This window comes from Phaethon aethereus (assembly GCF_964289735.1).
Source record: "Phaethon aethereus genome assembly, chromosome: Z".
Taxonomy (NCBI): domain Eukaryota; kingdom Metazoa; phylum Chordata; class Aves; order Phaethontiformes; family Phaethontidae; genus Phaethon; species Phaethon aethereus.
The window spans coordinates 52,087,710-52,159,798 of record NC_138577.1 but is presented as its reverse complement, the minus strand read 5'-3'; the positions used below and the strand labels follow the sequence as shown (position 1 = coordinate 52,159,798).

Genomic DNA, 72,089 nt, shown 5'->3' with positions numbered 1-72,089 from the left:
TGTTGATATAATTGCTATATATTGTACAGTAGCCAACAAGCTGTATCTTCCTGAGCAGCTGAGAGATATGCCTTTTGTTCCCAGTCATTGTGTTCTCCAGCAGCAAGTGGATATCCCAAAGGCAAGAATGGTGAGAGTATGGTTGGGAATATGGATGCAGTGCAGCAACGTGTTAGAATGTCTGAGTTACATAAGCTTTTATGGTTGAAGTTTTCCAAGGACGTGCATTTGAATTATTTTTCCTAGTCATGTTTTACACATCTTAATTTAATTTGGTTTCCCACGGTGGCTTCAGCCAAAACACAGAACAAGCAGACAGGTGAGAATGTACAAGAATATGTTCATCCATTTTTTGAGTTTAACAAGATTAAGTGAAATGAATATTTTTCTCAATCACCTCACAGATGGGATCTGTCACAAAACCCACAGGTGACTAAAATTTAACTTGAAATTTTTGTTTCAAAAAAGACTCTTCCTACTCAATCCACAACTCACAAACAGCTACACAACTGAAATATGGGCTAGACCCTCTGCATACTTCTTAGAATCTATAAGGTAATGCTAACTGAGATCATGGGAGTTTTAAAACATTCTCTGCCTGTGATACAGATCTTTTTTCAAATCTTCAGAGCTATAATACTGCCTTTTATCAGAAGTATGTGTGTTTGAGTTGACAGAACACGATGAAGAAACTTGAATAGAAAACTTCACTGCTGAAGTTCTTCAAGCATCCTGCAGTGCATGATCACAGGATATTACAAGTCATGCTCCTAACCCAGTTAACAAACTGCATGTGAAGAATATGTACTGCATTTATAGAATATGGCCCATGAAACTTAGTTGTTACATTGACCATGTCAGTTTATGACCTTGTTCAGCAGCACTTTTTTCCCTATGCTGTTCTAGTGAAGCAAGAAAAAATACCTTGAAGCTTCTAATGCTACTTTTGATATCTATTAACTGTCCTTAGTTAAGGGATGCAATAGGTATAGGGATATTTGCCCCACAGTAAAATCTGGTCCTATTTTATCAAAAAATTAGCACAACTACTGATTTTAATGGACTCAGGATTATACCCCAAATACTACAGTTCTGTAGTGTATTTGGACAACAAACAGGGTTTCTGAGTGTCTTTTTTCTGGTTTTGCAAAGTCTTTAGTCCTCTTAGTCATAAAACTTGAAAACATAGTATGAAAGCCCTCCCCTCCACCTCCTGCCACTATACATACTTTGCAATACCTCAATAATCAAGAGCTGTTTCCAGGTTGCTTCTAAATACAGCTTAATGGAATGTACAAGTAAAGCAAGGTTGATTTAAGGGAGTGAAACATTTAGACATAAACTAATTTGAGCTGATCAGTTTCCATAATGTCCTCTTCTTTCGAATTTTAGGTGAAGTTAAGAGTTCAAATCATGAAGAGAATTTTAGGTGAATCGAATTAATTCCATGATGAAGAGAAATGTAGAATTCCACTGAAGTCCTCAAAACACACATAATATTTAACCATTACAGTTTCTGAAGGAAGCAATTTATAATAATTAGGGAAGAGTCTAAAGTCCATTTGAGAAGAAGACAGTCATACATGCATATTACCAGGTGATTGTGTTTGAAAGTTTTATTTGCTGGATGCTATTCCAGCCCTTTGACATCTCTGGTGAGGATACACTACACTTCATAGTGCAAATCTGCTCTCTAGTGGCAAAAAATTACCGCACCAATTTTACAGAAAAATCCTTTGTTAATCCTGATGTAATGAAGTCACTTCATTGTTGTTTGGCAAGAGTGGCTAATAAGAAAAAAAAAAAATATTGAGTGATTGAACCTAAGAGTATGTAACTCTGTTTAGATCTGATAATTCTAGTTCATTTCTCTGGCAGTACCAGATCAATCTTTTGTAATACAGACAAGATATATTTGAGGTAGGATGGGTAATCATAAGAACAATTTTAACAAAAAAGAGCTAGTTTACTGCTGGTGTGAACTGTGCAGGGTTTTATCAGGTTCGAATCAGCAAAGCTTGTAAGACTGGAATGTCAACTCTCAATGCACATGCACGTAATTACTCATCAGTAATACTTCTTACCCTTTAAGCTAGAAAGTAACCAGAGAAATAGGAGATAGGAATGTCATTAGACCATTTTAATAATTTCCCATTTACATCTTTCCTTGCATAAATTTTCAAGAGAGATTTCAAGAAAGACTGGGAAGAAATATTGCACAATTGAATTTACAGAGCTTACTCATTTAACTTTGGAGACCTGTAAACCTTATTATTAGCTCCTGAAATCATGATTATGTTTAGATTAGGCCGAGTAGCACAGCCCTTTCTAGTTTTTCAGCTACTTCATTCTTAATTTTAGTAATTCACACATAAATGGTGTTCACATATGAACAGTGGTACATTACACTACAGTAAGAATAGATAAATCGGCCATGAGTCCCACGTGTTTGTACTTGGCTGAAATACATACACGGGTTGAGGGACAAACTGCCAGTTTCCAGTCCAGGAACTGAAAGCTACCCAAAACTGGCCATTTTAATATGCAGAAGTTCAGCAGCAGCTAGGTGTGCATTTTAAACTGAGGGCACAGAAAGGAGGGTGATGACCTGGCTATTGCCTCCAATGTATGTGATACTTGCAAGCATATTGTCAGGATAAGATTGAGTTTTATGGGGCCTTAAGAGGATTTAAGTGACTTAAGAGGAGTTCTCCTTATATCAATGTATTTCTATGGTATTTGGTGGATTTCTCAGATGTTTAGTAAAAGTAAGACTAAGAAGAGTGGAAAAAGGGTGGGTTAACACACAAAATGTGGTTGCACTTCATGACAGACAGAGCCTTCTTAGAATACAGTGACCTTCTTAATTACCAGCCCTGAAACCTGGCAAGATAAGGCAGACCAACAGCTCTCAGAACCTCTCATTTTAGGCACTGCAGTGAAAGGTGTGTATCAGTTGAAGTCTCCACTCTGGATTTTCAAGACAGAAACTCATTCAAATGTCCAAATGCACACAGCTGCATAACCTGTGCACCAGCTGGTCAAGAACACCTATAAATAGCTAATCCTTTAGCACTTTTCCCCTGCTATGTTTTTGCACTGCAGTAGCACACAGCAGTTCCTCATTGTGCATTGGCTCTTACACTGTAACTAGGCAACAGCCCTATCTAAAAAACAGCTGATCCTTGCCCCAAACAGCTAGCAATCTAAGGGACCAATGTGACAACAGCTGAATATAATTAATAGAGTGTGGGAGACAGACAGACTGGTCTGCATAACAGAAGCTGTCACAGTGCAGCAGCTGCCTAACTAGCAAAAATGCTCTATGTTGGCACAGTCCAGAGGATGATCTGCTGGAGGAATTAAATGCGGCAACAAGGTTGCTTTGTGTTTGTATAAAGCTCCTTGCTCCTTGCATTTTGCAGTACTTGCAGATTCCTGTTAGGCCCAGGTTGCTGTACTAAGTCAATCAAAGTTCTGTGTGAAGTAGACACACGTATTTTGTTTTGTGTACAGAAAAAAAGTAGTTATGGGAAACTAGTTCCTGGTGAAGCAAGCTGTTCAATTCTGTAAGAGCAGGATACCTTGTTGTTCTGTCCCAGACATATCCTGGTTTTGGCTGGGATAAATTTTCTTCCTAGTAGCTGGCATAGTGCTGTGTTTTGGATTTAGGATGAGAATAATGTTGATGACATACTGATGTTTTAGTTGTTGCTAAGTAGTGCTTACATTGGTCAAGGACTTTCTAGCTTCTCATGCCCTGCCAGCAAGAGGCTGGCAGAGGGCACAGCCAGGACAGCTGGGATATTCCATATTCCAGCCAGGACAGGCCAAGGGGATATTCCATACCATATGACATCAAGATCAATATATAAACTGGGGGGAGTTGGCTGGGGGCACTGGCAGCTTGGGAACTGGCTGGGCATCAGTCAGCGGGTGGTGAGCAATTGTGTTGTGCATCACTTATTTTTGTACATTCTTTTATTATTCTTATTATTTTCTCTTCCCTTGCTGTCCTATTAAAGTATCTTTACCTCAATCCATGAGTTTTACCTTTTTTTTTGATTCTCCTCCCCATCCCATTGGGGGTGGGAGGGGAGGAGTGAGTGAGTGTGTGGCTGCATGGTGCTTAGCTGCTAGCTGGGGTTAAACCACAACAGATGGGCACTCTACAAGCTTCTGTTGATATTTCTACCCATAGTATTATTCTACAGCATGAAAAAAATAGCTGCAGTACTAAATTAAAACCTAGCTTGGCTCAAGATTATGCTATGATGTCAAAGGATACCAATTCACCTTAATTCAACTTAAATCCAGAAATATTTACATCATGACTGATGTTAAATTTGAAGACACAAGTGTACTGGTTTTGGCTGGGATAGAGTTAATTTTCTTCCTAGTAGCTGGTATAGTGCTGTGTTTTGGATTTAGGATGAGAATAATGTTGATAACACACTGATGGTTTAGGTGTTGCTGAGTAGTGCTTACACTAAGTCAAGGACTGTCCAGCTTCTCATACTGCCCTGCCAGCAAGGAGGCTGGGGGTGCACAAGAAGATGCAAGGAGACACATTCAGGAAAGCTGACCCAAACTGGCCAAAGGGATATTCCATACCATATGATGTCATGCTGAATGATAAAACTTGGGGGGAGTTGGCTGGTGGGTGAGGGCTGCTGCTCGGGTACTAGCTGGACATTGTCAGTGCGTGGTGAGCAATTGCATTGTGCATAACTTGTTTTGTATATTCTATTGTTACTGTTAATTTTCCCTTCCTTTCCTGTCCTATTAAATTGTCTTTACCTCAACCCACCGATTTTACCTTTTTTTTCCCGATTCTCTCCTCCACCTCACTGGCAAGGAGTGAGCAAATGGCTGTATGGTGTTTAGCTGCCTGCCCAGGTAGACCACAACAACAAATTTTTAAGATAATTTAAGACACAAGTTTTTAAGAAAAAATGAAGATTATTTCCTATGGAGTCAGTACTACAAAACAAACAGTTCAGATAACTTACTTGAATTTTCCAATTGGACTACCCAGAATAGTTAGGGTGGTATGGAAACAGATGCACCTGCTGTTCCCTGGCTAATCTGTGTACATACAAATGGTAAGTGCACAAAGAAATCTCATATTCTGCCCTCATAAGCTGATGATCTATCTCAGTTCCAAATTACACAATATCACTTTTTTCTTGAGCAAGGATTGCCACTGCTACTCACACCCTCTGATAATGGGATACTACTACTTCACATTTTTCTTTTTGCATGATGCTGTTTAAAAGCACTTGCATAACCATGAAAGACTGTCCCTAGCTAAATTTGTCCAATGCTAACACATTTTTAAGTCACTGCTGCACAGCTGTAGTTTCCAATAATTATTAGTACTGACATAACCTGATGCTTATAGGAAGCATTGGGTCAGACATACTTGCACCACTTCTAAAAGACTTGAGAAAATAGAGGCAAAGCAGTGTTGCTCACAGCATGGCTAACTGCAGAAATTGCTCAAAACAACCTTGGCTAATGTTTTGCAGGAGGTCAAAGAGAAATGTAATTCGTGTACTGTAAGATATATGTATATGCAAACTAAGCTTTTATCTGGGGAGCAAGCTGTCATAAGACACTTGTATTAACCTTGGGAGGGTGAGGAGTGATCATCAAAAAGCAGAAACACTGAATAGTGGAGAAGAGAGGGAAGACCTCATGGTTAAGATAACATGCCTCACAGCAGGACATTCAGGAATGAATTACTAGCCACAGGAAGAATGTAGGGCAGTATGTCAGATACAAGAATGACATTTTTCCAGTGAAATGGTGTCAGCATTTAATCCTTTCTGGCTTGATCTTCCTCCCTCACTGGTTCTCTTTAATTTTTAAACCATTGTAGAAAAATTACTCTTGACAGTTTAATATAATCAGCAGTTTGATCAAGGATAAAGGATGATGGGTTTGAGGCATTCATTGCTTTAGGACATTAATGTTTACCGTCTTACAAGAAAATATGAAGCATGTTTCATAAGAATGGGAAACTGTCTTGACTGTCTAACCCCCAAAATTTGGCCTAGAATTAGGTAATAGCTTATTTTTCATTTTGGTCCCCACTCATTACCAAAACAGAAATTTGGCAACTGCAGTTTCCCCCACACACCCCCTTTTCCTCACCCAAATAAAAGTTTTACTAATTCCCTGACTAAAATGTGGATAATAGTGTTAAAAGAAAAAATACCCCAACTCTTCTGCTCCTGAAAAAAAAAAAAACACTTGCCACTCCCCTCCCGCAAAAAACAGCAATGAAAACAAATAAAAACCTTTAGTTTATATTAAATTTAAATGTATTAGCCAATGAGTGTTTGTGGAAAAACTGCTATGACTTGAATAATAAAAAACAGGTCATGAATGAATTATTCTTCACATGTTAAGCTCCTAATTCAACGGTCTATTTCCCTACAACCCCAGAAAAAAAGCTCTCTGCAACATCAGTGTGTCTTTCCATTTCAACATCTTGCAACCCCTCTCAGAAATTACCTGGAAAAGACCACCTTTCTATCGCTTGTGTGTTCTCACTCAGCACCTGAGTGTGAGCTCAGTGTCTGAGCTCCTGGTAGGTCTTAAAACAACATAGGTAACGTCTGCCATATGTTGTTTGTACTCTCATCCTTCCCCCAGGGAGGAAATGTGCCATAAAGAGTTCTGTTTTTTCAAGAGGATTTTCTTTTGTTGGTGGTGGTTTTTTGTAGCACATGTGGAAAATTAACGAATCAGAGCTTTGGCCCAAAAAAAGGAAATTCATTCAGATTCAGGTTGACAAACATCACCAAGTCAGCAATGTTCCCTTTGTGGGCAGCAGAGCATACCTCAAGAGCCTTCTGAGAGCAACTGCAGTATTACCTTGTGGGTGGGAGATGGTCTTACCCCCATCCATAGGAGTGTCAGAGATCAAACCCCGATACCCTGAGTTTCACGTGGAAATCCAGAGATGAACAATTACCTCAGTATTAGAAGTACCTGGTGCAAGGCACCAAGGTGCAAGGCACACGCTCAATTTCTGAGCAGTATTAAGGTTAAGATCTACGTATAATCTTTATGGTAGCCTAATTTTGTGGTGTATGCAACTTCTTTCTGTCATTAATGACTCATCATACTTACACAGGAAATATACACTTAATCACAGCTGCCATCTAACAAGATCAACATCTAGCAAAGAGGGGGTGTGTGGTGTCCTGAACCTTCCCCTACACTGTTTTGTGGTTTTTGTTGTGTTTAAAAAAAAAACAAACCAAAAAACAAAAAACAACAGACCCAGCCCATATAGTTCAGAGCACAGGTATAATTTTCACATTTTTTCTGATCCCTGTGATTATTTTGCTTAGCCTTCTCCAAAATTGCTTTAGCTAGCTAAGCTTAAACAGTTCCTGACTGCCACAATATTTTCATCAGTAAAGCACATGAAATGCTGTTATAATTGTGATAGTGAATACACTGATGATGTGTTACACTGGGAAGTCAAAGGATATTTGAAAAATCCCTATGGCAGACGTGAGCAACACAGTTCTTTTTAACATCTTAGTTTTGTCTTTAGAGTAACTTGTTTGTCTCTTGACTTTTAGGCTAAATGCCTAATTTAGGAATTTTATTAATAGGAGTACTCTTACTAGTAGGAAAAGCACTTTTTTAGCACCTCCCCCAAGAATAAATACCATAAAAAAATATAAATGTCTGAAAGAAGTTTCAGCAGCTGTCTAATGATAGATAGTACAGTACAGATTTTCCAAATGGAAAACTAACATAACTGTGTCCTCTGAAAGTTACATAACTACAAATAGATGAAGTGCCAGGAATAAACAGTACATCATTTTTCCAGTGAAATATCAGTGTGCCCCAATCTAAAATCCCTCTGACAATCACTCTGACAATGCCCCTTCCACACTGAATAGATGTAAGAAAAGTTTGTCAGTGTTACTGTTGCCTTTTACCCATTGATGTATTTTCTAGGGACTGGTTCGAGACTGCTAAACAATCCTATGCAAGTCACACATACTTTAAAAATAATTTAGTTGTGATGAGACAACCAGCAGGCCAGACTCAAACTGATAACTTCCTGCTCCTACTGTTTACTCGCAGCACACAACTGTTCCATGTAGGAGCCTTGCAGGGTTAGGCTAGCACCTTGCTTGGCTGAATGTATGGGCTTTCAAGATTCTTGGGGACTGCAACAGCTATACCAAAGAACATAACCATCATGTCAAACAGTTGCTGAAGCATCTGAGTAAGCAAGTCCTTTTTAAAGCTCTGAGGTGAATGAATCAAGAAGTAGTATCTGTTTTTCCAGCTAGCCCATCTCGCCTTCTTGCTGCCCTTTCCTAAATAGACAAAAAAAACACGCACACACACACACAAATCCTCAGATCTTTCCTGGAGTCTGGCATAAATATGTAAGGTAAGCGTAATGATCTCTGTTTTTTTCACTTTCCTACAACACTAAAGCATGAACTCTACCGTCACGTAGCTTCAGTGCAATTGCCTCTCGCTGGCAGCAGATGTCCCTTTGTGCCCATCACTTTGCATTTGTAAAAAACGCTAGCAGTTACAACATTACGTGAACAGTTTTCATCTGTTGAATAGCATAATTTTTTTACTTCATTGATTTCTACAAAGATCTGGGAATATGCAAAATATGTTTCTCTGTTTTTCTAAGTGCAAGACTGAAGGATCAAGAGAAAATACAAAAATTCTGTGAACTCAGTGCAGGTTTTACTTTATGCTTGCAAACAAAGACATTAGGATGATTATTCTTAGTTAACTTTGACAATTTACCACAAAAATCATAAGTCCATAAAAGACACTCCACTCAGATTTATTGGCTCTGATTTAAACACCTTTCCTCTCTAACACAGAACTTGTTTTATTAATTGGATTAATTGGGCACCTAAATATCCATTCCCAGGTCCTGGTTTTAGCAGGTTACAGATCACAGAATCACAGAATCACAGAATCACTAGGTTGGAAAGGACCTTTAAGATCATCAAGTCCAACCATTAATCCAGAACCACCATGTCCCCTAAACCATGTCCTGAAGCGCCACATCCACACGTTTTTTGAACACTTCCAGGGATGGCGACTCCACCGCCTCCCTGGGCAGCCTGTTCCAATGCCTGACCACCCTCTCAGTGAAGAAATTTTTCCTAATATCCAATCTAAACCTCCCCTGGCGCAACTTGAGGCCATTTCCTCTTGTCCTATCACTAGTTACTTGGGAGAAGAGACCAACACCCTCATCGCCACAACCCCTTTTCAGGTAGTTGTAGAGAGCGATAAGGTCTCCCCTCAGCCTCCTCTTCTCCAGACTAAACAACCCCAGTTCCCTCAGCCGCTCCTCATAAGACATGTGCTCCAGACCCCTCACCAGCTTCGTTGCCCTTCTCTGGACACGCTCCAGCACCTCAACATCCTTCTTGTAGTGAGGGGCCCAAAACTGAACACAGGATTCAAGGTGCGGCCTCACCAGTGCCGAGTACAGGGGCACAATCACTTCCCTACTCCTGCTGGCCACACTATTCCTGATACAGGCCAGGACGCTGTTGGCCTTCTTGGCCACCTGGGCACACTGCCGGCTCATATTCAGCCGGCTGTCAACCAGCACCCCCAGGTCCCTTTCCGCCGGGCTGCTCTCCAGCCACTCCTCCCCAAGCCTGTAGCATTGCATGGGGTTGTTGTGGCCAAAGTGCAGGACCCTACACTTGGCCTTATTAAACCTCATACAGTTGGCCTCTGCCCATCGATCCAGCCTGTCCAGATCCCTCTGCAGAGCCCTCCTACCCTCCAGCAGATCAACACTCCCACCCAGCTTGGTGTCATCTGCAAACTTACTGAGGGAGCACTCAATTCCCTCATCCAGATCATCTATAAAGATATTGAACAAGACTGGTCCCAGAACCGAGCCCTGGGGAACACCACTCGTGACCGGCCGCCAGCCGGATTTAACGCCATTCACCACAACTCTCTGGGCTCGGCCATCCAGCCAGTTCCTCACCCAGCGAAGAGTAAACCCGTCTAAGCCACGAGCCGCCAGTTTCTCCAGGAGAATGCTGTGGGAGACGCTGTCAAAGGCTTTACTAAAGTCCAGGTAGACAAGGTCCACAGCCTTTCCCTCATCCACTAGGCGGGTCACCTGGTCATAGAAGGAGATCAGGTTGGTCAAGCAGGACCTGCCTTTCATGAACCCATGCTGGCTGGGCCTGATCCCTTGGTTGTCCTGCAGATGCCCTGTGAGCACTCTCAAAACCAACCGCTCCATAATCTTCCCTGGAACAGAGGTCAGGCTGACAGGCCTGTAGTTCCCAGGATCCTCCTTCCGGCCTTTCTTGTAGACGGGCGTCACATTGGCAAGCCTCCAGTCTTCTGGGACCTCCCCTGTTAACCAGGACTGCTGAGAAACGATGGAGAGTGGCTTGGCAAGCTCCTCCGCCAGCTCTCTCAGTACTCTTGGGTGGATCCCATCAGGCCCCATAGACTTGTGGGTGTCCAGGTGGCTTAGCATGTCCTTGACTGCTTCCTCCTGGATTATGAGGAGTACATTGTGCTCTCCATCCCCGTCTTCCAGCTCAGGGGGCTGAATATCCTGTGGATACCTGGAGTGGCTATTAAAGACTGAGGCGAAGAAGGCATTAAGTACCTCAGCCTTGTCCTCGTCCTTGGAGACAATGTTCCCCGCCATATCCAGTAGGGGATGGAGATTCTCCTTGCCTCTCTTTTTGTTGTTAATATATTTGTAAAAACATTTTTTATTATCCTTTACGACTGTGGCCAGACTGAGCTCTAGCTGGGCTTTTGCCTTTCTAATTTTGTCCCTGCTTGACCTAACGAGATCTTCGTACTCTTCATGAGTTGCCTTCCCCTTCTTCCAGAGGTGATAAACTCTCCTCTTTTCCCTGAGTCCCAGCAAAATCTCCCTGTTCAGCCAGGCCGGTCGCCTTCCCCGCCAGCTCTTCTTACAGCACATGGGGACCGCCTGCTCCTGCGCCTTTAAGATTTCCTTCTTGAAGACTGTCCAGCCTTCCTGGACCCCTTTGTCCTTCAGGACTGTCTCCCAAGGGACTCTCTCAACCAGTGACCTGAACAGGCCAAAGTCTGCCCTCCGGAAGTCCATGATAGCAGTTTTGCTGACCCCTCTCCTTACTTCCCTCACAACCGAGAATTCTATCATGTCGTGGTCGCTAAGCCCAAGACGGCCTCCAACCACCACATCTCTCACCAGTCCTTCTCTGTTTGTAAACAGCAGGTCCAGCAAGGCACCTCCCCTGGTGGGCTCACTCACCAGCTGCATCAGGAAGTTATCCTCCACACACTCCACTCCAGGAACCTCCTAGACTGTTTCCTCTCTGCCGTGTTATACTTCCAGCAGATGTCCGGTAGGTTGAAGTCCCCCACAAGAACAAGGGCCAGCGAATGCGAGACCTCCGCCAGTCGCTTATAGAATGTCTCATCCGTCTCTTCATCCTGGTTGGGTGGCCTGTAACAGACTCCCAGCAGGATGTCTGCTTCATTGGCCTTCCCCTCATCCTTACCCACAAGCACTCTACTTGGTCTTCACAATCTTCGATTTCTATGCAATCAAAACACTCCCTAACATACAGAGCCACCCCACCGCCTCTCCTTCCCATTCTATCCCTTCGGAAGAGCTTATAGCCATCCATTGCAGCACTCCAGTCATGAGAAGCATCCCACCATGTTTCTGTGATGGCAACTACGTCATAGCTGTCGCGCTGCACAATGGCTTCCAGCTCCTCCTGTTTGCTGCCCATGCTGCGTGCATTGGTGTAGATGCACCTGAGCCGGGCTATAGATTTCAACTCTGGCACGTTGAACCTACCCCTAGGTTCAACTCTAGTGAGCCCGGTTTTAGCCCCTCCCCCCTCCAATTCTAGTTTAAAGCCCTCTCAATGAGGCCTGCCAGCTCATGAGCAAGAATCCTTTTTCCCCTCGGCGTCAGTTGCACTCCATCATTTGCGAGGAGACCTGGTGCCGTGTAAACCGCCCCGTGGTCAAAAAACCCAAAATTCTGACGACGGCACCAGCCCCTGAGCCATGTGTTGATCAGGTGTGCTTTCCTGTTCCTTTCAGCGTTCTTCCCCGTCACTGAAGGGATTGACGAAAACACTACCTGTGCTCCCGCTCCATCGACCTGTCGCCCCAGTGCTCTCAAGTCCTTTTTGACTGCCTTTGGGCTTCTTAGCGCAACCTCATCGTTGCCAACCTGCATGACCAACAGCGGGTAGTAATCAGTGGGCCGAACCAGACCAGGGAGTTTTCTGGTGATGTCTTTCACCCAGGCCCCAGGGAGGCAGCAGACTTCCCTCTGAATTGGGTCTGGTCGACATATTGGGCCCTCTGTACCCCTTAGGAGGGAGTCACCTACAACAATCACCCTCCTCTTTTTCTTAACTAAGGACGTCTTGATGCATGGGGCTGGTTGACACACCCTAGGCACCCCCTCGGATGGACCTTCATCAGGGTCCTCATGTTCCTGTCCCTCATGTTCCAGAGCCCCATACCTGTTGTGTAAGGGCAGCTGGGACGGTGAGGGAGGCCGGGAGGGAATTCGCCGACCTCTCCGAGGAGGGACCTGCTTCCATTTCCCCTCATCTCTTAGGTCCTCTCCTTCTGCCCGGCAGCAAGAGGACAGGGGATCTCCTGCTGCTTGTGGAGCCTCCACCAGCTGCCCCTGCCTCAGGGCCGCCAGGGAGTGGCTCCACCAATCTATCTCCCTCTCACTGTCCCTAATGCTCCTCAGCCTCTCCACTTCCTCTTTCAGCTCTGCCACCAGGCTGAGCAGGTCGCTCACCTGGTCACACCGCACGCAGGTAGCGTCCCCATTGGTCTCTGGGACAACTGACAGGCTCAGGCACTCTCTGCAGCCGGATACTTGGACAGCCACGTGCCTGAGCGGGAGCTCCGTCTGTGTCGCCACAGTCTTTCTGGCCCCGGTTTTCAGCCGAGTGGCGATCTAAATCAGAAAGCAAGTAAAATAATTGGAAAGTTTTGGATTTGATGTCTTGTACTTGATCCCTCATTTCTCAGTGTGAATTTCTGAGAATGCATTTCTGAGTAGCAGAATTCATTTCTGAGTGTGCACTACTTTAAGTGAGCATAAATTCACAGCTTTGGATACTAGAAAACTACACCTCTTCTAAGTCAGTGGGAGTGGGAGTAATCCTCTTGAGTCAGTTACAGCAGACAGTGACTATTAGCTGTCACAGCTACTTCAGTGGAGTTATAGAAATTTATACCACTCACCAAGAATTGCTTCAGCGGCAGGGTCTCAGGACCTAGCCAATAATGATGTTCTTTCAAACCCTGCAATGTACTTCTGCAACCTTAGAGACAGCGATCTGGTACAGAAGTTTTGCACAAGTTTCTCTATGAGGCAATACAAGCGTGGTTAAATGGGAAAAAAGGCCTTGTTTCTGTAGCTAGCCACACATGTCCAATTTTGGTTAAAATATTTAACAGAAAAATCACTTGGAAAATGTACTGTAATTTTGCAAATGGTTTTTACACATTTGTTTCTCCATATGGAATAAAGAAATGCGTCTGAGAATGCTGGTACCACAACTCCAAATTCTTATTGTCTCACTCACTTCCTGATGAGATCCATACACAAAAAAGCCTTGAAATATGAATTGACTGTAAAAACTCCCGTTGCACAAGCCACCCATTTCACGATAAGGCTGTTGTGCAATTTAACAATATATGATTCCTGTTTCACCAGCTGTGCTTGGAGCAGAAGGAAATACAGGTAATGTTACAGCATCACTAAACTTAACACAGAAATCCAAGGAACTACTGAAGGATAAATGCCGCAGAATCTACCTAATGGTTTCTTTTTCTTTCTGCATAAATACAGACATGATACAAAGAATCAGACCAAGACTTTTTACCTCCCAGGTACAGAAGGAACTAAGATTTGCTGAGGACTACCTCTAAATGTTCGCAATGGTTTTCCCTTTTCGATAAAAAGTGAATCTGTTGTAAGTGAAAACCACAGCAAATCTACCAGGATAGATAGTGATTGGATTACTTTGCTCCCTGGTTTTGATAGCAACCATCAGAACTGATAACGTTGACCAGCTGCTTAGCACAGAAATTTAGCAAAAAGCATCTTTTTCAAGAATGAAGCATTTATCAGACTTTTTCTCCAGATTTCTTCCCCTCCCCAAAGAATCAAGTATTCGTCTTTGCATCAATCACTGGTCTCTGTTTCTGAAATAATACTAGTCAGAGAAAGAAAGCTCTCATCTCAAATTCTTCTTGATTTCACAACTGTCCAAAGAGTGAACGTGTTTGTCGTTTCCTGTCTCCTGGAAAACCAAATCAGAATCTTTGGGAGGGTTGTTCTATTTCATTACTATGTTTAAGCAAAGATCAACTGATTTTAAGCTGTTTTATCAACTTACATGTTAATCAAGACTATTGTAATCTTTTTAAATAATCAGACAGAATATAATGCAGGAGTACAGAAATAAAAGTCACAAAGAAAAAACAGCAAATGAAAACTAGCTTGCTTGTTTCCCAAGCCAAAAAGGCATAAGCAAGGCAAGCTCCAGTCCACTGCATTTCTCAGAAGGCTGTTCTAAGACATCAGCTGTCCTATTTTTAATATCAGTTCTAAAGTGAAACAATGGTATAAATGGGAACTTATATTTAAAATATTCTACCATTATAGCTGCAAAATTGCAGCCATTTCTTTCAAGAGAAGGGAAAAAACTACTAGGATAATCAGGAATAATTAGGGGAATATTCAGAGCACAAGTTGTACCAGTTTTTTCACTTGAAACTGCGCACTAGCTTCAGCAGCTGACTTAAACAATTGTGTGCAGCAGAATTGTATTCCAGGGAAAACATCTTACAAAAATGAAGCTACAAAAGCAGTTAAATGTTCCATGATGCTGAAGATTGCACTGAGAAATTCTGCAAAGCTTCAAAAACCAAGTTACTCCGTTCTTTGCTTCCAGCACACTTTCACTTATATTTTCAGAGGTGTCAGAAAGATCAGAATTGTCTTATCAAGCCATGAAAATTCACCTATTAACAAGGACTGTGTTGTTGTCTCTATTCCCTGTTCAGCCTTACTGTTCAGGTCCCTCTGAAAGATACATTTCAGTTTTATCATTTTATCCATCATTTATTTTCTCTTTTAGATATCAACTCTGTACAATTACTTAGTTTTGTGAAACATCTGGGATAACTATGGGTGCTTAATAATGGAGAACACAGTTTGTGTTCCACTAATTGGCTATGAAACAGTAGTTGAATAGGGAACTATGTTTTTACTCAGGCCTTACTCAGGTAAAACCATATGGTTTAAAAGCCAGGTAAGAATTTCAGCGCTTGAAAGAGCATTGGTCTATCAAATAAAAAACGTTTTCAGCCACATCTGTTCTGAATTTCTTAGCAGTTATGTTGCAACTCTCTGGGTAGCAAACATATGCAAGGTGTTGCCTGTCAGACTTGACTAGCTCTGCCAACACATGCACACACGTTTTACCTATAACCACAAAGAATTTTGGCTTGTGTTCTGGTATGTGTTACGTGGATCTGTAAACAATACAGTGCCTTTCTGTGCTTCAGCATATTGGCAAGAACGATGAGTTGGCAAAGGACTACTTTGTGGTTTTCTGGCTGAAATTTAGTTGTTTCTTTTACATGCAATTTTACAAATATACATTCAAGGGAGCAAACTGCATGGTGAAGACCATGCATTAAAATGCTGACGTTACCATAACTTTTCAAACTTCTGTCTACTCTCATAATGCTATCTGAAGTTTCTTGTTTCTAAACTCAAGTATGCTAGTAAGAGTTTTACAATAACATGCTGCAGATTACACTGTTACCATTAAAATGCAGAACCACCTAAACAGCAAAGCATGTGAAGAAAAAACAAACAAACAGAGAAAGCCCCACCAACATCTGTAGAAGCTGTCACAGAGTCAGTGAATGCATTAGTAATCAATACAAGCTACAGTCAGCACAATGGAGTTACTAGGAGCACTCAATAGACCTTAGTAAAGAAACCCAGTCATTAAGGAGAAAAACAAAGATTAGGTTCTCATAGACAGCTCAGCCTGCTCTCACAGCTCCTGGAAATGGTTTGTGAAGATTTATAGCTTGCTTAAAATTTAAAATAAACATTCACCCTGAGGATGTTAAGGCAGCCTGGGATACTAAAATATTTTAATGCCCCACTGTGTTACATGGATGTAAGAAGCTACCAGAAATTGACCTATGTGCACCACAATGAAGGTATGATCAATAGATGCTTTTGCTTTCACCAAAACCTTCAGCTATTTGCCCTCTTTCGTCTCTTCCTAAGGCCCACAAAAATAGCGACTGGACAGAGCACAACTTCATCCCAATTTTGATCTAAATTCTGCAATACTGCAGGCTTGAAAAAGTTCAATAGTTCTTTTCTACTTTCCATCAGAAAGATTTGTTGTCAATTAACTGTGGAAGAATGAGGAGGATAAATCTGTTTTTAATCTTTAAATATGATCTCCTACCTGAATGGATTTAATATGCATTCAAATTTAAGACTATGAGCTAAGTTTGTGGTACTCAATTCAAAACCAGTTCATTAAGACTGGTGCTCGAAGATGGGTATTTATTGCATTTCTTTCTATCAATCAGGAGGACCAAACTGACAAAGTTTCATTCTTAAGAGAGGAAGCCTGCATGGTGGTAGTTAAAGGAGGTGTGAAATGTGAACCTTTGGAGCCAAACCTCTTGAGCTTCTGTTGGCTGCCTTACCAATGGCTAGAATATATGCCAATTGTGTTTTTCTTTCTCATCTTGCACATCATAAGCTCTACCTAGCATATGGTGCATGTTATGTGTGTTACCTAAAAGTCATGTCAGATTAGCCCATTAGAGCACTTTTTAAAAATAGCATATGAAACTTACTTTTCAGCCTAGAAAAAGTCAGTCTGATGCAGGCATATACCTTTATGACGTATCACTCTGCACACACAACTGAATCTAGTCAGTTTGGGCAATCTGCATGTGAAGAGCTGATAGTATTTCACAATATACAGCATTATTTATTTAGACTGAATTACTCTTTTCCTGAAGTGATTCCGACTTCATTGTGGTCAACCTGCTTTTACTTAGAATGACTCTGGGTACAAGTCTGCCCATCGCATCTGCAGTGTTTCTAATCCATGTATATTGTGGGAAACAGCAATTAGTCAATTTAGTGTGAGCAAAAAGTGGGACAAGAAGAAGTGAAGCACACAAATTCCAAGCTGTCCGATTAAACACAGTGTTTGTATCTCTAAAAGAGGTGAGATTCAAACTGACACAATTTGGAGTAAATTGTGTGCTGTTTGGACTAAGGTTTTGAAGTAAAAGGTGGACATCAGTTCAGCTGCATATTGAGGTAGGGGAGATAAACAGGTGAGCCACCCATCTAGTTCCTTCTGCAGCAGGGGCAACGATCCCAGCAGAAACTTCTGGGCTGCAAATCCCCAACCTGAATGTGTCTGAAGTTTTTAATTGGAGATATGTGGAATTCAACCACACAGGATACAAAATCTAGCTCTGTAACAGCAATATTCCAACATCGCATATGGGTAACTAGCTCTCTGCAAGGCAAACATTCCCATTTTAAACACTGTCTTTCTGTTAGTGGTCCCAACAGCCAGGCTGAGCAGCTCTTCCATGCTTCTAATATAAGTTTTCTTTAGTCATCACAAAACTGGGCCTATCGGTTGTCAACCCCCTTTTAAGACACCTAGTTCTGCCATGTAGTGGAAACTTAGGTGATTAGCCCAGTGCTGCCAAGCCCACCCAGGGCAGGCACTGAAAAGAAGCATAAACTAGAGACAAACTGCTGTGCCTGTGTCTATCTTTGTGGTAAATTAGCTTTTTGTTCCAAAGGTCCATCTTTGTCTGAGTAGGCTTTAAAAAGAGGACTATGGCCACTCTTGCACAGTTACAATAGTCATTAACTCCAAACAACTGAGGTCAAATTTGATCACCATTGTATGTGAGGAAAACATCGTGGCATTTCCACTTTATGCCACTTTATCACAACAGTTGTTCAGGTGCCATGGTACAGTTTGGGGTAGCTAGAATGCACCAGTGCTCTGCCCAGTAGGCACCCTTACTCCTACACAAAGGTTGTACTCTCCAGGTATTTCCCAGGCAGTTCTAAGACAGTTCTCTGCTGGTGAAATTAATCCAGAGATAATTCATTATAGAACTAGGATTAAGCACATTTCCAAGATGCAGTGGTGCATGGCTTGAGAGAACACTAAATTTATCCCGTGTTCTGCTTGCCTTGTGAAAAATTACTCCTCTGCATATCAGATAAATTACAGAACTTGACATTCAGGTTCTTCTTGGCACTCGCACAGTACCCTTGCAACATCTTTCTTCTTCCTACTAGGAGTTGGGACATGATTTTTGGGCTTAATACTAAGTTTCCAACCAACTTTGGACATCTGCTGTGCATGCTGCCAGCATCATCTTGGTTGAGCATCAGCTTTCAAGACAACAAAAACTAAAAAAAGACTAACTAGGACTACCCTGATGTTTTCCTTGCCAGTACAGGACTTCTTTCCCAATGCTTTTTTTTTTTTTTTTAAATTATATTTTGAGGGTAGAGCCAACAAGTTACAACTAGGCACACTAAAAACACAGTAATATAAGCTAAGCTTTCACCATACAGAATGTGTGAGAATGGTTGCAAAGACTCCCTTGTGTCCCTAACCTCCTCAGCCATCATCCCCCTTCTGTGTGTGTGGTTGGAGGAAGCAAGTGGGAAGTGAATGACTCTCAGGACCTACTCCCACCAGTTCCCACATTTCTCTTCCCACCACCCCCTCCATGTGCATATCTCCAACACAGCAACACAAGTAGGATGGCAGCAACCACTGCCATCCCCTCACAGTTATGTGTCACTTCCTACTGCCATTCTCCTCCCTTCCTGGCTGATAAAGTACCAGGTCAAAAGGAGCTGGGAATTCAAAGCAGGGTGTGGGAAATGAGTGGGTTGGTCAGGAAAGTCGAGAATAAAAGCAATTTAGGAATACTGTGCAACTGGAGCATACTGGGGGGAAGACAAAATTTGACACTTCCAGAGCAGGAACTTCCATAGGGCACTAAGTCAATAGCTTTTGTTAGGACTTTAAGTTCAGAGACAGACTCAAGATGTTTTTCCTCTCCCCGTTCTTCCCAGCCATAAAATGCCATTGCAAAGGATTTCTCCCTTCACCTCCCCCTCTTTTTGCTCTCAGAAGTATAGCAGCCTTAAGCAATTAGCGGCAGTTGCCTTGTATTGGAACAATGAAACTGCTGAACAATAGGGATAGTCTCATTATTATGAGACCCAGCCCTATGATAATCCAGACCAGGAACTCTGAATTTATTGCCAGAAGAATTACTGGTTAGTATGTTATTAACTTCACTGCATTTCAAGCTGGAAACAATTCACCCAGTGTTTCACAAAATCAATTTCTTAGTCTCCCAATCATACACATATATATGAAACACTGAAAGTCAGAATTTGATGTTGAGAGCAGGGATGTAACTTAATCTGCAGCCCACGGAGACAACTAATGTGTCACACTCTTCTGGGGGCAATTTAGGAACTGGGATGCATACCAGACACATTCTTTGAGGCTGGTAGTAGCAGCCATCTCCCAAGAGCCCAAGACTCCTCTCCAGGACAATGCAATGGTTACAGAAGTACTTAACAGTGAACAGAATAATCTTCATGCAGATAAAAAACAAAAGGGACATTGTCTCTGTCCTGACTTTTCAGATAGCCTCAAACCACATTTTTTCTCTTTACTGTGTTGAGAGTGGAATTTGACATATGTATCATTAAGTTCAGAAACTCAGGGAGAAGATTAGCTATTATGCCTTTCAGTCAGCATGAAAGTGAAGTTCACTGATTTTAACCATCCACTACTGTAAAACTGTAACTTACTGTTTGCTTGTAGTTAGCCACAGCACCCAAGGTTTTTGCTATCATCTGCAATCAACTGCTGCCTCAGGTTCCTCTCCTCTAACCATGGTTATGACTAGTGAGTGAAGCCCCAAGGGGTGCAATTCCATGGTGCTCTCCCAGAAGACCTCCACAGCTGTTTAGCTTCAATGAAGCAGCTCCCAAACATCTTTAGCAGCAATGCCTTTTGTTGCCTTTCCATCAAGCGCTACCTCACTTTCTAAGGAAACTTATTTCTAGCTCCTTCTACTCTCCACTGCCTTTCAGGCTGTCACTGTGCAGCTGTGTGCAGGGACTCAGTCGCCTCCTCACACTCAGGTGCATCTGTGCAAGGTCTTCACCATTACTCTTTTTCATCATGGGGTTCTCTGTTGCCAACAATGTTCAGCTTTTATGGCTGCTCACTTCGGCAAGAGTCATAAAACTGTAATTTTCTTCTTCTTTGAATTTACTCATTATTTCCACTATACTCTTGGTTTTGCCTTTGCCGTTCAGTTCATTAGCCAAGCATCTGAACAACTGTTTCTTACAGCAATGAAGTCACCAGTTACAGGTATAGAGGCAGCAAGTGTAAGGTTTGTTGATGAGGTACCAATGCACAGGCTTTGCCCCTCATCCGTTTCCCTCAGATGGCATGGGGCCAAGGTTGCCAATGGTTGTGGAGAAAGTGACACCGAGGTTATGCCAGCGCCTTCAAACCGGACCGGACTTGAAACGTAGCGAGGAAGTACAGAGCAATGCATTGGAGTTTATCTTCTTATGCAAGTTCGACTTACAGCTAATTTCATTTATTTAACACTGAAGAGTGCATCTTGGCAGTCCAGCTCCGCTGCCTGATCAGGGCTGCCAGAAAAACAGCAGTTTGTGAGGACGACGGTGAGCAGTAACCGTGAAGCCACCCACACAGGAGCGCGGGACGGCCACACGCACTGCCAGAAATGGCGTTTGTTTACAAACAACCATCACGGAATTTAAGAAAATGAAATTGGCACCCCAAGCCCGCGCCTCCTCCCGCGCCCTCCTTGCCGGTGCCAAGCCGCCACCCGGCAGCCCGAACCACTGCCAGGGGCGCGGGGCTGCAGGGCCCGGCCCACCCCCGAGAGTTAACGGCCCGCCCGCCGGCAAGCCTCGCCGCGGCCTGTCTTGCCTCCGCCGAGCCGGACGGGGGCGCGCTCTCCTGCCCTGACGCCAACGTACGGCGGCGGCGGCGGCGACGCCCGGGCGGGCCGCGGAGACGGAAGAGTGCGGGAGTGGCGATGGAGGCGGCGGGCATGGGGCAGCAGTGGGTGTTGGTGGAGATGGTGCAGGCCTTCTACGAGGTGCGGTCCAGGGCGCGGGCCCGGGGTGCTGTCCAGCCGCCGCCGGGGCTGGGGCGTGGGTGGCTGAGTGAGTGTGCCGGACGGATTCCACCGCCGAGGCGGACGGGGCCGCCGTGTCCCCCGCGGCTGTGGAAGCTTGGGTGGTGGCTGTGAAGGCCGCTGATTTCGGGTGCAGGGACCGGGGAGGTAGAGCCGGGCCGGGGCCGGTAGCCGGTGAGCCTCGGTCCGTGTCGGGGGAGAGCGGTGATACTGCGTCTTACCCGCATGGGCTCGGGGGCTGGCTGTGAGTCAGCACCGCCCGCGTGGGAATGCACTCGCGAAACCATGAATGTGCGCCGTATGTGTATATTGAAAAAATAGATGCAGGGACTTACGTTTTTCTCCATTTAATTTTCTAAAGCTACATTTAAGGTGTGTACCAGAGCATGAACCCTTAACAAGATTGGCAGTGTTCTTTGAGTATAAGGTCAGGGCTTGTAAGTTACAAGTGTATGTATAAAGGAAGAAGTAACTTTTAAATGTATGTGCTTGATTTCTGTCCTGGATGAGATCAGCATGGCATGTTTGTATCCAGGCTTTGTTTCATGATATGAAGAAGGATCTCCTGATGGTAGGTGGTGTTCATGTCTCAAGAGTTTCCCTCCCTTCCTTTAGCAAAGTTTGGTAACTTTTTAAGAATCTATACTAGAGTTTGCAGTACAAATATAGAAGTGCTTAGCTACTGAAGCTGGTAGCACAGTCTAGTATACTGAATTCAGGGTAATTGTAGGCACTGGAAAGTGCAGGAAAGTAGTTTATGTGGCGCTCTACTGCTACTATACTATGTGTTCTTTAGATGTCATGGTATGCATATGTTTTTTTAATATGTTTGGTGAACTGAAAAGTACTCCACAGATGATAAATTTATAATTTGCAGTTTGATATACCAAGGGACTCCTTACTGCTTTTAAAAACTTGTGTTCAGTTTCCTTTAGTTTCTGGATGTGTGGTGCATTCCGCTTCCGTTGTTGCTAGGGCAGATCCCACCAGAAAATGTTATGTGTGGGAGTTCTTCCGCCGAGTTGAGAGGGGGTGCACTAGTGTGTGTGTGTGTGGACTTCGAGTCTTTTAGAAATAGTAGACATCCACAGTGTAGGTGGGCGCCATTCTGAAATGGAGTAAGTAAACTCATCATTAAAACTAGGTGTCAGATGCTGATGCCATAACGCCACATCTACTTTAAACTAACTGTGCTGCCAGAGGAAACTGACTTTCCTCCCTCCAAGTACCCAAAGAGGCTAACTGTAACTTGGATTAACTGTCTGTTTCTGGTTTGCTGCATATATTCCTAAATAATGTGTCCACACAAGAGAGTAAATGGCATAGGGGCAAAACTGCTTCTGGTGGCTGTATTGGGTTATATCTGCTCAAAGTGCCTGTGAAACTAACAAGAATTGGCTGTGAGGACAGGATGAGGTTTCTTTGTAAATAATAGTAGCTGTTGCTGCTGGTGGACTATAGAAATGTAGGGTTGAAGTGGGTGTGTACAGATGACACAGACCTTCAAGCTCTCAGGATACTTCTGCTTGTTGTGAAAGCTTTCTGCCTTCACAGATGCTGGTGCAACCCATGTGGCTTATCTGCCTTTACTGTCAATACTCAATTTATGTGCGCGTGTGGAACTGAAACCCCTTATCAAACCAGAGTGCCTTTTTTGTTAACAGAATAAATCCATTCAAACTCAAGTTAACAGCTACAAGTAGTATTGCAAATTAATGCACTTTCACATAATTATGATTTTTACCGATTTAGAAATACATATAATCTGATTATCAGCTTTGTTGTTTTTTTTCCTGAGTGTACTAGTAGAGACAAAACCGTTGCATAGTGTCACACTGATTCAAATAGAATTCTGTGTAGACTTATTTTTGTGCTTTTATTTTCAGGCTCCTGCTTACCATCTCATTTTGGAAGGAATTCTAATTCTGTGGATAATCAGACTTCTTTTCTCCAAGACATACAAGCTCCAAGAGCGATCTGATCTAACACCTAAGGTATGGTGGAAAAATATTTTTCTTTAGAGAAACAGTTTATAGCTGTTAATATCTTTGACTGTTGAACCACTGCTGCATCACAAATTGTGCTGGTTTTTCATAGGATTTTAAAGGGTAGGCTTACTTTGGGCTAAGAAGCTGCTTATTGCTTTAATGCTTCAGTTCATGCTTTTAAAGCAGAACTGTGTTTGAGAGTCTGAGACATATAAAATAACTGATGTGACTGTGACTGCTAAGCTATGAAAAGTTGGCATTAGCTCTACTCAGTGGATGGCTTTGTTTTAAAAATGGAAGCTAGACTAAAAAAACCCCACTGAACAAAATCAACAATAACAGTGTAAAGAGTAGGAAAATGATCAATCTGTACATGTGGTATCTGTGAGTAATAACTCTGAGAGTTTACAGTGTTAAGTGGGTTCCAGAAGTCTTTGTAGTTAGCGGCGATTTTCTTCTTTTGCAAGGTAGTTGTCACAAAAAAAAAAGAGAATAATTGGTGACCTGAAAAAGCTGAAACCTATGTCTTCCTTACAGAGTAAGGATTACACTCAGATATTTCTGTGTGTTGTGGTTTAACCCAGCAGGTAGCAAAAACAATGACAGAGTCATTCGCTCACCCTCTGGCTCCTGCAGCGGGATGGGGGAGAGAATTGGGGGAAAAAAAGATAGAACTCGGGTTTGAAATAAAGACAGTTTAATAGGACAGGCTAAAAAAAGAATAGTGATAATAATAATGATAAAAGAATATACAAAACAAGTGATGCACAGCACAGTTACTCACCACACCCTGACCAATGCCCAGTTAGTTCGCAAGCTGCGGCACCTCCCTGACTGACTCCCTCAGTTTATATACTGGGCATGACATCGCATGGTATGGAATATCCCTTTGGATAGTTTGGCTCTGTTATCCGGGCTGTGCCCCCTCCCAGCTTCCTGTGCACCCCCTGCCTTCTTGCTGGCAGGCTAGCATGAGAAGCTGGACAGTGCTTGACTGCTTAGCAACAACTGAAAACATCAGTGTGTTATCAACATTATTTGCATCCCAAATCCAAAACACAGCACTATGCCAGCTATCGGGAAGAAAATGAACTCTCCCAGCTGAAACCAGGACAATGTGCATCTTGAATGTTATCATCCACTTCCATATCATCTCATTCAGTCACTGACAGACCATTTTGATGAAGCTGACTTGTTTGAGAAAGTGCTCAGACAAATCTAGTATGCGGGGAAGAGAATTGTTTTGTATCTTCTTAACTAGGGGCAGTGAGCCGTTGGGAGATTGCACATGTAGCTGGTCTGCTGCAGCTCAGTGGAAGCAGGGGTTTAGAAGAGGGTCAAAAGGGGGGAAAATATTTGGAAATGGCCTATGCTTAATAACAATCCTACTTTTGCAGGATGACAGTAGTGAAGTTCACTGGCAGGACAGCACTAGCAGGCTTTCTGAAGGATAGAAACATAAAAATGTGTTATTGCTGTGATACATCTGATGAGATTTATATAAACTTTACTGAGCTTAAGGGGTGGAAAGCAAGGTGAATACTAGCAAAAATCCAAAGTGATCAAGAATTGCATTGTATTGTTACTGGATACATTGATTCACAGTTGCAAGGCACAGAGCAAAAAAAAAATTTGTGGTGTTAAAAGCTGTATTACAGCATGGGGTTTGACTTGAGATGTTAAAGACATCAACACCTCTAGCTTTTTGTTACCTGTATCTTGATGGCAAAATGAACAGTGTGGGGGAATGCTCTTTTGTATGATGGTATGTTCAGGTTGGCTGACAGTGAAGGAGATTTTAATTTAGTCTAGTTGGCTTTACCATTGACCTCTGAAGGAGGAAGCAGTGTTTTCCATAGGAGGAACTGTATTTGGAAGGGAATGTCTTGTCTACAGATAGTTTATTGAAAGTAAGCATAAATACAGGGGTGACGTGAAAGTGTGAATAAGTCTACAGTTGGAGGACTTAAGCAGACTGATAAAACAGAGGTGCAGAGTGATTCCATTTCTTTTTCTACAGTGTGGGTAATTGCTGTGAAAAGAACTCATTTATTTTGCGTAGGGGGAATAGCTGAGGGGGGAGCAAAACCCCACCTTAATCTTCATTAAAAATCAAGAGATAGTTGACACTGGTCTGTGTTAACCAGTTAACCCCAGTAGGCAGCTAAGCACCATACAGCTGCTCACTTGCTTTCTCCTCCACCCCCAGTGGGACAGAGGAAGAGGAAAGGAAGAGTAAAAGCAAGAAAACTCGTGAGTGAAGATAAAATTATTCAGTAAGCAAAGGAGAAGTGAAAGAAGACAGAAACAAGACAAGTTATGTGAAGGCAATCGCTCACCTCCTCCCATAGGTGGACCAATACTCAGCCGGTTCCAGAGCAAAAGATGGCTAACTTCCCAAAACTCCTCTTTTCCCTCTTGCTGCTGAGTGTGACATTATATGGTACGCAATATCGGGTTAGTTTGGGTCATCTGCCTGGTTTTGTTCCCTCCCAACTTCTTGTGCATCCCTCAGTCTATTCACTGTGTGGGGACGGTGAGAAACAGAACGCCTTGACACTGTGCAAAGGCTGTTCAGCAAGAGCTCCAACATTACTGTGTTATCAGCATTGTTTTGGTCACAGATCTAAAACACAATGCTATACAAGCTGCTGTGAAGAAAATTAACACCATCCCAGCCAACCCCAGCACAGTGTGTTTCATACAGTATGGGATTCCACAACGGCCAGGCTTCTGTGTGCATGTTGAGTTGCGTGTAGTAACATGCCAGCTGTTAGTGAGGAGACTGCTGATTTTCCTTCATATTTGTTTCATGCTGTGGTGTCCGGTCTTTACCACAGCAGAAACTAGGTTGCTCAGGTACAGGTTCTGGATGTAGGCCAGCTCACGTGGTGGAGCTAAGGCGACCTTTGTGTCAGCCGCTCATGTAATGATACTTGGAGTGTCTCTGTGAATTTTTGTTGGGGATGCTTCCAGAGCAGAGCTGACTCCATGTAATAAATACTACTGAAGAATACCACTATTGCACAACCATCTTAATGTGATCTGTCAGGACTAGTCTGTCCTGGGGAACCAGGGGTAGATGATATATTGTGCAACCTAGTGCACTTAGGAGTCACACTTCTAAAACAGTGAAGAAATTCTGAAGGTGGCTTCTGGGTTTAGTGAAATGAGTACAAGAAGAGTACAATGAAATCCAGTGCAGGAATCAGCTTTCAACTGACTGCCTGTCTTCCTTTAATAGTAGTGTTTGTACATATTCCTATTGATTTTATTCCAAAATAATGAAATCTCCTAAAACGGAGATTAACTAAAAGTTAACTAAAAAGGTGGAGTAGTTCTCTGTGACTATAAGTTCCAGATAGTTCGGGATTTTGGGAAGTACAGATAAGGCTGTGGCCAGGCAAGGTGCTAGACATACAGATTCTTGTTGGTTTTTCAGCAAAGTAAATCTATAGAAAAGTGGCAAAGTGCCACTGAGGACTGGAGTGGGCTGTGGGAGATTGCGTGGCATCACTTAGCTACAAGCTCACTTTCCAGCCAACAACCATTTGTGTGAAAGTGCCCTGCAGACATATGTATCTCTCACTCTGCAGTAAATAATACTGAGCTTTTCTCTCAAAATCTCTGAAGTCCTACTAGAGGCCAAGTCTTACAATTTGTGGATGGAAGGAATAGTTGTTTTCTTTAGTTTTAGGATTTTCACTGCAATAGTATGATGGGAGCAGTTTTATTAGAGCGATCCTAGTCAGGAAGCTGTAAAGTTTGTGTCAGAGACAGATGTTTAATGCACGGCTGAGAAATACTGTAGGCCACAAGAGCTCTTCTCTTGCAGGAGCAGCATTCAGAGGTTGATCAAATGATGTTCTCTAGGAATGTGGTCTGTTCTTCTAAAGGTTTTCAGTCATTTTGATCCAAAACTCCCAATGTAGGTAAAAATTCTCTTCAGTATTAGAATAGTTTGAAAGAGAGAAATTTCTAACTAGCATGCCCATGTTTGTACAAATTTATGCCATGCTGATATATGATTCTATAAATACAATGAAATTTAAGACCTGTTATTTGAGGACCAACAAATAAAAAAATATTATTAATCTTTGGGTAGGGACACAGATGCTTTTATAACACTGTTTCAGAACATTGGTGCTAGCTAAGAACTGTCTTTGTGAACACAATTGCTACTTTTTCTTAAAAAACAAGGTCAGCAAGGCAACTTAAATAATTTGGGTTGGATGCGTTTACACCCAAGTATTTCTCTTACTCAAGGTATCTGGCATTTACAAAGTAAAACTGACAATCAGCAAAATACAACCAACCAAGACAGTTTCATTTATATATATGTGTGTGTATTTAGATAGATATATTTAAAATGTTTATATATAGGCACAAATTTATAAATAATTTTGTGTATTATAATTTATAAACTATAAACATATCTTATATTTTCATGAATTCTGTATTAGTAAAAAATAAAATATATACATTTTCTATTGATATTTGTATTTTATTTAACTTTTAAAAATATAAATTTAAAAGAATTATAAAAGGGAAAGAGAAAGAGCTGAGGGATGAGTTGATTTACGTTACAGCCCGAGAGAGTGGAAATTGTAAGTTTTGAGTTCATTCTTTTCATCAAATGGTTCTTTTCAGTACAGTGAACCGAGAAGAAGTAAGTGAATCAACTATATATTGCAGATGTTACATTGTGAATTAAAATCTGGTTTCTCTATATGTTTGAAAATTAACATTTTTATTCTTTATATTGGTCTGAAGTTTGGTGCCTATTTAGGAGGTAGGAGATAAACTTGCTGTTCTGAGTGTGGGGGTCACTGTACGAAAGCCATCTTCGTCTCTGTCTTTTTTGTCAGAGGGGATGGTCATGTTTACCCTCAAAAGTCAGCAGGACAGACCAGTGCACTGAGATATTTGGTGACTGGAAATAAGGAGGAGTATGAACATCTGCAGTGGGATGGCCATTTTATATTGAGATTGGTACTCACTTTAATCACCAATATCTCCAATCCCCCACCATAATAAAGGAACTTCTATCACAGAGGCTTTTGGTAAACTACTGCCTGTGCTAAGTACATGTGGAAACAGAAGACATAAGACGTGAAGATGCAAGTGTTTGTCATTTATGTTCCTATGTCCATCAAAAAGCAAAATGTCATTTAACAGAAGAGGAGGATGAATGTGAGCTAGAATTAGTCAAATGGTGTTGTTTGAAACAAGGATTAGTCTTCTCCTGTGTATTTTATTTTGTGTTAAGAAAAAAAACAGGATATTGCCCCATCTCATCTGTGGCTTATCACCTATGCTGTTAGTTTGTGTGCTGCAAACATTTCAAAGGGAAGAATGGAAACTTCTTACAACTTAGTATGAATGGGGGAGAGAAGTACTAATTGGGAATTGCTCACTATCTTCATGTTCACAGAATTGAACTGCAATTGTACTATGCTAATTTATTGTAGTTATAGTATCCTTCTGTAAATACTATTTTTCTTCCTGCTAAAGAAGGAAGGTTTTTCCATGGCAAAAACATTTTAATTGAATTTGTGTATCAGTTGTTAAGCTGCTTGGTGATATTTTACACCCTTAGTTAAAAAAATTAGACTGAAATGAAAAAGCTGAGTACATGCTTGCATAGCTTTAAGTCTGTCCTCTTTGAAGAAAAGTTATATCATGTTGCCTGCTCTGCCTTTGAATTATGCTTTATAAAAGCTGTTCAAATGTTCTTTGTGTTCTTGTGTTAGACAGGAGAAACTCCATGCTTCCTAAGTCCTTCCCCTTTAGGCATTTGATGTCATCTAATGCTTTTCTTATTTGTTCTTCCATAACTGACAGGCTGCACCACTTCTCACCTGATTTATTCTGCTTCCTAATAAAAACAAAAAACAACAACAGCCAAACAAGAAACCCCCCTGACCCTGTGCTCCAAAATGAACACACAGCTGTTGATGCAAGCTACACTGTACTTTCTGGGTTTTGGTGCCTTTCGACACCAACTGTGATTGCAGGAGCAGAGTGAAGGCTGCATACATCCTGCTTTCTGATTTTCAGAAGTCTTTTTGAACTCTTGCTCTTACTGGGCAACTGTAACTCAGGATATGGTTTCCCAGTAGCATCAGCCAATCTAGGTTGGGACTACTTTGTTGTGGGATCTAGTTTAGCTATATACCCATCCTGCTTTTGCTGAGATAGTTTTCAGCTGTATCATTTTTCTGAACAAGTTTATTGTCTGGTTTTGTAACTGCCTCTGCCAACACAAGGAAGAGGAATGTATGAGTGGCTGGGAGCGGACTGTACTGTAGCAGCTGTTGGCTTGCAGTGCTGTGAGACAGCACACTTAGTGTTAAATTATGTCTTTAATGTATTCCTTCAAACAGCAATAGTGATTAGCTCATGCAAGTGATCTAATTGTCAAGGTTGGAGGCAGCCTGGGATGCAATGATCATACATTGGTGGTGTTCACAGCCCTGAGAGGTATGGGTCAGGTGAAGAGTAAAGTCAGGACCCTGAATTTTAGGAAAGCAAACTTCCAGCTCTTCAGGGAGTCAGTCAATAGGATCCCCTGGGAAACTGCCCTCAGGGACAAGGGAGCAGAACAGAGCTGACAGATCTTTAAGAATGCTTTCCAGAGAGCACAAGAGCTCTTGATCCCCACATGTAAGAAATTGGGAAAGGAAGGCAAGAGGCTGGCATGGATGAGTTGAGACCCACTGGTCAAACTGAAGGACAAGAGGGACATGCACAGGTGGTGGGCGCAGGGACAGGTATCCTGGCAAGGGACAGTGCCCGGTTGTGGAGGGATGGGGGTAGGAGGGCCAAAGTGCAGCTGGAGCTGAACTTGGCAAGGGATGAGAAGAATAATAAGAAGGTCTTCTACAGGTATGTCAGCCAGTAAAGTCAAAGAAAGTGTATCCCCCTTCATGAGCAAGGCTGGCAGACTGGTAACAACGGATGTGGAGAAGGCTGAGGTACTCAACGAGTTCTGTGCCTCAGTCTTCACTGGCAGTCTCTTTTCCCACACCTCTCGAGGGGATGGACTGCAAGACGGGGACTGGAGGCGCAAAGTCCACCCCACTGTAAGAGAAGATCATATTCGAGACCACCTGAGGAACATGAACGTACACAAGTCTGTGGGACCTGTCGAAAGGCATTCCAGAGTCCTGAGGGAATTGGCTGATGTCCTGGCAGTCAGGTGAAGTCCCTGGAGACTGGAAAGAGGGTAACATTGCACCCATTTTTAAAAAAGGTAGCAAGGAGGACCCTGGGAACTACTATGCTGTCAGCTTCACTTTTGTGCCTGGGAATATCATGGAACAGATCCTCCTAGAAGCTATGCTAAGGCACATGGAAGACAGGGAGGTGATTTGAGACAGCCAGCATGGCTTCATCAAGGGCAAGTCCTGCCTGACCAACCTAGTGGCCTTCTAGGTTGGAGTGACCACATCAGTGGACAGGGGAAGAGCTACAGATGTCATCCTTCTGGACTTCTGTAAGGCCTTTGACACTGTCCCCCACAATATCCTTCTCTCTCAGTTGGAGAGATATGGATTTGATGGGTTGACTGTTTGGTGGATGAGGAATTGTTTGGATAATCGCACTGAGAGGATAGTGGCCAACAGCTCAATGTCCAGATGGAGAATGATGATGAGTGGTGTCCCTTAGGGATCTGTATTGGGACCAGCACTGTTTAATATCTTCACCACTGACATAGGCAGTGGGATCGAGTGCATCCTCAGCAAGTTTGCGGACGACACCAAGCTGAGCGGTGCAGTTGACAGGCCTGAGGGAGGGGATGCCATCCAGGGGGACCTGGACAAGCTCAGGCAATGGGCCCGTGTGAACCTCATGAGGTTCAACAAGGCCAAGTGCAGGGTCCTGAACTTGGGTCGGGGCAGCCCCCGGTATCAATACAGGCTGGGGGATGAAGGGATTGAGAGCAGGCCTGCCGAGAAGGACTTGGGGTTACTGGTGGACGAGAAGCTGGATGTGAGTGGGCAACGTGTGCCTGCAGCCCAGAAGGCCATCCATATCTAGGGCCGCATCCAAAGCAGTGTGGCCAGCAGGTCAAGGGAGGTGATTCTGCCCCTCTACTCTGCTCTGGTGAGACTCCACCTGGAGTCCTGCATCCAGGTCTGGAGCCCTCAGCACAGGAAAGACATGGACCTGTTGGATAGGGTCCAGAGGAGGGCCACAAAAATGCTCAGAGGGCTGGAACACCTCTCCTCTGAGGACAGGCTGGGAGAGTTGGTGTTGTTCAGTGTGCAGAAGAGAAAGCTCCAGGGAGACCTTGCTGCAGCCTTTCCAGTACTTAAAGGGGGCTCATAAGAAAGGTGGGGACAGACTTTTTAGTAGGGCATGTTGCCATAGGACAAGGGGTAATGACTTTAAACTAAAAGAGGGTAGATTTAGATTAGATACAAGAAAGAAATTTTTCACAGTGGGTGTGGTGAAACACTGTAACAGGTCACTCAAGCTGTGGTAGATGCCCCATCCCTGGAAGCAATCAGGGACGGGTTGGACAGGGCTCTAGGGCTCTGAGCAACCTGATGTACTTGAAGATGTCCCTGCTTATTGCAGGGGTGTTGGACTAGATGACCTTTAAAGGTTCCTTCCAATGCAAACTATTCTGTGATTCTATAGAGACGTACACTAGTACCTCTTCTGAGACAAGGATGGAATTAACATTCTCTGTCTTGCATCAGTGGAATTTAGCATACAGGGTTATGGTTATGTTTCCACTCTGCAAATAACCTGAATTTGGGTACTACTTTTCCACCATTTTGGTACTGTTGAATGTTAATCTTTATAAGGTGTATCATCTGGTAATCTTCTCCCGTAGGTTTCTCGAGTATTTGCCGAATCATGCCAAACATGAGGTTTGATAATAGAATGCAATAATGAACAGTAGTCAGTAGTATTTACAGACAGCTTAATTTATTATTGTTTTGTTCTCTGGTGCTGTTATCTGTTTGGAATTTTTAAATTGAAGCATCAAAATCTGGTATTTGATATGCTATGAATGGCACTAGTACAGGGTAAACTAATAAACCCCCCTACTTTAATGCTTTCCTTAATATGTGGAACTGTGTGCAAGGCTCCAGCTGGGATCTGTCCTATGGTGGCTAAAGAAACTAAGCACTTTTTCCAACATAAGTGTAGCCATTTCAAAATACTGAATATATTCAATTCTGTTGCATGTATTAATAGCATTTTATTTTCTTTAAAATATATGCCCAATGGGTTAAATTTCAGTAAGAAATCTAACATGGGAAAGCTAAATTAAAAGGTATTTAAAGTACATCTTCAAAATATTAGAAACACAAGTACTAAAAAGGATCTTCTCTGAAATACAGGGCTATTGAAATTTCCATTTGTGTTTTGTAATAGACCTCTGTGGAGCTCCCAGGATATTAATGAATACTCTGGAAATACCTGGAAACAAAGATACTCTTTAGCTTAGCAAAAGGGAAGTGATGAAAATGCAGGAGAATAAATGTATTGTTGCATGTAGTTTCCTTTTGATCTTTTCATATCTTAATTGGTTTTTTTACTTCGAAGGCTTTGAAAACTGTATTTGGAGAAAATAGAAATGGAAAAAGGTATTGCGATGGTGTTTCTAATAATTGATTGCAAAATTTATAATTTGGTATTGAAATAAGTAATCTTAAATATTCTTTTTGCTTTTTGAAATAATAGAGAAATATAAACCCATTGTAGTCATACCATGCAAAGTTCTGTGTTAACAAATATGTTATCAGGTGTGTCTTGCTGTACCAGTAAATAATCATCTGGGAAAGTTCTGCTTTCATGGTATGAAGGATGGTATTGGTGATTTGCCTGAGTGGTTGCTAATTTATTTGGAACTAGTCTAATGCACCTATGACACTGATCGACTGCTTGTCCTTTGGAAAATCATCTAACTGAGGTTTTCCAAATAGTTTAAAGCACTTTGAAAAGTATTCAGTATTCCTCTATGGTTAGGTCAGGGATACGTGGTTTAGTAGTTGTTACCATTTCTTGAGCGTTTGGCAGGTTTTCTCCATTGTGTCCTGCTCACATATGTGTTACTTTGCTAAGTATTTCAATGCCACAGTTGTTTAAACAGCACTGTTGAAGACTTGAGAATGTACATTGAGGCAATTTATATTCAATTACTCTGTAATTTGTATTCAATTGCAGAAACTCTAAAGAAGAATTTTTGTAACTAATAGATTGAATGAAACAGTATTGATTACAATTTGGCAGACGCACTAAGCTGGTATCTTCTCTCGATTATCGGATCATGAAATCTTTAATGCACAGGCACAACTAGGCTATTTTTCTTTACATCTCCTTCTCTTTGGAGAGTTCTGAGCCCCTCAGTTGAACATACTGAGATAATATCGATTCTAAGCATCTCAGAAAGGTGACACATATTAGCATACATCATTTCTCATACAACTATTACCAATTGTTTATTAGCGCATAATGCCTTTTCTAATGGAAATACTTTTTGAGCAGTATTTCTTTTCTTCTGTTCAGGAAAAAGAAGAGTTGATTGAAGAGTGGCAGCCAGAGCCTCTTGTACCTCCTGTACCAAAAGATCACCCAGCTCTCAACTACAACATTGTTTCAGGGTAAATGTAACCAAAATAAATTATGTTTTTTATTTCAACTCAAATACTTGATGTCCATATTTTTAAGCATATTTCTTACTAAGCATTTCCATATCCTTAAAACCTTTCGTAAATTAATTGCATTTTTAGAATTTGCCACTGGCCTTGGTTTTGCAACATTATCAAGACTATCTTATTAAGAGGTATTTTTTCCCCTTTAAATGTTGTAATTTTTTTTTTTTTTTAAGTATTGGTGGGGAGCAGGGACACTTTTTGCCTTCATTCTGGGTCTGTATTGTTTGGTAGCAATTTGTTTCATTTTTTTCTTAATATGTAGACTTAGACCTCCAAAAGTGGTTACCACCTTCTCTGTAGGGGTTGGGAGGGGAAACAGTGTCATCACAAATCACTTCAGAAGAAACTGATTTTGTGGCTAGCCACTTGGCATGGCTTCCTGAAAAGTTGATCCTCTTTGGACAACCAGAAGTGGAGATGCTTGGTGGTGAAGTTGCTGACCCATAATTTCAGGACAAAACATTACTTTCTTGTGTGTTACGAGGCTTTTAAAATGTGTGCTGGCTTAGGCAAGAGTCACAGTGCTTCAGAAGTTCCTCCGAAATTTCTTTTCACAAGCTTCAGATTTTTTATGTCAGTAACTTTTACAATATAAGCATTCTTAATATCCTTCTAGTGACACTAATAATTTAAAATGATTTAGTGACAGAGCACAATTACTTGCTGTCATAGGGAGCTCCATTTTGATGGTTCTCCCATCATGGAAAAGTCTGTCTTAGAAAAGGGAAGCCTGTTTTAATCAACTGTGATATGAACAATCCTCCTGTTATTGTTCAAAATTTTGAAACAAGCAGTGGAATTAAAGGAATTGTTGGATGTTTAAAAAAAAAAATCTGAACAAATATATCTTTTAGATTGATTCAGAAAATGTTTAAATTATTTAGAACTTTCCAGTGCTTACAGCTAGAGGAATGTATTGTGACAGAGTGTTAATATGTTGTGATTGTTAAACTTAGTAGTGGCTATGGGGAAAACTTGGCATTTGTCTTGCAAAGTTCAAACTGCCAACTACCTACCTTCTTGTAGTTGCTCAACAGCTATGAGACTAACTTGGGCTGTAAAATTAACCCATGTTTCTGAATTAATACAGAAATGAAAGTGTCTGCATCATAATTCCAGCTCAAGAGCATTTCTGTCCCCTTTTTAATTAGTATTTTAGGGTACCATTGATGCTAATGAGGTAGTCTTCTTTCAGTGATTTTCATGTGTTAATGTTGACTGTGAATGGTGATTTACATAAATCTTAATTATCTTAGTATGAGGTGGTTTGATACTGCATATTTGCAGTAATGTGTGGATAGCATTTATATAGGCTCATAACCATTTAGGAAGTATTAAATATATCAGTAAAAATTTTGACCCACTGTGTGGGGAAAGTAGACTTCCTCCTCCCTCAATATGCAAGGCAGTTTGTGCCTTATGTTAGTATGTTCTTTTCTGCTGAACATTTTCGTAATCCCGGTAACTTTGCCAAATGATAAGCAAAGACAGTAATGCAGAGACTTGTCCAAACAAACAAACAAAAAAAAAAAAAAAAAAAGTGACCAGTCTTGAATCAGTGGTGAAGAAGGTATTCACGAAGGCTTGGTCACAGTCCAAAAATTAATTCTTGTGATTAGTCTTTCTGTGAATTAATCTATGCAAGAAAGCTTAGTTGTAGATGATCTCATTCAGAAAAAGTAAACAAGTAAACTTACTTCCTAAAACAGCATGTCTGCAAAATTCTCATGCTGATTCTCGTTTTCCTTTAAAATAAAAAGGCACTAGTAATCTGGTTTTTAACTTCATCTTCTGCAACTGATTTTTCAATTTATGCAAATCTTGAGAGGCAAGTGAGAAGTCCAAGTACAGATGAGTGCTTTCAGTCCTTAAAAAGACACAATTTCTGAAGGACTTTCTGGGCATGGTGGTATTGGGTTGATGGTTGGACTTGATGATCTTAAAGGTCTTTTCCAACCTTAACAATTCTGTGATTCTGTGAAGTACTTTGAATATAGCTTGTAATTATATTTTTATTTGCAGTTCCAGCTGGATCACTCAGTATGTCATAACTGTTGTCCCTAACCATGATAACTAACGAGCTGTGTTACACTAAGGAAAGGGAGATAAGCAAAACTAAAGAAATTCACTGTTTTCCTTTTGCAAGGACTTGTTGTTTTTCATGCTGCAGGGAAGTGTTAGCATCCATGTTTTGGATATAATTATTCACTGGAATAAGGTTTTCCATGAGTGTTTTCTGCCTAATTATGAGTGTTCCTTTAGAAGGTTGGGTAAAATGCTGATAGCAAAGCGTGGACATGTTTTCATGAGGGCTACAGCTTTGTTAGGGGCAAGTTGTTGGTGAACATTAGTGTATTTTATAGGTTTGAGAGGTGGAGCTGTGGGTGCAAATTGTTGTAAATTTAGCAGGTTTAAACCTCTAGTATGCTGGGAATGTACTTAACCTCATGTTAGTGCCAAAATACATAGGTATAGGTCTGTTCTTCTGAATATCTGAGAATCAAAGTAATTGTTTCACTTAGTAGGACTTCCAACAGTTGGTACAGCTTGTTGATGAGCAAGACAGAAGAACAGGTCCAGGTATATTTTTAATGGAAGTCAGTTCCTCAAGACAGTTTGCGGCCCATTTGTATAATGCTATTACTGTGCAGAAGATGCACTGCAGTAGTGCAGGACTGCTCCTTTGTGGAGTCAGGATCAGTTTGTGTCAGTTTAATGTCATGGGATGACAGTGATGAAGATGCATGCCACACCCACTATTAGCTTCCAAAGCTGTTCTGTAAGCTTTGCAATTGGTTAGTTGAAGCAACATATGCTTAACTTTAAAAGAGAACAGGTACAAAACAAAATCATGAAGTTTTTTTAAGTGAAGTTCAGGGCAGTTAAGTTTTTCTCTTAACTTGTAGTGAATAGCTTAGTCTTAAAGTTTATTTGCTTTACCCACCAAATGTACCCATTGAAATATTGTCAACAACCAAATTTGTAGCAGCTGTGCACAGGCATTTGACATTTGAGCAGCCCTGTTTAATTCTGATGGTGAAAATTGCTTGGTACTATTTTCCACATGGGAAGAGCTTGTTGAAACTATTGTGTTTGAGGAATAGTATAGGATCTCAACTGTAATGTTTGATAATGCATACAGAAATGGACAGACATAAGTTTTTTTATTTGGCTTAGCTTTGAGACTTCTCAGCACTCTGAGTCATTAATTGAAACTTTCGATTTTGTAATATTGAAATATATAATTGTCAGAACAGGGTTGCTTTTACAATACAGCACACAGATGTGCTTGCATTTAAAGGGGTAGTAGCCGTTTTTGGTTTCACTTTTTTAATGCTTATCTAAATAATAATTTTTTAGGGCAGAAAATTTCTCTGCCCTTTGCTTCATATATATTGTGCTCTTGTTCATTTGTTAATATTGGGTGTTATCACACTTTCTGTGTTTCCTTATTACATGAGTTACTCAAACCATTATGGATTAAACAGAGTTGGAAACTTGAGGTGACAGACAGTACAATACTTTTGTCTGCTTACAGCTAGTATCTGTATTTCAGGAGCCCTATTCAGTACAAGATTGGTATTGTGGGTTTACTTTATGACAAAAACATTGGTTTTAAATTCATTTTCATAATGGAAGTAAGTAGCAATGAAATTTCCCTTTTATTTGTCATATTCCATCTCTCAAACAGTTATCACTTTGCTTTTAAAGGAGAAGTTTTATTTATCTCTTCAGGAGTCATCTTTGTATGAATTAAGTTTTCAACAAGGAATCATTAAATATCTCAGGAAGGTGTTTGAGGTTTCTTTATTCAACTACAGGAATATAGTTTTTGCTGCGTATGGTAGTATATTCATGACTTGACACTGAACTTAAATATTGATTGGCAGCTGCAAAGGAAGAATTGGAGACAGGCAATCTTGAAAAAGCTGTATGGCTTTTACTGTTGAAAAACAAAACTCCTGCATTGGTTGACTTTTCATGAAAATGGCAACTGTTCATTCATAATGTCTATAATTTTTTTTTTCAGTCCTCCCACCCATATAATCACTGTTAATGGCAAGGAATGTATAAACTTTGCATCATTTAACTTTCTTGGACTTTTGGATAATGAAAAGGTTAAGGTGAGTTCTTCCAGTTATTGTATTTGTGTGATTAGTCCTCTTTTACTTTGTATGTTATCTTGAAATTAAGAATGACTTCAGAAAGCACAAACTTTGTCCAGGTAGTATACTTCTAAAGCAGCAAGGAAGATTATAAACCTTGTAATTTTGTGCTATTTAAGTTTGTCTTTCTGCTAAAGTTTAATCTGCTGTACTTACTGTGTACTACCTCTTTATCAAGTTACATTAGTATCTAGTGTCCTTAATCATTAGAATACAATGAACAATGCTTAAACACTTGTCTAAAATAGTTGTGGTGTGAAATTACTTCATAGAATTCAATACATTATTAAGACTTTCTGTAAAGCAGGTTGTGTTACATGATGCAAGAACTGGCCTGTGTACATTGGTATAAAATTGTCAATGTGAAGTGTATAGAAGAGTTAGAGCTCTAGTGTAGGAATAAATATCTCATGTCATTCTTCTCTGTTAAAGAGTGCGGCCCAGGCATCTCTGAAGAAATATGGTGTTGGCACTTGTGGACCTAGAGGATTCTATGGTACTTTTGGTGAGTGCCTTCCTTTGATCTGCCTTTAGAGGTGTTCAGGCTGGTAAGTCAGCCAAAATAGTCCTGTATGTAAGCAGCAAACTATTTCTATTGCTGTGAAAAACAGCCACCCTCTAACACATTTTTTACTGTAATTGTTAAGAATTCATAGTGTTTATTGTTCATACCTTTGTTTCTTACTCATTTATTGTATTTTCTTACTCTTTCTAATGCTGTCTTGGAGAGTTGCAAAGTTAAATATAACCTGTTTAGTTGTGGTTGTCATAGTAGAAAGAGAAAATAAATATACTAGAATTCAATCATGCGTGGTGAATTTCAGTGTAAATTAATAATAAGTTTCTAAGTAGACCACAAGAGGGCAGTCTGATTTCTATGATAAAGATCATTAGTTAACTTCTAATGCTGTAGTCAGAATGATGTTTTTCTTTGCTGGTAACTTTAATGTTGTAATTAAGAGACTTTATGATGTGAGCACATGATACTAAGGATTTTTTCATTCTTTTTAAGAAGTAATAAGTTGTTAAAAATCAGCGTCTGGAAATGGTTCTTTACAGTTCTTTATTTTGAAATGCTCTATGGAAACCAAAGAGTAATATTTGAATAGCTGCACAGTTGCAGGCTAAAACTGTTGACTCATCATTTTGTGAACTTTCTGGTCTCTTCCCAGAGATGACAGAATTCACAGCATGTTTGTATTCAAATGAGCCTTGAATTTAATTCAAGACTAACTTGAACTTTTCTCAGTTAATCAAGCTAGTCCTTTAAGTGATCAACCAGGTGCTGTACCTATTTTGCTTTGTTAGAAGTATATATATGAGAACAAGGTTGAGTCTGTGATATCAATCTTACAGGTTGTTCAATTAGCCTAGAACCGTAATTTCTAAAGACGACTATGGTAGCCCATTGATTAATAGAGAGTTTGAGGAAGCTAGATTCCCTCACTGATCACAGTTCAGCAGTGGTCTGTTGGAATTCATACAGGCTTCAGGCTTTTATTGTTCATTTTTTAAACACAGAAAAGCTCAAAGATGCTTCTGGACTAATGCTTCCTGCCTTTTGAGTCCAGGCTGATTTTAAGTTTTGTGAATTTTTTCTGTCAATTTGCTTCTTTCTAGTAGTTATTTGAAACGGACTGGTTAAAAGTTTATTTTCTCTGGTGAGAGATTCTTTGTGTTGTTTCCTGCCCTCTTTGGACGTCTAATCCTAAGATCCAAACTGTATAGCTTTTGCATTTAGTTTGGTTGCTGTTCATTGGCCTCTGAACTTTTTGGGCAAATGCTCCATTTCACAAAGCAGGGGATATAATCTGTGGTATTGCTCCATGACATCACTAGTGAAGAAATGGTGGTGTACTCACCTATTTGAGGTAATTTTTACAATTATAGTAACAGAATTGGTTTAAAATTTGAGACAAATACCTGCTGTTCTTGTTGGATCCCAAAGTGTGTTCCCATTTTCCCTTGACTTTAAACATTTGACTATGACAGGATTGTGAATCTCTGATAAGAATTACTTCTTACATCAGTAATGTTGTATGCCTCAAACTTTTTTCACTCAAACTTTGTATGCCTCAAACTTTTTTTTGTGTGCTGGGACTTCGGTAAATGAGTCATACTGTGTCCAGAACTACGTAGTTACCTCTTTATCTATATAGGATTTAATTGATGATTGTTAGTTGTTGTCACTCAGACTTATCCCCTCTTAGGGGCTGATATTTCATATCAATATTAGAGATCTTTTTATCTGGAAATGTAGATATCATAATTTATTTTGAGAGACTTGATTCTTCATATCTCTGCCTGTTTGAAGGGATTTTGTAGATTTACTGAGTCCTTATTAAGACATTTTTGCTTTGTGCTGTATTCCTGAAAACTGCATCCATCCCTTTTTTTATCCTGTGGTAAGCTTGAAATACTAATATATTCACACATAACTGAATCTTTATTTTCTCCATAATGACAGCTGAGGCTTGTATCACTTTTTTGGTGGTGTTTTTTTTTGAGGCTGTTGTTGATTGCCTGGCAGCCACAATTTCACTACTGCTGTGGAGATCAGGACTGGCTACCTGAAAAAATATATAAAAGATGTTGTGGGAATTGGTCTCAGTTCTGCTTTTGACTTGCATGTGAGCACATGCTAGGTACTAAACTGGCACTTGGTAGCAGCTGTTGACCATAATAGCTTTATTAAGGTTTCTTAATTATGTAGAAGGCTATTCCAGTCATATCTTCCTCTTTGCAAATGTACTCTAGGTAGTGTTTGCAGCTTTCACTTAAACTAGGCCAATCCAAGTGATGTAACCAGACTAAAGCAAATGATTGCAGTAAAGGAGAGTCAGATAGTACTCCGTTTTTATCACAGTGGAATGGTAGTGAAGCCTTAATTAATACTGACTTAAGCTTTTCAACCTCACAATTATACAAAGCATTCGTTCTCTTATGTAAAGATGCATCAAATTTGTGTATGCTGTATGTCATTCTGAACTTAAATGTTCTTGCCCGTGGCAAAATTTACTAGGTTTGTAAAATGTTTTTCCTTAATGCAAATCTGATTGTATTTGATAGCTCATTATTGCTGACACTGTTTCTTTTGTCCACTGTTTTTACCTAGCACTCGCTCAATGTAGTGGTCATTGTTGCTGAGTAAACCTCAGTGATAAGCATGCATATCTTAATTTTTAACTGTGATGGTCTCATCAATTTTTCCAGCTTTTTAGTTAAAGGCTGTAGGTGGTCTTTCACACTTAAACAAAATGGTTTTCCCCATTAGGTATCAATAGCTGGGCATTGAAAGTAGTAGTTCAGTCCTTGTTTCCCTTAATTTGTTGTTCTCTACTGGCAGGGCTTCAGGAAGGAACATTTTTGTCTGAATGCTCTTTATATTGCATATTTTAAGTGCCATGTGGCCAGTCTCTGTTTTTAGGTGCTTGCTGCCAGAAAAAGATCTTTCCTGGGCGTTATGTTCTGTAATTGAATCAAAGATCATCCGTCCTGTTTTGAAGCCTGACTGGAGATTGTTTCATTGGTCCTGAAGTCCATTTAGCAATAAAGAAAAAGTTACAAAGATTCTGAAAAAGGACTGCTTAAAATCTCTATCAGAAAGTAGATTAGATAACTGCAGTCAGTATACTTCTTTGCAAAAGACTCTGTAGGAGAAAGGCTGTTCTAGGTTTCTCCAAATGTTTGGTATAGCTAATACAGCTGTATCAGTGATAGGTAGCAAAAGAAAACTTTCAAATAATAAATGGTTAAACTATTTCTTTCCTTTTGAAACCAGTGGAAAACGAAATACAAGAATTCATTTCCATTCCATTTTTTGATGCTCAGGTAAACATTAGGAAGGGATTGTTGAAGAATTATAGCTTGAGGTTTGTGGATAAAATTGCTCTTGACTGTGATTGGAAGGCTGTTGCTTGAAAATGTACCTTTTGCTTTTATTGTATAAATACAGAATCATAGAACCATAGAACAGTTCGGGTTGGAAGGGACCTTTGAAGGTCATCTAGTCCACCCCCCCTGCAATGAGCAGGGACATCTTCAACTAGAGCAGGATTCTCAGAGCCCCGTCCAGCCTGACGGCTTCCAGGGGTGGGGCATCTACCACCTCTCTGGGCACCAGTGCCTGTGTTTCACCACTCTCATTGTGAAAAATTTCTTCCTTATATCTAGTCCAAATCTACCCTCTTTTAGTTTAAAGTCATTACCCCTTGTCCTATGGCAACATGCCCTACTAAAAAGTCTGTCCCCACCTTTCTTATGAGCCCCCTTTAAGTACTGGAAAGGCTGCAGTAAGTCTCTTCTTCTCCAGGCTGAACGCGCTCTCAGCCTGTCCTCAGAGGAGAGGTGTTCCAGCCCTCTGAGCATTTTTGTGGCCCTCCTCTGGACCCTATCCAACAGGTCCATGTCTTTCCTGTGCTGAGGGCTCCAGACCTGGATGCAGGACTCCAGGTGGAGTCTCACCAGAGCAGAGTAGAGGGGCAGAATCACCTCCCTTGACCTGCTGGCCACACTGCTTTGGATGCGGCCCTAGATATGGATGGCCTTCTGGGCTGCAGGCACACGTTGCCCACTCACATCCAGCTTCTCGTCCACCAGTAACCCCAAGTCCTTCTCGGCAGGCCTGCTCTCAATCCCTTCATCCCCCAGCCTGTATTGATACCGGGGGCTGCCCCGACCCAAGTTCAGGACCCTGCACTTGGCCTTGTTGAACCTCATGAGGTTCACACGGGCCCATTGCCTGAGCTTGTCCAGGTCCCCCTGGATGGCATCCCCTCCCTCAGGCCTGTCAACTGCACCGCTCAGCTTGGTGTCGTCCGCAAACTTGCTGAGGATGCACTCGATCCCACTGCCTATGTCAGTGGTGAAGATATTAAACAGTGCTGGTCCCAATACAGATCCCTAAGGGACACCACTCATCATCATTCTCCATCTGGACATTGAGCTGTTGACTACTACCCTCTGAATGAAACCAGAGGTAATGCAAATATATCCACATGAAGTGGATGTGCCTTTTTGGGGAAAGGTTTTGCTAGATGTTTGTTTTGTATGGCAAAGTTAAGATTTTTACAAAGCCCTTTCTTCCTACACCCTTGCTATTCATACCTGACTAGAAACAGCAACATTGACATAACTCTACCTTATAGGCCATTGAAGAATCTGTATTTTTAACTGATGTTGCCTCATTTGATTTTAGTTTCAATGAACTTTGAAGAGTTGCAAAAAGGTAGCATTTGGCCTATGGTGATCTTTCAAGTCACACACTAAGGACCTCTGTTTGCCCTTTAATCGTGTTTATTTCCAGTTGATGAAAGGCATAATTCTCTGACTAACATTTGCTAGCAGAAGCAGGTAATGGCAAGAGAGTTACACAATTAAAATAACCGTTTGTCTGATACAGGTTTTTTTGATTAGGCAGAATACTTAACGCTGTGGCCACCTTTCTGCAGCAGCAATCCACTTGCCATATGGTATCACTCTAGTGATCTAAATCTTTTGATTTAGTGTTTTGTTTCTGAGATGGGTCACTTCGACCGAATTGGTTTGGGAAATGCTTGTGCATGTAACTGTGTCAGTTTATCTTAAGGGTGAGTAATGTCTGGCATGGAGATGGTGTCCTTTTCAACTGGCTGAAATGTGTTCAGGAGATGGTATGTGGTTGCAGCCTGACGAGCAGTTTTCTGTTACAATGATAGCTGTGCTATATGCAGTGGAAGCATCAGCTTGGATGAGCTGACAGTCTGTTAACAGGACCTTACTAATTGCTATAAATTACGTGGCTATTTGATGTCTGACTGTAGTAACTGTGCTCCTAGTCACAGTCCAGGAATGCTGCATCATTTACTTGTGGTCTAATCCCGAGTAGATTTTAATTACCGTTGCATAAGATCATGAGAGCACCACATTACATAAATATTTTCAGATCTATCAAAGCTTCTGATTAATATTGGGTTACTTGTCAGTTTTAAGTAAGGCTGGATTGGTTGCAGCTGGGTTTTGGGAAGTTATTTGTTGTAACACTGTTCCTACAAATAAACATTCTGTTTGCTTCAATTAGATGATTGCTAAAAGCAATTATAGTCTTTCTGATGTGAAAACAAGTAAACTAAGATCTTTTCAATTTTCCTCTCATAGATGTGCACTTAGAATTAGAAGAACGACTGGCAAAATTCATGAGAACAGAGGAAGCTATTATATACTCATATGGATTTGCAACAATTGCCAGTGCTATTCCTGCATATTCGAAAAGAGGGGACATTGTGTTTGTGTAAGTGTTGTTTTCTATTTGGGAAATTCCAGATTAAAGAGTTTTCCTTTCAGTTTTTCTTTTTCATTGTTGTTAATTATGTTAAGTTAACCATTTAGAAAATAATGCTGGTTTTGATCAAGTATTTTGGTGTACCAAGCTCGAACAACTTTTTTGCCAAATACTCTAAATTAAATCAGTTACTGTTTCTATCATGGAAGAGCATACTTGGGCACTCAGCTGAAAAAAAACCAACAACCGAATTTGTGCATGCAAGGACTAACAGAAGTTTAGTACTTAGTTTTCTTCTTAAGAAACTTTACAGTCATGTTTGGTTTTCCCCTGCTTACTGCTAGCTTTTCATCTTTCTTGCAGGACAGTTGTTCGCCGCATGCATATTTGCAATGGCTTAGTTGGATAAATATTGGTACATACTAAAATAACACAAGAACAGCTATGCAGGGTCAAACTAAGGATTCAGCAAGCTCAGTATCTGATCCTTGAGAGTAACCAGTCATAAGTTGTCTAGGGAAGAATAAAAAACCGGGAGAAACAATATAAAAATAGTCAAAGCTTTCTGAGCCAAAGAGGAGGGTTTGGATTTTGTAGTAGTTACGGATTTTTTCTTAAGCCTTCCTATTCTTTTAGTACCTTTGTAAATCTTTAATATCCACAATGCTTTTATGACATGTAATTTCACAGTTTTAACTTAAACATTTTTTTACTATAACACCTACTAATTTCAATAGATTAATTTGATTTTCAGACAGTGAACTGATGGATCTTCTCCATAGGGGAAGTGAGTCAGTGGCTCTGTGGGGCTTAGCTGCCTGCTGGGGTTAAGCCACAACACACTGATACTTTTGTATTTGTCGGCCAAAATCTTTTTTCAGTGCTCTTTTCTAAGTGTAAGGCTTGCAGCCTATTTGACTTCTATAAAAGAAGTTCTTTCATAACTTTGATCATGTTTTTGGGTCATCTTTGAACATTTTCTGCACCAACTTTTTTGCGGACAACCTGGCTTGTATACACTATTCAAGATGCCAGTGTATCCTGGATTTAGCTGTCTTACAGTATTTCGGCTTCTCACTGACAAAAGATCTCACCATCCTTAAAAGCAACGTGGTTGAAATGACCGCATTTAGCATGTGCAGAAGGTTTTATTTAGTTGCCACTTTTAAAAGATTACTTGACTTAAGCAGCTATGAAATTGCATACCCCATCGTGTTCAGAGATTTGCTTTTCCAGCACTTAAAAACGGCAGATAGTTCTTGGAACACCAAGATAGTAATTCTCAAAGGATAGTAAAAAGCAGGTTTTGAATACTTAGAGGATCACTATAAATGTTACAGACACATCTTCGCGTCTTTTTTCTAAGACCTAGAGCAAATGGTATGAGAGGTTTCTGGGATGATTACCATGGTATCATACCTTGTCCATGGAACGCTGTGTTCAAATAAACTACTGTCACATACAAACAAAAGGACCAGTGTACACTTAAAGAAACAAACCTGTTGGCTTGCTTCTAGTGGCTATAGTGCATAGGAGAGTTGAGAAGCTTTGGAAATTAGTTTTCAAAATGTGACTAAAATATATGATGCTTTAATAAATCTGGTTTTAACTATACCTAAGTACAGATACCTGCTTAAAAGCAGAACAGTTCTAATAGCCAGCTTTCTTTGAATAATTGTTAAACAGAGTGCAAACTTAGAAGGACTTGCTGTATTTACAGAGATGAAGCTGCCTGCTTTGCTATTCAGAAGGGATTACAAGCATCTCGTAGTAACATCAAGTTATTTAAGCATAATGATATGGCTGACCTTGAACGACTGTTGAAAGAACAAGAGACTGAAGACCAAAAGGTACTATTCCTTTGAAGAAATATTTATAGTCTTTTTTGCCACCTACCCCACATTTTTTTACTGGGTTGTGTAATTGAATGGATGCAATGCTTACAAGCAGTTACTAGGTTTTCATGAATCTCTATTGAGCAGTTAATGTTTCTTATGTAATTAAGATTAATATTTTTTTTAAAGTTACTTATTTATTTGCATTTGTCTGCGTAACCACTGGAAGTGAGCTCACAGGCATTGGTAGTGAGGGAATATCTTTAATGGCAGATGACTGAAGTATGAGATAATTTTATTTTTTTTAAATATTATCACAGACTCTTTTTTGGTCTTCTAGAAATTTGTTTAACTGCATTTACCTGATAAATCATGCAAGTTAATTATCAGTTTGAATGCCACACTGTAAAATCAACACAAAAGTCCTAACCCTTTAGTTTATTGAATAAATGTGGTTTTTAAATTTTTTTTTTTGTCCTGTCATGGTTTAGCCCCAGCCACTGGCAACAAAGCACCACGCAGCCACTTGCCTCACCACAATCCTCCAGGTGGGGTGGGGGAGACAATCAGGGGAAAAAAAAAACCTCATGGGTTGAGATAAAAACACTTTACTAGGACAGCAAAGAAATAGGAAATAATAATATTAATTATAATGATAAAGGAATATACAAAAACAGGTGATGCAGTGCAACAACTGCTTACCAATAACCCATGCCTGAGCTGCAATTCCTGCCCCCTGGCCAACTTCCATTTATACACTGAACATGACTTTATACGGTGGGGAATATCCCTTTGGCCAGTCTGGGTCAGCTCTACTGGCTGTTGTCCCTCCCGGCTTATTGTGCAGCTCCCCGCTGGCAGAGATGCGGGAGCTGCAAAGACCTTGACTTGGTACAAGCATGACAACAACCTGGCAAAAACTAAAAACATCATTCTCATACTAAGTCCAAAACACAGCACTATACCAGCTATTAGGAAGAAAATATCCCAGACAAAACCAGGACACTTCCTTAGAGTCTTCTCCTATCTTGCACTAAACTCTTAAGAAGTTCTCTTGAAAAATTTGGGTCGGTTTGGTGGCTTGCTTCTCATTCTGACAGTAATACAAAATGTCAGCTACTAAAATCAGGATCAGCAAGTACAGATAACTTGGTTAAATGAATTTTAAAATAATTAGCTGAAGAGCTATCACCATTATGTGCCTCGTTCACAGAATGCTGGAAAGTTACAGACAATTGGAAGAAAGTTGCTTTTGTGTTAACACATAGAAAAAGTAGAGTAGATAAACTGCATAATTATAAACCAATCAGCTTAACATCAGTCTAAGTCAGTAATGGATCTGATTAATAGGCAATTTACAGGCAACATACTAGTTAACATAACTTCATGGAAAATACATTTTGTCAGATAATCTTTACATGAGTTTTTAGATGTGGTTGACAGACTAGTGATGCAATTTGTGTAAAACATTTGGTTTGTTAGAGCAGAGTGCTTTGATTTAGCTACATGGTTAAAGTTTCTTAATGTAATTAGCTGAATGTGAACATTAAGTTCGTGGCCAAGAGCTTAATATAGACCATGTGTGTATAGCTAAGACATACTGACTAGGAAGGGGTAGATCTTACCACTAGAGGTGGTCAAGCTTGTGGAGTGGACTACGCCTAGTTTTGGTACCTACCACTCAGAAAAGTCAAATAGATGTTCTCTCAATCTTAGAAGAACTGAAAAAGGTAAAATGCATGACTTAATATTCTTGATCAGAAGGTATCTGTAAAGTTTAAAGTGAATACCAGGGGAATGGCATTTTAAAACAACAAAACTTAAATCATAATGTTTAAATTTAAACAGAAACCAGTGCAGGATATTCTTATGGCCTATATTGTCCAGAGATCAGGCAAGGAGATTGTAACTTTAATGTTATGAATACTTCTGGATTGTGTTTTATGAAGACACTACTTGTGAGAGGGTTGTGCTGCATTGAGAAGCCTGGTGCAAAATGACTTGTTGAAAAACCTTTTAAATGCTCAGACTAATGATGAATATGAGAGACCAAGTTTTGCAGTATTTGTTCTGTACTTACATTGTTTCTGTTTTATTCATAAAGTTCAAATAGATTGGTTATGATTTGTTGCAAAACAAGGCATCTTAAATCTTCTGTAAGAATTAGAGGCTTTAAAATTATTACAAAATAAAGAAAAACTAGTCCAATAAGGCATTGCAACTTTTGTTACAAATGGTAAATACTAAGTTTAAACTAAAGTAAAAACTTGCTTGAAAAAGAGACATTCTCTTCCTTCCCTTCCCATTTCCATCTTTCCCTATCAATAAACCTTTAAAGCTTTGCTTGTTAGTAACAATTTATATGAACTGAAACCCTGTCTTTCTCTGAAGAATCCTCGCAAGGCCCGTGTAACTCGAAGGTTTATTGTAGTGGAAGGATTATATATGAACACAGGAGACGTTTGCCCTCTTCCTGAATTGGTAAGTGGTTTCAGTTTGCCTTTTAACTCTGCATATGAAAACATGTGTCTAATGAAATAGTAGTATCATATAGTTAAGCTTACATAGAAGAGCACTGCCTGCAAGTTTTTTGTTTACTTTCTTGCTTTTTCAAATGCTCACAAAATGGTAGTCCCAGATTTTAAATTGTTTTGAAACTTCTGATCAGGATGATGATTATGAAGGTACATGTAATGACAGTTGCAAATGCATAGCTGGTTATGTTCTTAGTTTTTAACATTGTCGTGGTTTAGCCCCAGCCGGCAACTAAGCACCATGCAGCCGCTCGCTCACTCCCCCTTCCACAGTGGGACGGGGGAGAGAATTAGGAAAAACCTCGTGGGTTGAAATAAACACTGTTTAATAGGACAGAAAGAAAGAAGGGAACAACAATGATAATACCAACAAAGGAATGTACAAGAACAAGTGATGCCCAATACAGCAATTGCTCACCACCCAGTGATCGACAGCCCGTCCCCGAGCAGCGATTTCCACCCTCTGGCCAACTCCAGTTTATGTACTGGGTATGACGTCGTATGGTAGGGAATATCTGTTTGGCCAGTCTGGGTCAGCTGTCCTGGCTGTGTCCCCTCCCAGCTTCCCGTGCATCCCCAGCCTGATTGCTGGCAGGCCAGCACAAGAAGCTGGACTGTCCTTGACTGCTCAGCAACAACCCAAAACATCAGCACATTATCAACAGTTCCTCATCCCAGATCCAAAACACAGTCTCACACTAGCTTCTGTGAAGAAAACCAGCTCTATCCTGGCTGAAACCAGGACAAACATGTAAAATATACTATATTTTCAGCTATGCTGTATGATACTAAGTCATTAAACTAAGTTATTAAAAAAAATATTTCCAAGAAACTTTCACACAGCTGTCAGAAACAGTGACTCCAAGGAAAACACTTGCTATTGAGTATAAATTGGCTTTTTGTGCAGGTGATATTCTAGTAGATAATGGAAGAAATGCTGTGAAAATGCATCACCTTGAAAGTACTTGATAGCTTATTTAAAAAAAAAAAATTGGGGTGTATGAACATTTAGGAAATTTACTCTAGTCTTACATGGTGGAAGAATGTTGAAGGCTTTTAAAATGTCTTAATGACAGAACATGCTAGAGCTGACATTTTTGCAGTATTCAGGATACTGTACTGGTCTGTCTTTACCTTATCTCCAGCACCCATTTTGTTACCAAATTCTGATGGACTTGACTGGTAATTGCTTTGTTTTAGATAAAATTGAAATATAAATACAAAGTTAGAATATTTTTGGAGGAGAGCCTTTCCTTTGGAGTCCTTGGAGAACATGGAAGAGGGATTACTGAACACTTTGGAATAAATGTAAGTGCCTTTTTGCGAGTTTTGTTGTGAACAATCTACTTAGGCAGAAGCAAATTGTGCATTTTATTTCTTACACCTGTGGCATTAACAATGTTTAGTAGTATACAATAGAAATTTAAACGTACTTTTCTTTATCAGTCTTAAAGCATTAAAATGCTTATCTTAAAGCATTCAGGTCTTGGCCCTTTTCTTTCACGTGCTTATTTGAAATAATTTTACTTATATTTAATGAGGAACGTGACAAAAGAATTTTTACAATGCATAATTTTATCCTTTTTTGGGATACTCAGTGAGATGACGATTGCAGTATTCTCCAGCCACATACACTTAAAAATGTCATGCTAACACAGAAATATTTGGGGGCTAGCGATAAGTCAGAAAATTCTTCCCACTGTATAGCCAGCCCACTTTGCCCTATTGCCTTTTACTCCAGTGAGGCAAAATAGGATAAAGCTTTTGATGGTCCTTTCAAAGATGCTGTCTTACTACTTTACTGGCAAATTAAGCCAAACTGGTTTTCCAGGTGTCTCCCTTTTGTGGTGTTTATTCAGCTGAGGAGTATTTTGGAAATTCAAAACAGTATCCTTGCGGTTGTTTGCTACCACAGCCACCTGAGCTGGGGAAGGAGGAAGGTGCTCTGTTTGTTGCCAGTGTCTTAGTATGGAGCATCTCTTACTATGTTCTGACAGTGTCTGAGTTCAGCTTGGAAGAAATACCAAATTCTGAGAATTCATTCTGTCTTCCCCTATCTCCTATTGTTTTCATTTTAAGTGTCTTAATACCAAATGTGGAAAAGAGAAAATGAATGTTAGACAGCTTTAGAAATGGGAACAAACAGTGCTACTGTGATGATTGCCAAGTACCATCTGATTAATTGACTTCTATGTTAAAGGGATTCATACAAACATAATTTTTCAGTTTTGACTGTTCAGAATGGGAATTTGTAGCAGTGGTCATCAGTGTGCATTACAGAGCCTGGCAAAAAGTACATTTGCAACTAACAAGTGAAATAAGACAATTGTGTGTCTAAGGTTCAAAGTCTGATTTAATTAGGCTTATGCTCAATTTTAATCACATTTTAACTCCTACTGACTGCAGTGGGACTACTTACATACATACTTAGATTCTTAACGGACACTGTCACACTGAGTGCTTTGAGGAATTGTCACTAGTATGTACAAAATTTGTTTTTCCGTTTGTGTTCTTCACATTGCAATGCCTTGAAAAGAGTGATCCTATGTGAATTGTCTACAGATCCATAAATCTCAATTTCTAAAGCCCTTTTGTATTGCTTAAGATTGTTATTTCAGTTGTAGCTTCATTTTAATATGTGGTAGTTTGGTAGATCCTCTCTACTACTCATGATAATATGAAACAAGATACATCTTTAATAATAGTCTTGATGTAATCAAAAGCATCTCTTAATAACTTGTTAATTTAACCGGCAGATTGATGATATAGATCTTATTAGTGCAAACATGGAAAATTCACTGGCTTCTATTGGAGGATTTTGCTGTGGAAGATCTTTTATTATTGACCATCAGGTAAACCAGGTCTCATTTTTATATGGTGGGGCAGGATTAGTCACTTAGAAATGAGAGCTAGTTACTAAGCAATTTGCAAGGAGTGTTACAATATAAATTATTATGCAACTTTTGATTCCATACAGAAACTGTCTGGTTCTATGTAATATTGTAGATTAATTGAACACCTACTTTTAAATCCTTCCATGAACCTGTAAGTGTGGAAAGGAGGTTGTTTAAATGTATGTGAATTAACTTTTAAAACATTGTCTATACTGCTATAAACAAAAAAGTGATTTTTTTTCTTTTCTTTTTCTTTCTTTTTTTTTTTTTTTTCTTTTTCCCCAACAGCGATTGTCTGGTCAAGGCTACTGCTTTTCTGCATCCCTACCTCCTTTGTTAGCTGCTGCTGCTATTGAGGCTCTGAATATTATGGAAGATAATCCAGGTGCTTAATTCAGGAAAATCTTATTCTTCAGTCTTTCTTCACGTAAAATTAGTAACTCATACATCTCCCTACTTTGATTTCTCACCCTTTTACTCTTTTAAGTCCTCTCTCTTTTTCAGCTCGTTAGTTTTATATGCATGATTTTTTTCTTCATATAATTTCCCATCCTGCTTTTCTTCTTCAGTGTTTCCTTCTCTTTCCTTCTTCCAGCTGTAAATGAGCGTGTTAGTTGAGGCTAGGAGGAGATGGTTATCACTAAGCAAGTAAGAAATTATTATTCTGCTTTTTAGACCAGTGATATGCTTCTGCCTTGAAAACAAATTCTTTCAAGACAAATAGAGGAAGGGAAGGTTAAGGAGAAACAAATGGAAATATATTTCCTCAGGATGAAAACCCTTTCCTTTCCACTTGTACTACATAATTTTATTTCTTCTCCAAGTAAGCATCCAGGCAAGAATCTCAGGAATGATCATGGTGCAAACACCTGCAGTTTTGGCAGGACCAAGTACAAGACATCTGGATAAAGCTGGCAGGCAGGAGTTTCTGCTCTAGGAGTCAGAGAATTGCCTTTGTTGCTAGCACCTAAGAAGGACTATTTTTGCAGGTGGTGGAAGAGCTGAGAGGCGAAAGGACAAAACTGGACATATGTGTGTATTTGTTTTTAACCTTCATTAGCATCAATGAATTGGAGGACACTGCAGAGAGATGCAGTATTTAATTTGTCAAAAATAAATAAAAACTACTGGGTAGCCCACACCTAGTCCTCAGAAGTTAAACAAAAGCAAAAAAAAAATTAAGGTTTAGTTATGGGTCTGTTAGCTGTAGTGGAGAGTTAACCTTTACTGAGGAAAAGAACCAAGATCTGCAGATTCAGGAGTCAAAGTTTCCTGTTTAAGAATCTGCAGTGAGTTGGGGAAAGAATCAAGGAGCAGAGTCTGCATGGCTGTAGATATTTTATAGATATAAATAAGTTGGACCTGCCATTTCAATCCCATTACTAAGTGTTTGTGTCATCCTTTCCATATGATCATGAACCAGTGCAGCTGGAGTAATGAGATAAAGGGAAGTAATGCATTTGTCAGATCTTAAAAGCCTGTCATTTCCTGGCAGAAATGGGAATCAAGAACATTATGAAGAGTAGTGAAGACACTTAGAACTTCAATAGATATGTATATCTTAGTTTTCCTTACAATTTTTTTTAATCTTACAGAAATGTAAAGTATAAAAAGGATATATAAGCCTTTTTTTTTTTTTTTTTTTGTGTGTGTGTGTGTAGACATTTTTCAGACTCTTCGGGCTAAATGCAAACGAATTCACAAAGCTTTACAGGGGTAAGTGTGGTTTTGGGGGTTTTTTTGGCTGTTGTTGATTTGACCATGCCTTTATAATGCCAACTTTAAAGTAAACTCTCATTGCCCAAATCTGTTTCTGGTTTTACAGATGCTTAGACTGCAATATGTACACTAAATTATGTATGTATTAAAGGAAGAAAGTCATCCTTTTCCAACTGTTTTGCTACTAAGAAGAGTCCAAGTTTTTAAAATCCCTTTACAGGTGTTGAAATGAGATTATGCCTTAATGCTAGTGAGGATGTTTGCAAGCCCTTACCCATTTAAGTCTCTAGGAGGGTGTGATAGCTTTCGATGGTACAAAATGATAAGCACTGACAAGCGTTTTGAAAAAAATGTCTAAGTAAAAGTGTTTGTGAAGTAGCTTAGCAGATACTCTTTCAGACAACTCAGTGCACCTTGCAATCACCTTTAATATAATATTGTTCTTACGTATGAGACTTGAATGTTAAATATTAAGAAGTATTCATTATTGTGGAGGCACATAGGAAAATGCTAGATTTTATCTGAAAGATAAGGATTCTATTTCAAATTTCCTAACACTATCGTGTTTTAAAAGATGGCTATACTGAGTAATTCTTTTTTTCTGACAGGTTTTAATACTAAAAAATACAGAAATTACTGTGACTGTTCAATGACTGTTTAATGTGCAGAATAGATATATTAGCTGGTATTTTACAATTCATTTTCTTCAACAGTTTTCTGTTATGTATTACAGAAAAGAGTAACATTTAAACACACAAAAAATAATGCATGATTGATTATACTATCTGATTTTTTTGTAGTATTAGTCACTTAGTTATTCAGTGTGAGTTGCTTGTTATTTCAAATAAGCAGTTTCTTCCTTCTTGTTTTATGTTAGAACTTCAGCTACATTCAACTTCTTTGGAATAATACTACCATCAAATAATCCTTGTCTCCTTTGGGTGTATTCTGTTTCAACACACGTTTAAAATATATAGGCTCTCAGGTCAAAGATACCTAGATGCTTCTATGCTTGAAATTAAAATTTGAGAGTAATTTGAAAGCTGTTAGCATCTCTTCTTTGCTAGTAATAGAATGTTATAACTGAGCTAAAAGGAGAATAATTGTAATATTCTTATCTATCTGTAATTTTGGGGGGATAATTATAAATGTTTAAAATATAGGGGAAAAAAGTAAGGAAAAATTATCAACCTTTTACTTATTAATATTCACTGCAAAACAGAAGTGAATAAGCTATGGCTGGTGCTTTTCTATCCTGTGAGTGACTCTACTTTTTCACTTAAATTCAGTGATGAGTATAGTGCTGAATCAACAAGTGGGCAAAACGCCTGAGTGTCTGTAATAGTACTTGTATATTTTTGTCTTATGGAAAACAGTGTGGTAAGACAGAGGTCAAAAAAAATGGCAAAGGAAGTAGTTCTTCTAGGTTATACTGGGAAAGAACTTGAAAGATTTAACAACACTAGTGAATTGGGCAGCCCTATAGCAGGAGAATTATCTTAACAACTGCATAAAGCAATATCAGAGAGAAGACTTGAACAAATATTTGCAGGGGCCAATGTGTTTTTTTTTAATTTTAACCACACTAGAAAATGTGTGTGATGGTTCACAGAGGAGGCAAAGTTTTCAGAAAAAGGTTTTTTTAATGCTGTGATGTTAAATGCACTCATCTTCCGTGCCTAACCATGGCTCCTGCTTGACTCCAGTTCTCACCATGATAGAATGGAACTAACTTGGTTTAAAAGAGAACATAAAATGGTGGTAGAACTATACACAGAGAAAGTGGGAAAGAATACACAGCTTTTCTCCTTTCTCATAATAGAACAAATACAGTGAGAGGAACAAATTCAAAGTAAAGGAAATCTTTCTTTTAGCCAAAGTGTAATTAACCCATGAAATATAGGACTTGATATATAAGGACCAGTGCATGATTAATGTTACCAAAAAAATGTTGGTCTTTATATGGACTATGGTGGGGGAAGAAACCATAGTGTTGTAAGCCGGAGGAATGACTGGTGTTTAATCCTGTTCTGGGTACAAGCCAAGTGCCAGCTTGTGGAAGAAATGGAAGAATTCTTCTGAATCATGCATAGAACTACTTTCTTATTGTCTATGGCAGTTTATAAAGCATAAGAAAATGCAGTAAGAGATGGGATGACTAACACAAACTTTCTTAACAGTCTTAGATAAAGTAGATTTCTGACCTGTATTTAAAAATATGTAGTGTCTTAGTAAATAGAAATAAAGAAGCTGGGAGGCAGGATGGACGGAACAGTATTTTGTGTTTTTTTAAAAAGCATGACAGTAGTATGTAGTATCCTTTAAATAGTTCAGTACTTATTGCCTGTCCTACCCCTGGCTGAGAATTTTCCAATAAAGCAAGTCTTCATTGGGGAAAAGCAGATTTATTTTTAAAGATCTTCCCTTCCAGAGAAACTTGACATTTTTTCAATGAGACCTTATTCTAGTTTTCTGTTAGCAAAACTGACATAATGTTTATGATGTTCAGTGCAACCCGGCTACACAGGGTTCCCTACTGTGCCAAGACCCTGGTCCTGCCACTCAGTTCTGCAGCCCAGCCTTGTAGCTGGGGTGTGGAGAGTTGTGAAGAAGGGAGCTCCCCCAAGGCTACATCCTTACCGGTATGTTAATGTCAGGAAGCTTTCCTGGGCACTGGATCTTGATTGTCTACTCGGTCAAATTGTTAGAGTGATCTGTTGCATGGATTTGGCCCAGGCCAAGCAACACTCTTTGAAAGGACTCCTGGATACAGTTCAAGTGTTGGCATGAGCCAGGAGCTGTTCACAGTAGTCAGTTTGGATGTGGCCACCCTGACATGGAGACTCGGATTTTAAAAGTATGGATGTGAGTCATTCCATACCCGTTCACCACAGGGCCAGAAGACAGTCCAAGGCATATTTAATTTACTAATATAGAACTAGCCTTAAAAGGACTGTTGGAGTTCAGGGAGCTAGTTTTGTTCCTTTGTTACTTCAAAGTCAGATCTTTCAGACTTCTCTCTTTTTTGTGTGGAAGTTGTTTGAAAATGAAAGTTTCATTTTTGTTTGAAAATGAAACTTTCCTAGCATTTCTTGGGAAAGTGACTTATGGTTTCAGGAAAGTTACAGTTTTGCATGCATTGGATTCTCAAATACTTGTTGAATCTTAATTTGGCAGAGGCTCAGAAAAATGTAGTTAATACTTTATATGAAAGTTGAAGCATTGCCATCGGAAGACTTGGGTTTCTTCAAATAGTTGGGTGAGACAAATTATGTAGCTCAGTTTACTACAGCTGTGACTGACAGAAAAAGTTTTAAGATGAAAATTGTTTGAAACTTGTAAGCGGCCTCTATGAGTAAGTATATAGCAAATACAAAGCAAGTTGTTCAGACAAAGACTCAGTTTGGATGGAAGTGATGAAAAGATTGCTTCCTACTCATCTTTTCTCATTTACTCTTTGGAGGGGAGCAGATTATGGTTATCTATTTCAATTGAAGAATTATGTCTATTTTACAGCTAGAACGTAATACTGTGTGTCTCTAACCAAAACCTAATTGTTTTAGTAACTTGTCTTAAACTCTGTTCTCCAGCAAACACATTTCAATTACAGTGACACTTCATCTGACTTCTTCTCTCGTCTCCCTGCTTGTAGAATGCTACTTCTTAGAAGTCAAATCAGTCCTAGGGAATGTAACTAAGAACAGATATGTTATACAGCTATACTGTGTATTGCCTTTCAACCTTGTCGCTGGACCTTGGACTGCTTTTCCTTGTCCTTTCTGTTACCACATGTTGTATCCCTGATCCCTAGATATGTGTGCAGTAGTGATACAAATGCAGAGTGTGTGCTTCTGTATTAAAGAAATCACTTGTTGTTTGGTTAGTTCGCAAGTGTAGGTGAATGACACCAGAATGTTTGCAGTTTTGTTGCTGAAGAAGAATCACAGAATCATTAAGGTTGGAAAAGACCTTTAAGATCATGAAGTCCAACCATTAACCCAACACCACCATGCCCACTAAAACACGTCCTGAAGTGCCACGTCTACACATTTTTTTGAACACTTCCAGTGATGATGACTCCACCCCTTCCCTGGGCAGCCTGTTCCAATGTTTGACCACTCTCTCGGGAAAGAAATTTTCCCTAATACCTCATCTAAACCTCCCCTGGCACAACTTGAGGCCATTTCCTCTCATTCTGTCGCTAGTTACTTGGGAGAAGAGACCAACACCCACCTCACCACAACCCCCTTTCAGGTAGTTGTAGAGAGCGATAACGTCTCCCCTCAGCCTCCTCTTCTCCAGACTGAACAATAGCCGTTCCCTCAGCCGCTCCTCATAAGACTTGTGCTCCAGACCCCTCACCAGCTTCGTTGCTCTTCTCTGGACACACTCCAGCACCTCAATGTCCTTCTTGTAGTGAGGGGCCCAAAATTGAACACAGTATTCAAGGTGTGACCTCACCAGTGCCGAGTACAGGGGCATGATCACTTCCCTCCTCCTGCTAGCCATGCTATTTCCAATACAGGCCATGATGTTGTTGGCCGCCTTGGGCACTGGGCACACTGCTGGCTCATGTTCAGGCAGCTGTCAACCAGCACCCCCAGGTCCTTTTCTGCTGGGCAGCTCTCCAGCCACTCTTCTCCAAGGCTGAAGCGTTGCATGGGGTTGTTGTGACTGAAGTGCAGGACCTGGCACTTGGCCTTATTAAACCTCATACAATTGACATTGGCCCATTGATCCAGCTCATCAAAGTCAGGAAATCAAAATTACAGCTGATGGGACCTGTTAATTTTGGACTCCAGAGGTCTTCCTTGGGTATTAGATACAGTTTTTTGGAGGGGAATAACTCAGTCCTGAATTTGATTATATGATGTGTCAGGGCAGTGACAATCAAATGTCAATCATTTTTTAACAATCAAATGTCAATCATTCAATCAAATTCTATGAGCCTGACTAAGAACTGTCCTTAGGTACAGATGTGGGAGCAATTCTAGTAATGTAACTAGTTTTAGAGGAGATTCTGACTAAGTAACAGATGATGTTGTAAAGATTTTCTAAAGGAAAAAATTTAAAAACAGAATTCTTGCCAAAAAAATAAATGTTGTCTCTTTTTATCACATAAGTGGGTAAAAAGATTTATTATTATTTATTTTCTTAATATAGACTCCAAAGACTTGACTTAGCTGGTTTTTTATCATCAACATACAGGCGTAATGCCAGCATTTCTCCCACATCTTCATAAGGATCCTTTTAAAATTTCTGAGTCGTTAATCCTTTTTGCAAAAGAAGTCGCTATTGTTACACAAACTTGCTGAAACTACATTTAGTAAACTCTTTAGGAAAGACACTCATTTGATAATTATTGTTATCTTTACCTGTTGCAAGCTTAAATGCATATATGTTTTTGTCTGCATTAGTAAAGCGAAATATCCCTTTCTTCTCACTCACCACCTGGAAAGGGGAAACACTATCTGGAACTTCACTGTATGTTCAAGTAGGGTGTGCATTAAAGGCTTTTTATTTGTTTTAGGATTTCTGGCTTAAAAGTAGTGGGAGAATCTTTTTCTCCAGCATTACATCTACAGTTGGAAGAGAGCTGTGGATCTAGAGAAGATGATGTGAAGTCACTCAAGAGAGTTGTGGATTATGTAAGTCTCCCCATAGCAATTAAAATTTATCATTGTTGGGTATCTTGTTGGAATGTCTTGCAGGAATAGTATAAGAAACTTAGTTTCTTTGCTGACTATAGGGCTATATTAAAGACCATCGTCTCACCGTGTCTTGCTGCAGATGTTTAGGTCTGTAGCACTGGATAAAAATACATGTTAGACCTCTTCGGAAAATAATTATTTCCTGTTATGTACTTCAAAACTCAAGTTAAATTTGCATATAAAACTGTCAGTTAGAAAACTTTTATGATGTTCATAAGAATAAAGGCTGTTTGAACAGAGTTCTGGTAGTGTATTGAGTCCATGAACTTGTTTTTTTGTGTGAAGAATGTCATGTTTTCTATGTAGTATTTTTGCCATCTTAATACACATTGGTTCTCTTTCTCTCACATGAAGGCCATGAAGGTTGATGAGGAAAGTTTATATTTTAGATGGTAGGTAAACAAGACTACACAACAAAAAGAAACACTGAAGTTGATTTCCTTGAAAATATGCTTAAACATGATTTAGTAGCCTACTTAATACAGCATTTTTGTCTGACTACTTGTAGATGAAAGCTAAAAAAACTACACCCTAACTTGTTTTATGTGTTTGTGCTGTATTAAAGTTGGAGATTATTTTGTACAACCTTCAAAACCTCCATTTGTGAAAGAACTACAGTTATGCTGACACCAAATTAATAAAAATCAGTTGTATGTATTTGGTGGTCAAAAGGATATACCATCAGAAGTTCCAGGTTGATGACTGCTGTATTCTCTGTATTTATAGTGCATGAATAGTGGTATTGCATTAACTCAGGCCCGCTATCTGGAGAAAGAAGAAAAATGTCTTCCTCCACCCAGGTTAGTAGAAAATCAATACATTGTTTCATTTTATTGGATATGACTTTCTGTCTCTTTCCATACAATGATGGGGTTTTGTTCAGTAGACTGGATAGAATAGTTGGCCCTATAAAGGATGGGAAAGGCCCCATTTTGAGGTCTGTTTTCACTGACTGTTACAGGATGCTAATACCCTGAAATAACTGTATCAAAACTACCTAAATGTCAGTAGTCATCGTGTTGCCTGTTACCAGGCATATTTCCACGAGCTGCACATTCTGCAGGTAGAAAAGACAACAAATTTCTGTGGTGTGTATGGGAAAAAAAAAAGTAGTCTGACCATTTCTGTTTAGTCATGTGTCTTGTTTCTGTTTGAATTTGAATTCATAATAATTTCCCTAGAAATAGTGATCTTAATGTATTAAAATTAGTACAAAAAGGGCTAAAGCAGAAGGCAAGGAGTAAAGTTTACTGTGTATGTTCTGTTTTTCTTTTTCTAGTATTCGAGTAGTGATAACAGTGGAACAAACAGAACAAGAACTGGACAAAGCTGCATCACTTCTTAAGGAAGCTGCCCAGTCTGTATTGAATTAGACTGCTGTTTTGGATTCCTCTTTCCCCAAATTATCAGGATAAGAGTTTTACACTGTATAGTGACTTCACTTCAGATATTCAAGTTCTTCCACTGATGGCACTGAAACCTGACTAACAAGGTTGTTCCAGAATGGTAAAAATGCAGTGAGGGGAAGGATGCTGAATTTTGGAACTGGTGAATGACACAGTGTACTTGCAATTCAAACTCTACCATTTACTAGCATTCCTTAAAATGGGATACCACTGTTACATACAGGAGTCTTTCATAAGTTGCATCTTAAAAAGTTTTAAATTTATTTCTTCAAACCTTTAAACATTTTCAAAAATACTTATGAACATTCAGTTTTCCCCAAAACCATCTAAAATACGTAGTTTTCTCTGAATATTCTCAGAAGGTAGTAACTTAAATAAATGTCAAGGAATTATTCCCCACCCCCAGATGAAGATAGGCTGTTCCTAATAGTGCCAAAAGGGAGAAAAAAACACATTAAGAGACTTTTTTTTTGCTATATTATGCCACTTGTTATTGAATTATAGGAGGAACTTAAATTCTTTTTTGTTTATATCTTTCTCTAACTGTTTTTGGAAGCTAGTTTTTAAGAATGCCTAGCCAGAGAATTCCATTATCTAAATGGTAAATTCATATTAAATCCTATTTTCTTCCTGCATTTCATATGTAATTATAGGCATATTTGTTATTGTGGGTGAGGTTTTTTATATTATTAACTTTGAAATATCTAAACTGAAACCTCTGAATTGTGAAACTGTTGTAATTCCATTACAGTATGTTCAGTCAGGGAGTCTTTACACCAGCCTTGAAGAGGAGTTATAAGCAACATGAAGAATGAACCAAGATTTTGAATCAGCAACTAAATACTAGCTTAGTCAAACTACTTTGAAGCACTAAAATGGGATGTGCTAAGTTTTATCTCTAAACAGCTATACCTTAGAGGGGGAGATTGACAGGTAGCTACTGAAATAGAACTCAATACGTGTACCTAAAATCCCCATGTAATTGGGTAGTAATATTTGGAGGTTATGCTGTCAAGCTTTTCAGTAAGCACAGATGGACACATTACACCAATCAGAGGAAACTGCTAAGGAAGGATGACAGTAAACTGTACCTTTTTATAAAATAACAACTGTAGCTATGTATTTCAGGATTTTGCTTTAAGAATGCATTTAAACATTTTATATTCTGCTTGATCTGTATTCTGGGTTGTTTTGTTCTTATGTGCCTTTTTGGTTGCTGCTGCAAGAACTACAAGGACTATTTTTGAGAAACATCATTGTTCAAATAAAAAGTTAATCATGCTTGATTCAGATTTTTACTTATCATATAATTAGATTTTGTAGCATAATCAACCATATTGTGTTGAATATTCTTCATCAGATGAGCACAGACTTTGTTGCCTCCTTCAGTTCATAGTGACTGTCTCTGCATTGGCTTTCAAAACTTCTCACCTGCATGCGTTCAGATAAACTAGCTAAAGTTGCGTTGGGGCACTTTTGTGGTTGTTGCTTGACTATTTGAAATGGTCAGTTCATTATCTGTGCAATGTAGAAAAACCTTCATCCCAATGTGAAAGAGTATTCCTATTTCACTGACATTTATGTTTTTCTCTATTAATTGAGAGTAAAAGCCTGTGAGAAGCTAAGACTATAAAAGAGCAAAAACGTGGGGAAGAGAGCTGATTCCCATTTTACAGACTGGAACCAAAGTGCAGAACAATGAACCTTCTCAAGACCCTCAGACTGCAAGAAATTGAAATGAAAACTTACCTCTACACTTTGAGCTTGTGAGTAATTTTTGGTTTGGTAATTGAAACCCAAGTATTCAAGTAAACTCAAGCCTTTGATGTCTAAGAGATACTACCATCTGATTCATTTGGCAAACGCGTACCCAGCATTAAAACATTGGTAAAACTGCCTTTGTCAGTTTTTGCTGCTTACAAGTGTATAGAAAAGAAGCATTTAGATCACACTAAAGTGAACACCTTATGGTTGATGGCAGCTGAAGTACTCTTATAGTGTGTGTTTTACTGACAGATTATATACATGATCTCTGTGAGAAATTAAGACACTTGTGGAGAGAGATATCCCTGGTCAGTTTAAGCATGTCTGGCCCTCTTCATTTTGGCTTTTTTGACAAATGTCTGTGACATGGCAAGTAAATGAAGGGAAAGATAGCTCTGGGGGAAAAAGTTGGTTGGGGTTAGGGAGGCAGCAGGTGATTCTAGTTAAACTTTTGACATTAAAAAATCAGAAGCCTGTTAGGTTGCTTAAATTCTCAGAGCTCTAGGCTGATAAATATATGAACAAGCCTGTTTTAGTTGTTCTGTGGTTGTATTTGGATGAAGTGGGACTTTTTCATCCGTTTCTTCAGATGTGGGAGCGAGACTGGGGTCTTAAATAAATGGAAAGCTATTCAGCAGGATACTGTGAGGTGAATCAAACACATAAGGGCCCTATCCCAAACTTCAAAGTTTCTGTTGAAAATAAGTATCTGGATTCATAATTTTAATTCAACTAATTTATGTATTTTCCCCTGCTAAGTATTTGGAACAGAGTTTCAGCTAAGTGGAAGCATCAAAAATAAATGTTAATTTTTTTTACTGAAGATTTGTATCTGGTAGTTGAGAAAGAATGTGTTTTAACTCTAATAAGGTGGCCATTTATTGAAATTGTCCTGATGAAAGCAGTTGTTTGCAATATGTGAGGACTGGGGTGGACTGGAAAGAACTTCCACTTTGAAGGTATTGAAGAAACATGTCTACATGATTTTTTTTTCCTTTTTTTAAACAAAATCTATTTTCCTTGAATATTTAAAAATAATTGATTGTTATTTATATAGGTTCATTGTTTTTGTAGAAAAACCTACAGATGCCTTTTCTGTTTATTATAGTAATCATTTTTGGATAGGAGGTGAAATGCATAAGGAGAGTATTAAGAAAGAGAGAGAGGTATGGCTGAATAGCTTTGATTTTTTTTTTTTCTTCCCACTTTTGAAATACGATCCCAGTCACTACACAGAATGGTGTACTGTCTCCTTTCTGTCACTCCATCTGGACTTTATTATTTTAAACAGGGTTGTGGAGTGTTGGCATTCACTGATCTATGAAGTTGCTACCGCAAAAGTGTCTTGCATCTTAAGATGGCTCAAGAAATGACATGAGCTGTAAATGCTGTTTAAACAGAGGAAATATTTACAACTAACATAAAGCATTTGTAAATTAAACCGTTTCAGTGTCCTAATAAAAGGAATTGTCTGAGTAACATTTCTTGTTGTGTTTTTATGTTCTTTGGCAGTTTTCAAGCTAATAAGATAATGGACTTACTCTGTCTTGCTGTTGATGGATTTTTCAGATTTTAGTTTCTTGTCCAGCATGTGCTAGGTCGTTGGAAAATATACGTAGTAAAAGTCACATAAACTAATAAATCAGCTGAGCTGCAGATTGCTGGAAGTATCTATCAGTGAAGGAAAGTTCTCTGCGTGACCAGTTTCTAACACTTAGGTAGCAGATACTGATGGAAAACTGCTGGAAACTAGACACTGGGACAGATACAGTTTTGCTGTGATTCAGTATAGAATTTGCAATGTGTCAACAAACTCCTGAGTTCAGATGAAATATGCTCCAGCTTTGGAAGACCTTTACAGAAGAAAATACTGGTATTTTGCCTACCATGTTATATGGGTAAGATTTCTCTATTTACCCCTGCTATTAAAGGTGTTACTACCTGACTTTGCATGCTCTTTGGATAGCTGACCTGCATTTTCCAACGGGATTCAGTGTTGGCAAAAACCACTAAGTATTGGAGTCAGAGGAAAAACTTAAGTAGAATTAAAAATTTATAACCCACTGGTTAACTTATATTTGATGCAGGCCAAAAATGAGAACATTTTGGGACATACTACCAGATAGAGACGTGATCATCCCACTCTACTCAGCACTTGTCACACTGCACTTTGAGTACTGTGTCCAGTTCTGGTCCCCATGAAGAAAGACAAGGACAGGCTGGAGAGGGTCCAAAGGAGGGCCATGAGGAAGAGCAAAGACCTGGAGAACTTGCACTGTGAGGAAAGACTGAAGGATTTAGGTCTCTTCTCCATCAAGAACGGAAGGCTCAAGGCAACCCTCATCACAGTTTTTCCAAGTACTTAAAGGGCATCTACAAAGAGGGCAGAGGCTTTTTCTTCACAAGGGAACAATGGAGAAGAGAAGGGGTAATAGGTGCAAGTTGTGCTGGGGAAGTTTTCATCTTGACATAAAGACGTTTTTTACAGTGAGAAGAACATCAATCACTGGAAAACAACTTCCCCAGGGTTGTGATGCAGTCTCCATCACAGGAGGTTTTCAGGATGTGACTGGACAGGGTGCTGGGTAATCTCATCTAGTCTCCCTTTCTCATGAAAGGTTAGACTAGATGATTTTCAAGGTCCCTTCCAACCTGAGCTGTTCTGTGATTCTGTAGCTCTATGATTATAACTCGAGGCAGGAATTTTAACACTTGCACTATTCAAAATTTGGTTTCTTTTGTAGCAAGCCCTTTGGTAATAAGCAAAGAATGTCACAGTATGTGTTGGGGGGAATGTAAGAGAAAGAATTTACACTCAGTGCACTGCAATAAGCACATGTTAGACTGATGCTAAAGAGAGAGGATTAAAAAAAGTGATGTAACACCAGCACTCCATGATAATCTGATAGGCGGTTTTGACTTCCTGTAATCATTTTTCAGTGGTTTTGATTTTTTCTGTTCCTTCACATAACAAGATAATGAAATGGCTGTTCTGTACAGTTAATTGCTGAAAGATCAAATAGTAACTTTTTTTGTTTTAACTTTGCACAGGACAACTTTTTTAATAAGCTAGCTTCAACTGTGTTTATCATGTTTGTACTGAGTGAAGTTTTGCCTTGCTGTCAATGGTGAATGTGACCTTTAGTTACAGAATCTAAACAGACTACGATACCCCTTACTTTTATATGCAGCCTTTAGGTTTAAAATCTGGGAATATTTAAGTGTCCTGTGAAGTATCTGATACTATGGAATACTTGTTGGTAACAAAATTCCTATATATGACTATTCAGATAGAGTATTTTATTGGCAAAAGACTATAGATCTAATTTTCATCCATCCTTAAATTTCCATGGTCAAGCTGCACACAAAAAATTGCTGGCAAACAGTAATCAGCATTTGCAATAATAAATTCCCTGACTTTTTCATGGGTAAAGAACTACATTGAAGAAGTTAAGCCATAGGCATGATCACATGCAGATTGTTTTGCTGAAATGTGCTGATTTTAAAACTTTGTTAATAAGCACATTTTAAATACTTTAATTGCTTATACTTAGATTGCTATCTTAACATTTAAGGATTTTAAAATATCAGAACTTTTAAATAAGTTGCTGTCTTGTTTCTTGAAGCTTTTCCTATTTCCTGCACCTTTGTTTTCCAGTCATCTTCCTGCTTTTTTTTGTTCATTTTCCAGGATAACCACCAAAAATAAATGCATTGTTAGTTGCTTAAAGATTGCAGTGAAAGTGCTTGGTATACAGTAGACCTTGTTTTAGTGATGATGTCCACCTTTCCTAAATGCAGAGGCATGTTGCTGTTGTCTGACTGGGAGGCAGGGGATGTGCAGAAAGTTGCATTAAATTGGTAGTTTAATATGATGGTGCAAATGAATTGGATTTATTAGGTGATGATTCCAGTGAAAATATGACTCGGTTTCAGTCTTGTTCCAGTGCTCATCTGTTTCTTGGTGCTTAGTGCTGATGAATGCTGTGCAATTTACAATACATGCATATTTGAGGTTTGAAGTGTAAGTTGGAATCTGTGGAAATGCATAATAACTCAAGTGTCAATGGTCACCTCTAAGTCCAGAAGGCCAGTTTTGCCATTTTAGTAACTTTTTTTTTTATTTGAAACCATAGAATTAAGCATGGGTAAGATCCCACAGCTGCAGTATCAGATAGACTGGAGTTACAGGTCAAAAATGGAAACATTTTTGAATGCTATGAGATGAAGACAGCAAGATTGTGATGTTTTTTACAAAGGTGGAATTTGCTAGTATTTGGGGGGCTCTCAGTTTGAACGTGAAACCTAAAGCACTCATTAAGTGCAGGTTAAGAGTAATAAGATAAAAGAATGCAGAGTGCTGCGGTGGAGCTGCAATGGAGAAAATAGACAGCAGGATCTTCGCTATCACTAGTAGTAAGACTAGGTTACAGAAGTTAATTGTCACCAGAATTGTTGCTTACCCATTGTTGGTCCACCCAAGGCTAGGGAGTAACAATGCCCATTGGAGAATAGTGAGCTTGGTTCTGAGTATTGGAAACTGTTGTGTATGAGAAACTGTTTGTGTTTGCAAGAAAAAGTAGTAATAGTGACTAAACTCACAGCAAAATTGGATGCAACTGTGAAATCATACAGAAACCAGCAAATTAATGAAGTTATATATACCCTTTGCAACCTGGGGGAAGAGTTTAATGTGTGATAACAAAGGGAATTTATGATGTATCCATACATCTTTATATAAATACATTTGTTATGCTGGGCTAAGGAAAGAGTTGAAAACAGCTAGGTGAAAAAAAGCAAACCTCTTAACAGGTTTGAGCAGAGCTAAGAGATGGTATCAAATGGCAAGGTTTGAACAAATTTTGGCTACCTCAACCCTTAAAGTAGAATAAAGTTCAGCATATGTGTACTGCTTTGGCCACAGACATTCCTTGTGCAGCCACCTGGGCAGAAGAAAGGTCTAGTAAGCTAACTCATGGGTGGAGTTCTTGTTGTCACAGGTGGAAAAATGGCAGCACTATTTGCCTTTGGGGTAGTTTACTGTGGAACTGTTGATGAGCAGCATGAAACTTGCGCAATGCCCAATCTATTTGGCATTTCAGTATCTTATCTTAACAGAAGGGGCTGACATAGCCCTTTGCTTCCAGAAAACAGGATTAGGCTCAGAAGAGTCTTAGGCTGCTAGTACACACCTTTGCATGGTTCTTTACCATCCCTTAAGGTAGTATTGATGGATTTGAGGAGACAACTGGAGAAGGAGCCTCTCACTTGTGGAAGCAGACTCTGTCCTAGCTGCTGTGACCCTACTCAATAGAATGTAGCCCAAAAGGCCACTGATAAATACTGCTCTCTTCACAGACATCACAGTATTGCTTTTGCCAGGCATTAATGGCAAAGAGAGAAGTTTGAAATAGCTGTGTTACAGGTGACACTGGAACAACAACTTCTAGACCAATGGACAACCTTTAAGTGCTCGTGTTCATCCAAAGACTCCAGAGGTGAAAGGGGGTTAATTTTCAGGCTTTCCTGGAAGATCCAGGTGTCGGTCCTGTCTTCTCATTATCACTTTTCCTGTGAAATTATGCCTTGACATTATGAAATAATTCCTGAAGTTCATGCAAGAGCAAGCCAGGTTTCTCAGACAGCATGGGAGCATCATGCTGTGTTTCACAACAGTCTCAGGATGTATGACCTCCTTATTACTTGCAGTTCTCTGCCTATTTATTTTTGTAAAGTGTTTTCAGTATGGATTTCTTCCAAGAACTACATGAAACTGTGGGATGTTCCTGAGCAGTAATCAAGGGACATATTATACCCATGAAGACAGGTTACGTGAATTCACATAGAAGTACTTAAATTAACAAACTTGTTTTCCTGGCTGCTGAATAACTATGCTGATGATGTTTCCCACTTAGAGGTAATCAAATGTCTAGGCAATATACTTGGCAGCTGGTATAAATATTTTGGTGTGGTCAGCTGAAATGACTCATTTTCATAAATCCTGCATCCACTTGAAATGTCTAAACTATTCAGAGATGACTGAAATGGAAATATATGTTATTACATTGATGTGGTGTTTGTTATCCTTCCCATTGTACAGGCCATTAAGAAAAGTGCTCTGCAGCAGACAGAATATGTTTCCTTTGTTAAGGAAAAATATTGCACTGCTTCTGGTAAGTAAAAATAAATAGAAATGCGTATTTTTTGTGTATACGAGAGAGAAAATACACCTTTTTTTCCCTCACTTTGATCTCATGTTTTTCTTATACCAGTAAACACATATAATACAAATGACCCTCCCATGCAAAAGCATGTTTAGCATTGAAGAAAGTGCAGTTAAAACTTCACCTGCCATTAATAAGCAACTGCTTTCTGAAGACATATGTGTATGTATATTTTGTTTAGGGATCTGCAAAAAGAAGCACGTGATCTTGCATGTTATCAAAAGCTGAAATTTCTGAGTTTGAAGCTCAGCCTTGGGTATGTAAGTTTGGCAGAGAAATCTTTAGCAAGTGATTGCAGAGATCTAGCAGGCTACTAGTTCAGTCATATAGGGAAAGAGACACTTTTAAAGCTAATAATGAGATCACATGTTGTTTTCTTTGTATTTACATTCACTTACAATTATAGGGTTTGTGTTTAAATTTTGAAAATAAACCAGTCTACTTAACATTAACTTTTAATTTGTGTTAAAGCTTAAAGTACTAATAAATAGCAAGTTTTTCATTAGCATGGGAGAATCCTTAAAACACAATATAAGGGAGTGTTCTGACATCTTGAAAGAGAGTTTGACTTTACTGTTGTTTTATGTATGAGCACATGAATTGCGATAATGGAAAGCATTTGACTTATACCTGTGTCATTATCTTTAAAATTCAGATCCCGGTCTGCTGTTTGTCTGGCATAAGTGTACTGTTATCCAGAGTGTGTGAAGAGTAATAGGATGCTTTGCAGCAGAACTGCATGAAAATACGGTAATTTGCATGTTTGGTTTTTTTTTTTTTATTAGAGAGAAACATTTTACTTCTTTCCAGTGTTAGTCAGGTAAGATCTCTGGCATCAGTACTATAGAGAGCACTTAAATCATGAGGTATCCCAGGCAAGTTTCGTGCACCACATAATGATAATACTACAAGTATGTAGAATCCCTGCCTCATGGAAGTGAGCGTATTGGTTTCCATTGAAGTCATGGTTTCACTGCCTTCGTGCATTTATTACTGATAATACTCACCCCATAAGGGAAGTATACTGGTGACCTCATTGTGTGCATAAATTATGTGTCTTGATGTGTCTGTACACCCTTTTAGCCAGGTAAACCATATATATCACCCTAATACTGTAGGATTAGAGCATTTTCGTTCATACTCTCATCCTAATCCAGAAACTGTAGCCAAAACCAATTGTGTTGAGTATTAATATTACTTTTTACCATCAGAATACAAATGTATCTAATTCTGATGGGGAGGTGTGAGTCATCTTGGCCAACTGACCAATCCTGAATCTCTAACAGTCTACCCAGCATACTTGTTTCCTTTTTCTTGGGTTTTGGCCTGTTGAGATTATTTATCAGTCTGAGTTGGAATAGCTTTTCACTCAAGTAAGCAAAACTAGACTTACTTTTGTGATTCGTCAAAATTTACCTATAATCTTGAAGGATATGGGCAAATTGTTGTTGAATATTTTGTTGAATCTTTTTGGTATTAACTACTGCACTGGTTTGCTTGAGAACTGTAATATGGGAGGCAACTGTACTATAACAGCTAGATCAAGAAAGCAGTACTTTTACCCTCAGGCAGGTGGTTGTGTTTTTGACCCAATATAGCTTCTTTAATCATTTAGCTACACAGCAGATCTGAGAAGGCTCCAGATGGAGGCTGAACCTACGACCCCCTGACATAAAAACATCTATGATACCAATTACACCATCTGTTGGTCATAAAACCACATTCTCTATCTTTTCTTGGCTCTTGTGTTATACAAAAGCTGAAGGGTGATATTTGGAGCTGTTCTAGTTTATCCATGCAATTTAATGCAGAACACATTTTCACAGAGAGGGAGAACAAAGCACAATAGCACTAAAGTTCAATTTACATTCTCAGTCAGTGAAAACAAAAATGAAAATAAAAAACAGTTGTCCAAGTCATTATTTATACCCAAACTATGGCTTCAATTGAAGTTTTTTTTCCCAGTGCTTGTGATTTTAAAAAAAATAAAGAACCACTTCTACCACCATCCTAGCTTCTGAGGGCCCAGAATTGAAAGAAGATCTGTAATGGTAAAAATTAAATTATGGCAGCATTGAGGTATACACAGGTCACATTAGTAGACAATGTGTGCCTAATACTAACTTTTACACTTATTTAGGGATTTGTGTTTGGTGGTAGTGTTTGGGAATATACACTACCTATCTGAGTGTGGAGTATTGTTAAGCTGAAGATTTGACCAGTCCACTGTACATACCCTCAGAATCCCTCTGGATATAGGTCCCTCCTGTCTGAACTCCCTGCTCAGGCTCATCAAGCCGGCATTCTGAAAGACTTAATAGATTTTGAAATTGGATCTCAAATTTTGTCCTCCTAGGGGTACAGTAGTTATCCCTAGGTGATTTATTGTGGTCATCAGAAATGACAATGGAATACTGAGGGCTGGGATGTAAGGAATGATGTACTGAAATACGAGGTGTCATGTATTAGGCATAAAACTGATGGCATAGGTCCACCAAAGCAAGGAAATGAGAGAAAGTGTGTTGCTGTTGCAGAATGGATAACTGAGAAGACGTAAGTTTTACATCTTTTCCAAATACTCTGTTCATATAATAAAAATCATCTTTGTCTGTAGTGTCTGACTAGATTGTAGTTCTAGACAGTAATGGCTGCATATGGAGACTATATCATTAAATTCAGTGACTGCTTTTGCACATATCATCTTACAGCAAGAAAAGTTCAGACACCTTCCGTACCATATGGTGGTGTGTTGATCAGTAGTCAAAAAGACTAGAAAGTTATTTCCAGAAACACGCATGAGCTATGCATTCTGGTACCATGTCTGATGGTTGGTTCTGTGCTTCATGATCAATAAAAGCAACATTGCTTTTTAAAAAACCTTACGCTCTAATACTGGCATTTATCTAACACAAAAATAAATGTTTGCTATATTATGTAAGTGGTCTAGATATACTGGGAGGGGAGGGGGAATATTTCTTAAGAGAAAGTCCAAAATCCCCACGTCTTGCTGGTCCTTCTGTGTTTTGGAAGCTGGCTTCCTAAGCTGAGAATAAAGCATTGAATAAAGCACAGCTGAGTTTACTGTTAATAGATTGTTGTTTTCTTATTGTTGCTCCATCATTACTTTTTAATAAACCATCTTTTTCTTTCTTAAAAATAACAAATAATCCATACAAATGGAAGGGAAAGAGTTGAAATTTAAAAGTTTCTGCAGAATCTTTATAACTGGTTAAACTGAGTAAAATATTTGAGTTTTCTATTTCAATGTATTCCTTTTGTGTACATCCCCATAGGGTTATACCACAGACTTGGCAAGTATAAGTGGCTATGCTGAAGCCAAAAAGAAGAAGAAATAAGTAATTGCATGCCAATCAATGCAAGTATACTAGATAAAGTGACAAAAGCATAATTCAGATACATTTTTCTTTTGCCAGCAGAACAATTGAACTTACTATCACCAGAACCTTTATCAATGGCTAATACTAACATGTCCCTTAAAAAAAATATTTTCATGATTTGTGATAGAATCTATAGTTTGAAAAATAATACT

The 72,089-nt window shown here is 39.5% G+C and overlaps 1 protein-coding gene across 1 annotated transcript; it reads left to right on the top strand.

Annotated features, from left to right (window-relative positions):
• Positions 1–21,258: 21,258 nt before the first annotated feature.
• On the top strand, positions 21,259–60,518 carry SPTLC1 (serine palmitoyltransferase long chain base subunit 1; the record flags this gene model as incomplete). Its single annotated transcript, XM_082012888.1, has 15 exons — positions 21,259–21,321; positions 23,247–23,354; positions 33,879–33,973; positions 38,058–38,151; positions 38,626–38,698; positions 44,329–44,461; positions 46,173–46,302; positions 48,679–48,768; positions 50,022–50,129; positions 51,578–51,673; positions 52,004–52,100; positions 53,377–53,431; positions 58,965–59,082; positions 59,872–59,945; positions 60,425–60,518. The coding sequence occupies 15 exons, from the start codon at positions 21,259–21,261 to the stop codon at positions 60,516–60,518; spliced, it is 1,428 nt and encodes a 475-aa protein (XP_081869014.1).
• Between the last annotated feature and the right edge of the window lie 11,571 nt (positions 60,519–72,089).